Source organism: Ochotona princeps, chromosome 18, assembly GCF_030435755.1.
Source record: "Ochotona princeps isolate mOchPri1 chromosome 18, mOchPri1.hap1, whole genome shotgun sequence".
Taxonomy (NCBI): domain Eukaryota; kingdom Metazoa; phylum Chordata; class Mammalia; order Lagomorpha; family Ochotonidae; genus Ochotona; species Ochotona princeps.
In genome coordinates, this window is record NC_080849.1 from 18,221,677 (window position 1) to 18,293,765 (window position 72,089).

Consider the following 72,089-nt stretch of genomic DNA (forward strand, 5'->3'; position numbering starts at 1 on the left):
GGCCCGGCATGGTGGCCTAGCGGTTAAAGTCTTCACCTTGAACGCCCCGGGATCCGATATGGGCACCAGTTCTGATTCCAGCAGCTCCACTTCCCACCCAGCTCCCTGCTCGTGGCCTGGGAAAGCAGTCGAGGACGGTCCAAAGCCTTGGGACCCTGCACCCAATTGGGAGACCTGGAAGAGGTTCCTGGTTCCCGGCATCGGATCGGCGCAGCATCGGCCCGTTGCGGCTCACTTGGGGAGTGAATCATCGGAAGGAAGATCTTCCTCTCTGTCTCTCCTCCTCTCTGTATATCTGACTTTGTAATGAAATAAATAAATCTTTTTTTAAAAAAAAGATAACAATGTGTTGACGGGGAATTGAGGAGGATCCATATGAGACTTCATTGTTTATGCTATCAAATAATTGAAAATTATTGACATCATCTGCATAATAAAAGAGAAAAACAAATCCTCCAAAGGTAAACCTAGGAGTTTTCCCAAGTCTTTATTCTTCAGCAACTCTAATTGTTTAATCACGGCTGTTAGTTATTTAAGATATGAAAATTGAATATTAGGGATGAGCATTAGGAGAATATTGGCAAAACAAAGGTAGATTGAGTGAGTAGATTCTTGTGTAAAAGCTTGTGAAAGCTTCTTTTTGGAGTAGATCTTAAAATCAAGTGGAGAAATCAGGGGTTTTCTTAAAACATCTCACAGCATTTGAGAAAAACCCTTGAGGATGAGATGACTAAACTTTCCTCCAACTACTTCTCGAAACTTGGAGACCCTCACCTATCAAAAATGTGATGATTTTGATAACAGTAAAAATTGATTAGCCAAAGTAAACTCGGTAACATGGAAATAAACCAATCACCCAGAACAAAGGCATGCTCCTAAATGACTTTGTTTAAAGTCTGAATTAAAAACTATTCAGAAAGCAATGCTACTGCAAATGCATCAAAGAAAACTTAAATGGGAAAAGCTGTATTCAGCCAAAAAAAGTCTCGTTTTAATTTTATAAAAGAAAGAACAAGATGAACTTACATAGGAAAACTGCCCCAAAAATGAAGACAAAAAGAAAACTATGATAAAAGCAAATGGTAGTGCATATAAGAAATATACTTTTTTAAACAAATGAAAGGTCTTAGTTCTTCAGAAAACTAGAAGAAATAAGAAAATGTTTATAAAGAGTTGAGAAAAATGAAAATACAAAAACATAATATAAGGAATGTTGCAAATTCTCAAGGAAAATATAAGCCAGCAAAATTTACTTAATAAGAGGAGAAATTGAATAGCGCAAGAACTGTGCAAGAAATAAATTGTTTCCAATGAATTGTTTCAATAAAGATTAGTCTCAGACAGTTGTCTCGGTAAGTTTGATCATATATTTAAGTGTGAGATGATTTCATTTCAATCGAAATTCTTCCAAATTCATTATGAAAACAAGGCATAACCTTAGCATCAAAATGCTAGAAAGCAAAACAAAATTAAAACCACAGATCAATTTTACTTGAACTCCAAAACCAAAGTCTTGATAGAAACCACTGTATCAGTTCCAAGATTCAATGCACCATAATTTACTCTGCTACGACTTAACAGAGGCTGACAATATCTAGCCCATGATCCATCTTGACTCAACCAATTTCATATTCTGAGAATTGACACTTGCAGAACCCCACTTCCATTTACCATGTGTAAGATTCATTTATTGCAAAGAACTTCCAATCCCTGTAAGCAGAAAATTATTGACTCATATAATGACAAAGTGCATGAATATAGCAGCTACAGGAATAACTAAATCCAGAGAAAGAAGAAAGGGTAACAGATTAAACCACTGCATAGATTTATTCAGTTTGCTCACTGCACATATGCACTCAGTCAACACTGCACATTCAAAATCATGCATTCTGGCAGGAACTTCATCCACCTTAAAGATGTCACTTTTTCTTCACACACAGGTGCTATTTATTTGCCAAACCTAACAGTTATCTAGAGAAGACACCTCTTTCTAATTAGCAAAAATTCCCCTTAGAGGCAGGCAAACACGACATCCAACATGACCCAGCCTATCTCTTCATCTCTCATTCGCTCTGCCTTGTGGGACAGCTTCAGTCACAGACAGGGTGTTCACATAATAGCCAACAAGAGTTGGGACCAACTTTGCTTGATCAAACCCACGATGACCATATGCTTTCCTAATAACTTCATTTAAAAAAAAAAAAAATCCCTTGACAGGGTCCAGCACAGTAGCCTAGTGGCTAAAGTCCTCGCCTTGCACAAGTTTGGATCCCATATGGGTGCCAGTTCATGTCCCAGCAGCCCCGCTTCCCATCTAGCTCCCTGCCTGTGGTCTGGGAAAGCAGTCAAGGACAGCCCAAAGCTTTGGGACCCTGTACCAGTGTGGGAAATCTGGAGAAGCCCCTGGTTCCTGGCTTCAGATCAGTTCAGCTCTGGCCATCATGGCCACTTGGGGACTGAATCAGCGGATGGAAGATCTTCCTCTCTGTCTCTCCTCTTTGCATACCTGCCTTCCCAACAAAAATAAACGAATCTTAAAAAAAATCCCTTGACAGGGTTTCACAGGTTCAATGATTCACTGTACTTGGTTAGCAAGACCCTGTATCACATTGATTCACAGCTAGGGGAAGTAGTATCCACTGAAAACCCAGGAAGCTGTTACAAAAGATATGATTAGGGATAGAAGGCAAATAAACATAACACCCTTCCCTTCTTCATCATGAAAGCAATTGCCACTTAAGTCTACACTGATGAACCACCTTCCTACTGAATTTTTCTCCAAGAGCTAGTAGGAGAATCCAGTAAGATCCTGCAAAACAGAGCTTTGTAGCAGAGTTGTGAACAGATGCAAAGATTTTTGTCAGGGCCAACTTTATACACACACACACACACAAACATGCTCTCTCAGTTGTCACTACTGCCAAGTACAAAAAGATACACTGAGCTTTGGTATTTCCTTTTCTTCTAAGACTTCTTTTTATATGGAGATATAAGTCAGCTAGCTTCTCCCCATGCTGTAGATGGTCAGAATTCTGCAAAGATACCGTAATTTATTAAATTACACTGTATAGTGTTGAGTCAACATTTGTGCAGCAGATAAGATGATATTGGAATCACCTGCATCCCATAGTGGACTCACATAGGGTCAAAAGTCTCAACTGTGCTTTCAACCTACTTTCTTGCCAATTTGTAATCAACAGGCAGGAGGCTCCGTGTGTGTGTGTGTGTGTGTGAGAGAGAGAGAGAGAGAGAGAGAGAGAGAGAGAATTTAATCAAAGAAAATGAATGCTTGCCATTGTCATGTTGCTAAGATGAGTATTTTTCATTTATTTTATCTTTTTATCATGAACTTCATTGAGTAGAAAACTACGGCTATCTAATCAAATCTTCAATTCTGGGAAAAGAAAAATAAAAATCAACCTTATGAGACTTATGTAAAACTGATGCTTTTAATTGACCACGCATGCCCTTCTGAAATATGCTGAGTTTTGTCCAGAATGAAAATGTCCAGAGTGATTCTACGTTCAAACAAGAAAAAACATTGTTGTGGAAATAATGGAAAGTGAAACATCTTTTTTCTGCTATTGCCTCAGTCAGCACTGAACTCATTGGCAAATGCCTCTTTTTTTTTTTTTTTTTTTTTTGGCTAGTGAAAAGGACCAACCATCGTGGAGTCCACTTTCTGTGCCTGAGGCTGTTGTAAAACTATTTTAAGCCATTATATATACAGCACGTTTCAAAGTTTCAGGTGCTAAGAGACAAAGTAGTTTTAATTACACACTTTTCTGCAAATCCACTGATGATACCTCAACAGTGTGGAAGAAAGACTAAAGGGACTCTTTCTAGAAAGTCAAACACCCAAAGTTGAATAATATTGACAACAAATACTTTGCTTAATATTTAACATGTTAGGAAACTACATATTGTTCCAATGACTTTACATCAAAGTCTCCTGCAGGAATGGCAAACTCTGTGTGACATAAGTCAATTATAATTGATCCATGGGAGCAGACTGACTCTCCAACTCAGCTCATTCCTCCAGTGAGTGTCCTCTGCCAGACTCAATTCTATTTTTCCTATTCTTTCTCCCACAGATGGCATTAACACTTTCATTGAGTGTGCTTCCACGGTCAGGCATTTTGCATAATTTTTGCACCATTTGATCCCTGCACCTGCGTTGTAAGTCAGGTAACAGTTACTTAAGAACATCAACAGTCCAGAGTGAGCATTGCAGTGCAGTGAGCTAGGCTATTAATGCAACACTGGTACTCCATATTAGAATATCAGTTTGAGTCATGGCTACACTCCTTCTGATCCAGCTTTCTTGCTAATGCATCCTGGGAGACAGCAGGTATTAGCTCAGTGTTCAGAATGGTACCACCCATGTAGGAAATCCAGATGAAATTCTGGGGTTCCTAATGCAGCCAGACCCAGCCCTGGCTGTTGGCAGCATTTAGGGAGTGAACCAGCAGATAGAATATCTTGGTCTCTCTGTCTCCCTTTTTCCTTCTCCCTCCCTTTATCTCTCCTCCTGCCTTGTTCTTGTAGTAGATAAAAACAAATTTAAAATTAGAATTTAAAAATAAGCAAGAAAAATTCAGCTCAGAGAAAAGAAAAAGGATTTTTTTAAAAATCGTAAAGAAAAAATTCTAGATTATCCAGCTTAAACGTGTCAGAGCCAGAACGGCACCTTGCTTTCCTTTACTCTATAAGGATAAGTCATAGAAGGTCTTGTCTTTCAGCTGAAGGGTTTATTAAAGCTATCTTGTAAGCAGAGTTCTGTGTTAATGCATGAAGCATGTGTCTTTCTGAAACAGAGGGCCTAGGCCTTGTTCACCGTTACAGTCCCTCCTCCAACACTCACAATTGGGGCCTGAGAGACTTCCGGCTTACATTATGTATTCAGTTATTTTAACATTTTAAATGGCAAACTCGGCATTTTGTCAGTGATTTTACCCCTTTATAAAACAAAAAATGAAAAGAGCCTTCGGCATTGTATGGAGTCTTGGTTGAACTGAAACTTTCTAAGACATCTTGAAAACTGGTTTTCTGAGCAGTAAGTTTTCAAGTTTTGCCCCCACTCTCTCCCGTTTCTCGTCCTTCCCCAGCCCTCAGCCCCGTTCCTCTGGCTATATTTCTCAGTCAACAAAATAAAAGGCCATGCAGCAGAACAGTCTGCTGGTATTGAAGAAATGTCTCTGCTTTTAACATCTTGACTTTTGCACAGATTTTCTTGCTCAAAGCTACCTCTTCCCAGTTTTCCTAAGCTATTCTTTGCCTAATTTTCTCATAGTAATTGTCTTGGTAAAAGAGCATGCCCTAGCTCTGTAAATATGGTAGTACTCTATATTTGCTTCTATTTATACAGATCTTTTACATGTGATAGGTGGCAGCATAGTTATTTATGTCTGTCTCCCTTTATATGTATATAGAATGATTTTTTTCCACATCAGTCTCTCTGGCTTTCTGTCTCTTCAATGAAGCTTTAAAACCTGCAGGCCGATTATATCAATGTTTCATCAGACTTCCATTGTCTGGGCAACAGACAATATGCTGAATGGTTCGAAAAGAAAATCACTACCTGCTGATAGGCAGGGTAGATGTCACTTACCAGATGTCTGGCTTTCATTGTTGTGAACTTGTTTAATTTCTGCACCCAGCAATGAAAGTGTTTTGATCCTTCAAAAGCACAATGTGCTCTGTACCAATGGATTCCAAATGGCCTCTCTTTAGATTGAATTTTTATTTTACTTGGTTGAACGATTTTGCTTCATTTAAACCTGTATTTAAGTGGAAAATTCAAATAATGCACTCCAATTTGCATTTCAAAAAAAGAATCTTCGTGTTTATGAAATTACTTTGGAGTCGCAATTACAGTTATTTGTCTCTGCAACACACAACATGTAATTGGGTCAACACTGTTAATGAGGGACTAGTGTTATTGTTAATGAGCTACTAGTGATAGTCGCAATGTTTTATCCCAGCAGGTGGTAAATACAATAAGTTAAGATAGATAATTATGTTAATGTTTCAAATATCCACAGACCAAAGAAGTCATTAAAAACATGCAACTAAGAGGTTAAAAGGGACAAACACATGAAGTGAACTCTATGTTTACCCAAAGGGTGTTACTTTCTCCATTCATAGAAACTTTACTGTGTATCTTAAGTCCATTTTTGTCCATTCATACCCCATCCAAGTAGCAAGAAACGAAGGCTGGTTCATTTCCATTTATTTTGAGACACTGTTAACATGGACAAGTAATAGGCCTTATTATTTTAGGTTTGAAATGGTTAGCTTAATAAACATCATTCAAGCAGTCAACAAGAATTTTATTCTTACATCTTGAGAAAATCAGGGCACTGAACATTTAAGATAATGAATTGAGGATATGTTGCCTGTCTACATGTTTACAGAATCATCAGAGAGGGAATATGCATACACATGAAATACCTGGAAAAATATAGGACTCAAACATGCAGTAAAGATATCAGGGCTCTTGAAAGAAAATGTGCTGGAAAATATTATAAAGAAGAAAGTTTGTATCAATCAGATATGTACTTGCTTGAAATTACACAATGCCTAATTAACAATGGCTTTAGCCATAAAAACATGTAAACCTATCATATAAGAAGAAGCTTAAAATTAGAAAATTCCAGGTTTGAACCAGCAGTTCAATGCTATCATCAAAAACTCACACTGCTTTGTTTCTTCTCAGCTTTCTACAAAATGTCTCCATTATATAATACTTAGTCACTAGATGACTGGTTCATCCCTGCTTCGAGGGCAGAAAAAACAACGAGGTTCTCCTGTTCTTTTTTTGGACAGTTAACAAAATGCAGCCAAAACAAAGCCAGTAAGAGAAGGGACAAGGTCTTGGAATAAGCTGGATGCAGATTTTGACTGAATTTCTCCAGCAAAATTCACATCTTTGCCATATTGAAAGTTGTGTTCCTGTTTCTTCTCCCGCTGGTTAGAAGTCTAATGCTATTTCTTCACTCGATTCCCATATTTCACCACGTTGGCTCGCATTTCTGGGCCCTTGATCGCCTCTTCTCTTAAGTAAATCATACTCATCTTTTCCACCTGCCAAAACTCTGTTCATATGAATTTTAGATCTCTTTTCCCAGGTTACTCCCCTTTAGAAAGCCTTCTCAATGGCAGGCTTTATTTTTTTTTTTTTACTTTACTTATTTATTTATGTATTTATTTATTTATTTATTTATTTTTTACAATCTTGACATAATTAGGGTAAAAAGGTTCAAGCACTACAGGAAGACGGGCAAAACAATTAGCTCCGTATTGTTTCCTTAATATATCTGATGTAAAAGGGGATTTTAAAGGAGAAGCCCCACCCAGTCTCCCACCCACCCCAAGTCCCAGATGTGGGGCATGCTCCAAGGGTCTTGCTCTAGTGGTTTTGATAGTTCAACAGTTCTGAATTGCTGCCACTCTCAACACTCCAAGCACGATGAGGTCGTTAGAGAATCCACTGATTGACACAGTCCATCATAGAATCTCCGTTTGCCCAGTATTTTCTTTACCAATATATAGCTGAGGTGGTTGATTGACTTGTTCTGTCCTCTGTCTTTTGATGGTTAAGGTTCTGAGTCCGGAAGCTCGGTTGGGGGGATCCCCAAAGAAACTTTGTGTGAGGTGTTCCCAGACCAGATTCTTGTATGTACTAGCAAGCACAGGACCCGGCACAGTCCATTGCCCCGATCAGCTGGTGGTTGCAATTGCTGGGTTGGTTCTGTTTCCATCCCTGTCTTCCTCTGGAACCAATGGGTGTTTGCAGTCCAGCCTGGTTCTGCCCAGCACGTACTCGGCCCTCACATAAACCAGTGGGAGCTGCAGCCTAATCGGAATGACCCACAATAACCCCCACCAGGCCCGCCCCCTACCCTGGTTTGCCAGTATGTATGGCAGACTAGTCCGGTCTGTCCCACATCCCCTTCTGCTCTCATACATGTCAATGGGTATTAAAACCTTGTTCCATCTAACCAGCTCAACTATCCAGCCTTCACAGATGTTGTTGGGTGTCTGTCTAGCCACCCCAGCCCCTGTCCTAGTTTTTGTGCCTTCCCGTGGGGGGTGGTAACCCAAGAGGGAGGAGCCCACTATTTCCCTCCCAGGCCACTCCCACTCCCAGATTATGCACTCTCCAGGTGGTTCTGTGGTTTAACTTGACAGAACTAGCTCCCAGTGCCAACTTCTGCCAGCTGATGCTGTGGCTAAGCCCCAACAACCCTCACCCACTCTAATTGTAGACTGCACCAGCAGGAATAATCAGCCCAGCCGGGTTTTTCCCTGATCTGGTCCACATGAGGCACACAGGTGTTGTAGCCCTGCCTAGTCTGGTCTACCCCCATCCCAGCTCACGCTCTCCAGTGGGAGTAGCTGTGCAGCAAGGGAACCACCCCTTATTCCCCTGCCAACTGTGCCCCCTCCCTTCCTGATTCTCATGTGTGCTGGTTGGGTGCTGCGGTCACATCTGGCACAGGCAACCTCGCCTTGGCATTCCGTGTTATGTACTGCTTTTGTCGCGACCAAACCTGGCTCGACCCACACTCTGTTCCGGCGTTCGGATTTGCCAGTGGATGACGTGAACTGATTCAGCCTGGTCTACCCCCAACCCAAGCCAAATGTATGCCAGTGGGATGCTTTCCATGACCTCTTCTGGGCTGTTTCCCTCCACGCTTCTTGCGCTTTCCTGCAGGGTCTGTGTCCTGCCAGAGGAGCTGCCCAGGCTCCTCCATCAGAACCCCTCCCAATGCCAGATTCAGTGGCAGGTTTTAAAGGCCAAATCAAAGTCTCCTCCTGTCTGCTTTATTTGCATATAATTGTGCCTGTAAGTTGGGTTATCAATGTTTGTGCTGATTCTTTGCTTGGACTCTAGAACCCAGTTTGGAAGCTGGCACTTAGTGCTTTAATAACAAATCTCAATTATGAAGGCATATTTGCTTAATTAAGAAGTGCTAAAGATATCTTTCTTCAGACCAGAAAGAAGAGTAGGCAGAGTGGACCAACACTAGTGTACATGGAAACAAAAAGACAACTTTGGCAGGGACAGGGAGCTATGGAGAATCTGAAACATCCAATTCATAAAGGTGAAAACTAAAATTTACTTCAAAGGATCTGCTACAACTGTTAGGAGAGAGGGATGCAGCATCTGCTTGTTCAAAGAAATTCCTCCGTGTTGAAACTATTATGTCCTGGCTTTGGACTTGCCACGTGGCTTCTCCTTTCCTGGAAACATGACACCCTCCTCATTCAGAATTACATTTGAGCATAGAGACAATAATCAACTCTCCTCTCTGTCACATACCTGCTCAGTTTTTTCCTCAATGTCTCACACATCTATTGTGTTCATTGATCAGTTCTGCTTGAGGAACATGCGTCTGTTTCCTCTACTGTTGTCCATCTGAATCCTTTTCATTCATTCATCAATTTCAAGCTTCACTTCTTGGAGGGAGCCCTTTAGACCCCTTCAATTTTCATTCAATTCTGTTGTGTTTTGACATGTTTGTACATACTATGGAAACACATTGTCAGTCCTCTCAACTTGGGTTGTTTTTCACATATGTTAGTTCTATACCTCTAGAATGCAAACTATTTGGGAGTTATCTGAATTCTCTGAATTACCTAATAAATGTTTTGTCTTTTACTTTCTTTTTTTAGGAAGGTAGACAAACAAAAAGAAAAATCCACTCCCCAAATACTTAAAATGTATGAAACCACAGCTAGGACCCAGAAACTCAATCCAGGTTTCCCAAAAGGATTTCAGAAACTCAAGTACTTTAACTCTTATCACTGCTCCCCAAAGTCTGCATTGGCAGATGATGGAGTCAGGAATCAAACCCAGAGATTCCAGGGGGTCTTAATTGCCAGGCTAAGTACTTGTTTTATATGGTAATTAGATGAATTAAAAAATACATATAGGTAAGCTAGTAAACAAAAATATATAGACAAAACATCAAGTCCAGAAGAAGACCAAAAACTTCAATCCTTCTAAGATATGTCCATTAGTTGTTAGAAACACAAAGCCAAGTGTTTACCCAGCGAGAAGCTGGGAATGAACCTGGAGCACCAGGGAGATTCCAACATTCCTTGGAGAGGGTTCATTTATGGAGGAGTGGAACTCCATACTAAAAAACACAAGTGAGTTGACACATCTAGAGGAAAGACACATCCTATTTCTGGCCTAACAACTCACCACATTCACTGCAGTGTTCTTGATCCCATATGCAAAGAAGTTGACCTAGTTCATACATACATTAACATGACTCTTCTATAGGGCAGTTCTACTTCTGTCCAGGTGTGGGTATGTGTGGATCCTTTACTGTGGCTGCTAAAAGTAGCTGACGACAGCTGACCTTCTTCCAACTTGCTGATGATCACCTGCTGATGGATGGACACTGGGGACTCTGTCGACACACCCTCAGCTGTCCTCTCCCAATACTTCCTTATTTGCCCTCCCACTCCCGCCCACAAACACACACAAACAGGTGGCTAAGAACCAGAAGGATAGACAGAAATGCTTGTAGATATGCTTCACAAACAACATCATTCTCAGTGACATTATTTTTAAGCCTTGTCTGGGTTTTCAAGTTGAAATGCAGAAGCTGATAAGGATATTACAAGGTATCCCCAGTGACACCAATGGGGATAAAATTTGAAACCTACCTGGCAAAGCAGAGCTTTTAGAAAATTTTTGGTTGTCTCTGAAAGCCCAGGAGCTCTGGATAATACTAATAACCACTCCCTTTGTCAAAATCGTTCTTGTTAAATATTAGAACATAGAATGCTTCCAGCACTCCCAGGCATGTGTGTGCACATATGTGCATAGAGGGGAGAAAAGTGGCAGTGATATTTTTCATCTTACATTATAAAAACATCACAACATTTTGTTACTTGGAAGAAATCAGGAAAACCCTGCAACAAGCAGAATTTTTTCAGAAGTAAATACTCAAAGAATAAACTCCAAAATTTAAAATGATGAGGCATAATTATGTGTATTTTAGATGTATTATCCCTCTCTGTTTTGATGCTTTTCTGTACTATAAGTATTCATTAATCAGGATGTCATAATTAGAAGACAGAATATGTCTTATCCATTGGCACTCTCTGCCACAGCTGTTTCCAAATCATGACATCTGCTTTCTGATGTTGGGGCACCTGACAAACCTTCTAGAACACACCAGTTTCTCCCAAAATATCATCTGCAGCATTCCTGGGTTACTGAGAAAGACTCAGGCCCTTCTTCTACCCTCCTGAAGTTCTGGTGCCTGTAAAAAGAAACTCAGAATCCACTCTCTAGTTAGTCTCATCTCGGAGTTAAATAGTGGTGGCCTTTTCCATCTGTGCTCTCCAACATACAAGCACCTAGCCAGAATCAGTCACATTACAGCCAACAAAGGAACATTGTTTTTGCAGTTTCTAGTTGTCTAATCCTGGAAGCCAAATTGTGTTTGTTTCTAAAATAAAGGAAAGAGAACCAAAGGTAATAGAGGTGACTGGTTTTCCTGCTCCATGAGAAAGCACGAGGCGACGCTGGTAACATGTGATAGTAAAGCATTAGAAAGGCTGTAAGAGGACCTAATTATAACTGACCTTCAGAACTTCCTTCTCCAGGATGGCAGGAGGGTCAGTATCTTAGCTGGAAGGCAATGTGCATTCAAAGCAGATCCAACTATCAAACCAGGTGTGCTTCAAGATATTAATACTATCCATCTTCTAGACATAGGCAAAGGTATGGTAGCCAGTGTTGAGAAAACACTCTAATACTGATATATGCAACTTGGCTGCAAGTTTATTTATTGGACAAGTAAGGATGTGCTAGGAATCAAAATCACTTGCAGTACTTAGCACTTTCACAATCAGAAATTATTCTCCCTTAGTGATATATATGGTTTCTGCAACATTCTGTGAGGTGGGCTATTATTACTCCCATTGCATAGACATGAAACCTGAGGCTGAGAGACTCTGATTTGCCCAGCCCCACAGAGCTGGCAAATAGTAGATCCCTGTCCCAATCAAATTTTTCGGTCAACAATGTCTGACCTCATCCATCATACTGATTCAGAGGTTTCATGTTGAAATCATTCAAAGAGCTTTTAAAAGTAATAATGATTCCAAGGTCCTCCTCCAAAAGTCAGTCTGGTATCTGGGGCATGAGGGTTGTTCTTCCTAAGAGCTCCTCGGGAAACTCAGCTATTTCTGTGTAACCAGCTCTGAGAATCACTGTGCTATATGACAACCATCATCCACTGTGGTGTGAAATTCACAGAATGTACTCTTCCATGATAGTAGCAAACTTTCCCACCTAGAAGGATAAAGACAGATGCCTCCAGGCTGTTAGCATGTGTCAGCTGAATAGGTGATTGCCTGCATGGTATAATTTGACAACCACTGATGGATAGAAGTGGGCAGAGACACAGAGAAATAGAAGATGAGTCAGAGGTTTCCAAGTTGGGTGCTGGAGTGGCGATGGTGCTAACTGAAATGAGGAAAGCAGTACAAGTAACAAGTGTGCAGAAATATGACACTTTTGCAACCCCTAAATTCTGTGGGAGTAAAGATCTAGATTTTTTTTCTATTCCTAGAAATTGCTTTGAGATCTAGTCATTTCTGTCCTGAAGATCAAAAGTAGCAAATACAATGATGAATATGAAAGTGCCTGAAAGAAAATGCATTTCACCATCAGCAAATAAGAATCCTCTTGATCTCATTCAGGACAAGTCTGTTCTATCATAGTTCTAGGGTTCTCTTGACTTGTGGCAAAGATCCCCTGAGTCTAGGCATCTCTCTTCCAGTCCAGTGTCTGTGAAAGAGGAAACAAAGAAGCAGAATTGCAGGATCATCCTCTTTCCTCTTAATTCAGATAAATAATAATAATAAGTACAGGAGGCAGGGGAGAGAGGTTTTCCCTTTTGTCTATGAATTGCATTGAATTTAACAACTTGTCTCTGGAATGCATGGCTTCTTTAGGTCACTGAAGCAATATGCTGGATTAGGACAGGAGTCCTAGAATTGGAATTTTTTTTATCAAGATCTGATGTCAATCAGGGCAAAGACACCAGGCAGGAGCCAGAGCTGTGGTGGAGTGGGTAAAGCCACTATTGTGACACTAGCATCTCCTAAGGGTTCTGGGTCATGTCCTGGCTGCTCCAGTTTCTATATAGCTCCGTGAAAATGGCCTGGGACAAACAGTAAAAGATGGCCCAGGTGCCTGGATCCAAGTGATCTGTATGAAACTCCTGCCTCTTGGCTTTGCCTGGCTCAGCCGTGGCTGTTGCAGCCACCTGGAAAGTAAACCAGTCACCCCACTTCAGTAGCTATTACTTCCAATTACATAAAAATAAAAGACATCAGGCAGAGGTTGCCACCTAGCAAAACCACAGGGTTGGTAGCTTGAAAAAATACTATATCAAAGATTTTCTCTAATTTCTCAAGATTTGAATAAATATTATTTAAATTATATCCCTGAATCAAATATGCCATATATATATGTATATAAATGTGTATGTATATATATAATCACATTTGAATGATAAAAGGAAATATAATAAATTCAAGTCAATAATCTATCAATTAGGGGTGGGTATTTGGCCTGACTGTTGAGATGCCAGTTGGGATGTCCGCAAAGCATTTCACTTTTCACTCCAGTGAAAAGGGTCTGCTCATGCAATAGGTGATAATTAATGTGGTCGGCTCTGTGACATACATGTGGGAGACCTAGACTGAATTCCTGGGTCCCAGCTTTAGCCCTGGCCCAGTCCCACCCATATGGGCATTTGGGGAGTGAACTAGCAGATGGAAGTGTGTTCTCACTCTCTACTTCTCTCTCCCTTTTTCTTCCTCTCAAATAAATATGATTTGAAAAAAAAAAAGAGTTCATGAACTAAATTCAGGTTTGTAGGGACCAGCTATGCCTCTCTGACCGCTTCCAAAAGCACTCTTTCTCCCTGGGTTTCAGGCACAGGTGTTTGTGAAATGAAAACAAATAAATAAATAAAATAAAAACCACTATCACACCATCCCTAAGACTCCTTCTAGTTTGTTTAAGGAATATAAATAAAGCCAGCAGGATTTAAAATGAAAGCAATTATACTCTGCTCCTTTAATCAACCTGTGTATGCTAAACACATAGCACTGTGCGACAAACGATGTTAAATCTCACAAGAAAATTATAGAGAAAAGAGCTAACATTTCTGAGACAGGGTACAAAATCCTATCTGAAAAGATAAGGCCCCCTCCTCCCACCTCCCAGCGCCAGCCCATCTGTGTTTCCTTGAAAGGCAGTTCTCCCCCACAGACATGGCTGCAACAACAAAGTCCCACACCGGGATGCCCTGGCATGAGTAACAGCAGCTTCTCCGCTCACAACAAAGACAGAGAACACAAAGGAAATGATTTCTAAGGCAGCTGAGATGTGTCTGATCAAACAGCTTTTGATCAGGGTGGGCACCGGCAGGGGCTGAAATGGCAGGCTGGTGCCATCAGATGCCCTGGCCTCCCTTCTGGCACTGTCCTGGAGGATGTGCCATACCTTTCTGGCCTTAACATTTGAAGACAGCAAAAAGTCACTTGAAACAAGCCAAAAAGAAAAAATCCATATTTCAAATATGCACATTTTCTGTGATCTCAGTAAGCAGAATCGCTGGGGGGTGGGGGGAAATGGATTCACTTTCAAGAGAAAGGCATATGTAACTTTCTAAGAACGATAAAAGCATTAAATTCATTTCAAAATACTGTCCAGCAGGTTTGTATATTTAAGCTAATTCTGGTGGGCCTGAGGCAATCCTACATCAGAGTGCCTGGGTTCAAATCTCAGCTTGGCAACCTATCTACATTAGCACTCTATTCCAGCTTTCAGCTAAGGTGCATACCAGGAGGCTCTAGTACTGGACCCCTACGACTCACACAGGAGACCATGTGGCTTCCCGGGCTATTGGCTTTGGTTCAGCCTAATCCCCTTCTGCTCCACACTGTACCTAACAGCCTCCACTATGCTTTGAAGTTACCAAAGTCACAGCGTTAAACCATGGGCGGAGTACTTGCTTATCTGGGGAATGGTTCTGATGCCTCCCTGTTTTTAGGACAACCCACTTCACATCCAAGCCACTCCTCAAGTGGAATCCTCCTTCGATTTCCTTTTGGTGAGCAAATCCCCACTCCCGCTGGCTAATAACCTCCCTCAGCTTTTCCCTGAATGGATGACTCAGCAAAATGACTTTTTAAATGAGCCTTCAAGCAGTACAAGTCAGCCCACATGCAAACTGGGGCTGGGGATGAGCTTTTTGAGTAAACATAGCAAGATCTTAACATCTAAATTAGTGTTTTTATTTGAAATAGTTACCCCAGCAGGTAACATTCTTCTTCTAAATGTAAAACCAAGGCTTAAATCACTACTGTAACATTGCTTAGGGAATTTACTTTAAGGTACACCTACGTTTAAAATGCTGGAACTGTCTTTGAAGAAGGATGGGGATGCTTTCCTACCTTCAGTTCTCTAGAGTGTCTCCTTGCAAGCTAAGAGGCCAATGGGACTTGGATTGTATAAAGCAGGTCACATGCCTTTTCATCCTTGTAAGTGTAAACATGAACCTCCAAAACTAACATAGAAGGCCTGCAAAGGACAAGAGGGACTCATTTATCCCTCATAGGGATGTGATGCTTTCATAGTTCTTTCTTCTTAATCTACAAATGAATACAATTCTGTCCTGAGTCCAGGGACTTCCATATTCCTGTTTGTACATGTGAATACGATCAGTTACCCAACATTCACAAAGGATTTCTTTATCTGCTGCATTATTTCCAAGACATTTTCTGTTGACCAGTCTGTATTATCTCCCTCAAAGCCTGCAACACAAGTTAGCATAGATGTCTGGGAGAGTACTGAGGAATCTCCATATTATCACAACTCAACATTCATCAGGCTGACAAATGTTTCAGAAAAGGCTGTCTCCTTGTTGACCACATTGTCCTCATGGATATGATTACAACCTGCCTGAGTAATCCCCATGACAGATGTGAAAAGATTTTGTTAGGAAAAAAAATAGGTAGCAGTGCTAATCCAAGAAAGCCCCATCTTACTTCCAGAACTCCCTTGGCCTTCTCATGATTACTCTACCAGCTCATCACAGGCTAAACTAAAGATACTCTCCGTGCAGACTGCCCATTCCTTTCTCAAGAATGTGCTTCTGCTCACAATGACCTCTGTTGTTGGCTCAATTCAACCCTGATGTGGCAGCCTTTAGAGCCTGCATGCACTCTGCAGTAATATGCGCATGGAAATATTTTAACTTACATGTTTATAAAGTAAATTTGATTCTTGGAACTCATTCCAAAAGCAACTTTGAATTTGACTAGTAAGAAAGATCATATAAGATTATAGAATCTGGGATCAAAAACTGGGCAAGTTTTTCTTAATATGATTCATAAGTTAATTTCCAAAAGTACCTCCTTGAAAGGAATGGAAAGTTATGTTCATTTATTTAAAAAAAAAGAATGAATGATTTCTTGATACTTACAATATGTATGTAATAAATACTATGCATTCAAAAAACGTAAATGGATTTTCCTCCACAAACCATAAATAACCTTCCCTAGACTTTACACATGTTTCTTAAATTAAATGACTTCTTTGTTAAATATAGCCATTATCCCCATAATAATTCATATGCACAGGAGCTTCTTGTTAAAGAACACATAGGACAAACCATGAAGTCAAAAGAAAAGGCTGATGTTGCATCATTTTCCCCATAATCTGAGGATCTCAGTCATGCTTGGCTGTGTACACAACATAAAGTCAGATACAGCTTGTGCCCAAGAGATTCAGGATCTAAATGTGAGAAATAATCTAATGCAAACATTCAGGGAAAGGAGAGAAACTGAACAAGAACACTGTCTACTTACTGGATGTTGACAGGACCAGCTCTTTCTAGGGTAGGCAAGAAGTGCTGCCACACAGAGCTCTGAGTTCTGGAATCTGGGTTCAATATTGACCTGCACTGCCTGTTGGGTGGCATTGGTAAACTGTTCTCATAGTTGCTGTAGGTTGACACTGATTTGCCATGAGAGTGTCCAGGCAGCAGGCCACCCTGGTCCTCTTCTGCGGATGAGGCAGAAGCAACAGCTCAGACCTCAACAGGAGTTTGGAGACCCAAGTCTTTGAGACAGCTTTTCCACCTATAAACAGAATGACCTGGTCAGGATTTCGTGTTCCTATACCCTGAGTGCTGAAATTAATCAAAGGAAGGAAACAGTGAAAGGATCAGTTGGAACTGATCTTATATGTCAACACTACCCTGACTCCATAGATTTATGCTTGGCTCCTTTAGGAGCATGTTTCCCATGAAAATATGTACATCAGGGTTGGTGTGTGGAGCAACAGAAAAATACACTGGGGGTGCCTGCACCCCATGTTGGAGTGCCAGGGCCCTGTCACAGATATTCCACTTGCTAACCAGCTTTCTACTAATGTGTACTCTTGAAGGCATCAAGTGGTAACTCATGTCCTTGTCACTCATGTGAGAGAATCATACTGTCAGCTCCAGACTGGCCCAGCCCTGGCTACTACACGCATTTGTGGAATGAACCAGTAAATGTCTCTCTCTCTCTTTCAAGAAAATAAAAAATTACATACTAACAATCTTTATCCCAAAATATCTTAGGGGAGAATCTGGTTTTCTTTCCCTGAAGACTCAGGGGACTCTGCTGAAGAGCAAGGATGGCTAACAAGTCACCCTAAGTTCACTGCATCACATTTATATTTAATCCATTTCTGAAAGAAAAGTGGAAACCAATGTCTGTATTTTTATTTCTCAATGTGTCCAGATGTTGTCATTCAGCATCTCAAGATCTGGGACATTTTACTCATTGTTATTCTTCTAGTAGTTTCCTTACTGAATCTCTAATGCTATCTATCCATGGGATTCAATAGATTCACTTTCATTTTAATTAGAAAAAAAAAACCGCAGTCCAGTCTGCAAGCATTTTGACTATGTTGAGCCTTTATGGAAAGAAAAAGCTACTTTTACCCAAACAAAAGAGATGAAGAGGAAATTTTAAAGGGGGAAAGGAACTCAAATCCATATGTTACAATTATTTTTGTTAACAATTATGCCAGGAATATTGCAAAACACAGCCAAATGGATTGTAATCGAGTGAATCCTGTGCTCTTTGATGCAAAGTGATGATCCTATTGATTCTATCTCCAGCTGTGAGTCCTCCTGCTACTTTTAAGACACAGACTTAAGGAAATAAGCGGAGGCAGAGTGAGGCCAGACTGAGACCTCAAACTAGCTCTAGCTTACTGTTGCGAGCATGATCCACTCCATCTTATTCACCAGGCCCTGGCCAGCCTGGCACAAGCTCAGCCACAAACTGTGTCCACAAAGACCTGAAGAGTACAATAGGGTAACTGGATTCCCCAGGTAGTGTCAACAATCAACCTTAAGATAATGAGAGCAGGCATCAAGGGCTCCTTCTAACATATAACACACATGTGTGCAAAAATGTGCACAAATATGTTTTTCTACTATATCATATCGTCTGTCCTATAAGTTTCTAAATAGGTATTGAAAACAGTCAAAAAAAGCTACCGATAAATAACACCCAGTATGCATGACAGCCAGTATGAGTGGCACATATCGGAGTATGTATATATACTGATCTGCACAAGGAAAAGAGAGCTACAGTAGGTCATCCCATCAGAGGAACACACAGTGCTGACATTCGTGATTCCATGCCTGAGGGGTAACCTGGACCCCCAGCTTCTACACAGCAGTGCTAGGGGCAGGGATGTCCAGAGAGGTGCTGGTGGCCAACTCAGCTGCATCTGGGCCAGTACTTTTCCTGATACATGGAGGATTCTCGCAGAAACAGTTTTTTTATTCTTTTGAGTAAGTATAATAAATCTTCTCTTATTTAAATGGTAAGTAGTTTGCTTTTTTGGCAAAGCTTTAAAGGGAGAAATCAACAACATGTTCCTTGGAAAAGGAGGAAATTCATCAAACACTGAGGTCTAGAAATTGTCTTCCAAAAGTGGCAGACTTAAATAGATGGAAGAAGAGAATTTAGAGTGCTCTTCAAGTCCGACAGTGTAGATAGCATGGTGGGAGCATTATTACCTAGCAGGCCCACCTGATTCAGAAAAAAAAGATCCATGGCAGGTAAATAAAGTTTGAGGTACAAGAAACTGTCCTAGGACAGAATCTGCTGGAAGCTAGATACCATCATCACTGCCCACCTACTGACCTGGAGGCCAACTCTAGTCCAAAAAACACAGACATGGAGTCTAGACATATACAGAAACTCTCTAGGACAGAAACAGGGTTAGGCTAAGGACAGACGGGGGTTTTTGGGGGGGCGGTGTGTGCCCACGGAGCACACCTCCACATCTGGCCAACACGACCAGCAGGTGGTGCAATACACACTGTTTTTTTAGGTTTCATTTGCAATGAGAGTTGGTTACTGAAGCTGGTATTGAATGCATTGGCTGAGGAAGAACAAACAGAAGGCCTATCAAGCATTGATGCTTTCAGCTTTTATCAGTCCCTGAGGCACCACATTGCAGCTTTACTGCAGTTACTTCTAAGGCCTGATCTGACTGAAGATCATTCAAGTGAAGATATGGCCAAGGGAGGTAGATATGTATGTTGTCACTTTGTTTTAAATGAAGCATTTTTTTTTCACAAGGAAGCCATTGTTCATTGTTCAATTTTACCAATATCACTATCGGTTTAATTTAAAACTGAGTTAAGATGGTGATAAGACTTAGGACATATGGTCACACACACACACATATATATATGATTGGGGAATATAGAGAGGTGATTAATTCAACAACTTCATTACAAAGGTAGTTGCACAAAAGTCATAGGACTGAATAACATGTATAGCTAATTTCACTATATAAAAATATTCAAAACTTTCATGGAAAATGTATATTATGAACAAGCTATGCATGAAATTCAAAACTCTGCTATTAAACTTATCCTTTAATTCCATTTTCCACAAAATTTTTGAAATCTCATATCTTTAAAAAACAGATACAAAACAAGACATAAAAAGCTATTAAAATGGTTGGGAAAACTGCAAGTGATTGTGCAATTATGAGTTAAAAATACAAAGCCAGCCATAGTGATTCCATAAAGGAAAGGAATTACTTTCTTTTTAAGGCAATTGTTTAAAGCATCTTTGCTTGAGATGATGAAAACCTAGAGCCAGGAAGTTAAATGGGTGCTTGAGATGTCTCAGAGGAGCTTCAGGGTCCCGGAGAAAGTGAGAAGCTGTGGGATGTACTCTTTGCCCAGGAGAGGCAATCTGCTGAAACTGGTCCAGTTTCGTTTGATTCCCACTAACCGAAGGCCAAATACAGGAAACCTGTGCATGCGCGGAAGCTTATCAAGAGCTTCAGAACTTTCGTTAGGAACAACTTACATTTTTTTTTTCTTCCAAGTAAAGCAAGAAATAGCAGCAGTCCTTGGTTTGGGAGAACTATTCCCAAAGTAGCATAACATATTTGCAAAGTGGTAATTATTTGGAGGAAGTAAATTTCAACCCAAATACAATGGAGAAAGTTGCAACATGAGTTTTCAAAAATTCCCTGTTTATGCACGAAGTAAGACAGATGAACAAAGTGCACATCCCAGGACATATTTCATGGGCGGAGTGAGGAACGATCCCTAAAAGTCAGTTACTCCAAACGTATCTTTTAAAATCTCCAAATTTCTATTGAGTTGAAATAAATCCAGTCTTCTCTGTGAAGAAAATCCTACCCACTCTTCATGATGTCGTTCAAACGGAAATTGCACATTGATCCTACAATAACATGCATTTCAAAGTTGGTTTCTTGGTGTAGTCTTAGAAATTTGTCAAGATTCATCTTCAGTATTTCTTAATCTCATACATAACATCAGAATAATCCTGATTATCCTATATCAACACTTCTCAAACCTTAGGAGGCGTCAGAATCAAGAGAAGAACCTGTTAAAATGCAGATTTGTGGTGGTTATCACTGCCAAAGTTACAGCTAAAGTAAATCTGAGGTGGGTCCTTACAATCTGCCTGAGAACCCCCAGGAGATAGTGCTGCTGGCGGTGCAGGGAATATGCTTTGAGAATCCCCAGCCAACATGTTGCAAGTGTCAAATAGGATATTACAGATATAACTGCTCAACAATGCATGATCTGCTAAATTAAGATGAGGGAGTTTTGCTTCCATACTTGTACTGAATCCCATCAGAAGTCTTGTCTATACCACTCCAACTAGATTTTAGCTGAATTTTTTTTGTGTGTAAAACTTTTTGAAACATGCTGCACTTCTGTGCTGAGATTGGAATCATATTTATTCTGTTTTCCTTTTACCAACCAAAGTTTACTCTGAGATCTTTCAACCCCCTACAGTGCACAGCAGCCGATCTAGCATACAATAGACATTCTAGGCAGGAAGTTGTTGAGTTCATTTGCACATCCCTTATCATAAGAATATAGCATTGCAGGTGCTTCTGGATGACTGTAATGGAAATAGAGCAGCCCATAGCACAAAGCATCACATTACACTATTTTCTGAATTGAGCATCTTAGTTCACTTTGAAACTGACACTATATTGATCAAACTGTAAATACCAAATAAACCCCATACTGTATTCACATACATAATAATTGCTTAGCGTTTATAGGTATACATGGTAAAAAGTCATGTACAAATTTCTGGATCAGTAATATAAATCTTCTAAATATTACCCCAATTCCATGAGTAACTCCACTGTCATTTTCACAGCATCTTCCAGGAATGGGCTCTGTTCTAGGTCTGAAAACACTGGCTCCACTTCTATACTAAAATGGGACACCGGGTTCTGATCAGGACCACATCTGCCCACTTTGAAAAAAACTGTACACGGCCCTTCTTAGAGAAGATAAATTAAGTCCTGATACTAAACTATAAATCACACTAGACAGCAAGGTGTTAAGTAATCCTCTGTCCTTTGAATTGCAACAAAAGAGTCTCACCAACAAAAGCAGAAGAATTAAGCTATGGAAACGCAGGCATCTTTAACCAGGAGGTCATATCTTAAGAGCTTTTGAAAGACTTTCTGGATACCTTGAAATGATGTCCTTTTTATGTAATTTGTCTGAAGTATGTAATTTGTCCCACAGAAAGTCAAAATCTTCCTGTAAAGTCTAGAAAATTCAAATTTTGAAACATTTTCCCATTCATGGTTCACATACTGACATTTTTTAAAAACTGATTTTAATAACATATCTTCAAGGAGAAAACCAAAAATGTATGTCTAGCTCATAGCTAAAGACTTGTACCCATATAAATTTATCAACTGCTGTATAATAAGTCATCCCAAAACAGTTTAAAGCAGCAGCTGCTATGTTAACTGTGGTCACAAATTGAGCAGGGCTCTGCTGGGATGGCTTATCTGTTCTCTGTTGTCTGAGTTAAGGCAGCGCAACTTCCAGAATGATTGACTCACATGTCATTCAAGCTGGACCTCACTGCTGCCTGGGATCCCAGCCAAGATTATTTTATCAGTGACCCCAATTTTCTCCATGAGCACCTCCACTGTTTGACAAAAGGGAGGAGGCAGAAGTTGCCAATCCTGCAAAAGTATCACTTCTGTATTGTATCGATTAAGCCATTGAAGAACTAGCCCAGTTTGAAGGGAGGCTGAATTTTGTATTTAGTGGTGGGTCAAGCGTGTGATTATAAAGAACAGTAACAGTGTGCCATTGTAAAAATTAAAGTTAAAATAAGAAAAGAAGGAAGAAGAGTGAGAATGAATGAGGGGGGAAGGGCAGGATGGAAAGCATTACTATAATGTATGTGCATATATATGTATATAACATATATCTATATCTATATCTACATATAAAGTGAAGTTTTCCCTTTGAGAATTTAAAAATGTTTAAAGTAACTCACTTCTCAATGGGTACAGTATGAAGAAGGTATGGTGACTTTTAAACTACTACCTCAGAGTTTGGTTAAGAACAGACATTTAATCAGGGCACAGGAACCCAAAAGCTGCCTCTAATCTTACGCCAAAATTATCCTTTGCATCAGGATTTTTTCAGAGTAGAGTCCCTAGAGCAGCAACAAAACCCAGAAACTTGTCCAAATTGCAGATTCTCAGGTTCCACTGCAGACCATCTGGTTAAGAAAAGCTTACTTCGGATTGAAATGGAGGATATTTCCCCTTTACCCTACATTTTGTTGAGCTAATTGAGAAGATGAAAATGAATTTAGTTGTAGTAAACAGATCTGTTTGTTTAGGAGGAAGAACAACAAATGAAACTCAAGATCTAGATTTGCTTGAAGCAACACATCATATTTACACATGATTTAATGGTTTAAATTATGCATTGAGGGTTCAACATAATAGATTTGTATCTCCATGGTGGTTAATCTTCAGTAAATATGCTTTTAGGATCACATTGTTTTTAGTTAGTATATGCTGTCTTATTAAATTGCAATTAAATCCGTATGTATGAATGTTCATTTAAAGTGCTACTAGAAGGACTCATTACAAAATCAATTATCAACATTAAGCCCTAGTATAATTTGAAGGAAATAGTAACCCCCATTTGCTGGTACCCAAAGAAAAGCAATTAAAAGCTGACACCATCACCAAGCATTGTCTGTAAACAATTTTTTAGTTGGCACCCATGTTGGTAACTACTTACAGAAACATCATGAAATTCATACCAATATTCAGCAAGATAAAATTTTCATAATAATAATAACGTATCAGCAAAACTTGCATCATGCGGTGCCATTGGTTGCTTTAGCTATACACTGTGAAGAACATGCCTAACAAGAAAAACAGAAAAGCTTCAAAACCTTACCTAAAGAGACAAATACTATTTATATTGCAGCTATGAGCCAAGTCAGAGAAGATTCGTGGGTCTTGAAACTTTCCTCTTCCTGAAGCACCTCTCAGGGTCACAGCCCAGTCAATTGGTGGTTACAGGATTTTGATCCCTAGATGGGCCTTAAAAATGCCCATTTATGTTCATTCTTAACAAACAAGCTGTTAATGATCTGCATATACTCCCCCACTGCACATCTGGTGAGCTTGCAATTCTCAGTGCTTTCAAAACTAGCAAACAACCCAACACTTCCCCAAGTCTTTTCCTCATGTTTCCACGAACAAAACTTAATGACCATGTACCCGCAGAGGATGTCACGGGGAAGAAACAGCAGGATTCAGAAAGTTCACTCCAGGGCCTCCCTTCCACCAAGTTTGGTAAGGAGCCACAACACCTGTCTTGTTCAGAACTCAACTGGCACAGCTAACGGCAGATGTTCAAAAGAAATGAGGCCTAAGGAGTGACACCACATGAAATAATGTCTCTAATTACCCAAAGAAGATACGAGTGGCAAAGCATGGCCACCCCAACACCTCCTTTTGTCTTTCCCAGCAAATTTCTCTGTAGTTGTTGCAACCTTTTCCCTATTCCTTTCTCTCAATAAAGGAGTTTCTTGGCCCATAATGACCCCTGGGGTCTCTGTGTCTTTCCCTTGCCTCTCCTCCAAGACCTTCTTCCATAGGTCATTCTTTATGTCCCTAATCATCACCAGGGATGTGAGATACCCTTTAGGAGGCAGCCACGAGCAGTGTGGTTTTTTATTTTATTTTATTTTTTCCATCATAGGTGTAGCACCAAGAAGAGAAAGAGGCAGTGGACAGGAAAGTGGGACTTGGGGAATTCTGAAGGAAAGACAGGACAGCTTAAAGAACTTGGAGATCATTGGGAAAAGGAAGATAGATTGGTGGACAGGTAAGGCAAATGAGCACAGGGCCAGCAGCCCCTAGACCTAGCCACACCCACAAAGCCCACTGCTCTTCAGCGCTTTCCTCTAAGCCTCTGCTTTGTCTGCTTAAGATTGGGGCTAAGGACACTTTCCATACTAATATTGTAAGGCTAGAATAGGATTTACAAGGCCTGTGCCTGGTGGAGAACTGAGCTCATTACATCCATCATTTTATTTCTTGGTATGGAAAACAGGATGAAGGATGCAGCAGAAGCAAACACCTGTACCTACACATGTAGTACTGCACTGAAGAACCTCAGTATCAAAAATCCTAACCATTTGTTCATGGCTCATTGCTACTAAGAAATTGTGTAAGCTTGCAGGTCAAACAGCCTATGTGACCGTTAGCACTGGTGGGTCCCAATTCTTCTGAATCAAGTCCCACCTAAGACTGATTATCTCATAGGTGGTTCCAAGTAATTAAACGGGTGCTTACCTTAGTTGCTGGAGGCATGGGCTGTCCAGCCAAGAGAGGTGGGGAATGTGTGGTATTTCCCCTCACCTTGCAGGCTATTGTGAATTGCCCCTTTTCAAGCTATTGTGGACTGCCCCTATAAAAACCCTACGAATGTTCTGTTCGGGGCCACGCTCCCAGTAACTGGGGGTGTTGGTCCTGGCCAGCCGGCTGGCCGGTGGTCAGTCTGCTGCCTGCTCTCAACCAAGAACCCAGGCTCGGATATGCTGAGATTGAATAAACCATCCTTGTACACTTGGATTGACTTCAGGCTCCTGGTGATCTCTGGAGATCTCAAAGTCCGGGCGCAACAGCACAACACAGGTGTTGGTGCACACAGGTAGGCCAGTCTAGCCTCACCCTCTCTCACACTTCTTATTTCTAAACCTTTGGAGGCGTATGCCACATTGGGACAAGTGCTTAATTCCACACTGGAAAAGGCGGGGGGTATGCCCTCTGTTCTTTCTTTCTTGTGTTAATCACATCTGAAATCCAGAGAATACTAAACAATACGCTACAAATTAGGAATTCCACAATGAGCGAGACTGCAGTTTTGCTATTCTGCCTCTCCCTGCCTGCTTTCAAAACCCCATGGCATATGTTTTTGTGCGTGTGTATGTGCGTGTGTGATACAGTGTAGGGAACAATAATGTAACATGATTCTTAACTAGCAGCTGCGTAAGTAAGCATCATTACAGTCCCCTGGTGCACAAAACCACACAGGTGCTGTTTCCAGGTGGGGAGACTGAGGTAAGAAGGAAACTAGAGAAAGGCAATGCCAAATGAACAAACCCCACTTGAGACTATGCAAGCAGGGGTCATTAGGGTGCCTGGGGACACTTAAGTGTTAAAGGCCCCTCGTTTGCATGATCCTTCTGAATTTAGATGTGGGGAGCTCTTCCTGTGGAAGAAGCTTCAGAGTTTAATCACATTCCCTATGTTCAGGCTAGAATTTCACTAGGAAACAAGTCTGGCTCCTGAACTATAACCCACAGAGAAGACAGTCTGGCAAAGGAATCCTGCTGAGTCAGTGGCTCCAGGGGACAAGCCTTTTGTGTAAGAATGAGGCTGAGTCCTGCTGAAGGCCTTCTTCCCGCATTTTACAGTCAGAAGATTTCAGTTAAAAGAAAATACATTAAACCTCCCAATACACACGATGACTTCGAGATGCCAGGAACATGGCATGCCAAGAGGAGGCATGGCAGCCCTGGGGCGCGAGACCAGATTGGAGTCAGGGAGCCCCCACTCCAGTCAGGATCAAGAGAGCTAGAAGCTGGGCTGGCCAGCAACAGTTCTGTTTGGTTTGATTTGGTTTGGTTTTCCACAGTGTAGCCCTCACCACCCCACAGGGCATCCCCAGCTCAGTGCTCTCAAACTAGCAGTGTGGACATCACCTAGGATACAAAGGAATGTGAAGTCTAGACTCCAACCAAACCTCCTGGCTCTTCATGTGCACCTTGGGAGTGGACATGATGACCATGTGACTGTGTTCTCCCTAGGGGAGCACAGTGAGGCGCATCACCCTGGAAGGCAGGTATCTGCGACGAGCTCCGCCTTACTGCCCAGCAATTGCTCCTTGGAATCCCTCCCTTCCTAATGACTTTGGCTATGGCCTTTCCCCCAACAAACGATAAATTCTACCAGCCCTGCCTATCCCATATCTATTCCAGTGACTACTACTCCTACCTGTCTGCTCCTCCTCCCTCAAGTGTCTACTATTGTTGCTGTTGCTCCTCCCTTAAGGAACTGGCCACTGTTGAAGTGTTCCATAAGTGAGCCCGCTCTAAGTACACACCCTAGTGCATCACTGACGTACAACTCTTCCCCTTCCTCTTTTTCTAATGGGGTCCTCTCTCTTCTTTAGCCCTTACTGATGTGATACCCCACCTACTCTTTTTTTTTTTTTTTTTAAATAAAATCCTCCCAGGATTCCTGGTGTCATTCAAGTGCTTCAGCCTTAGGCATTTGCTGACTATCAGGAGCCTCCCCAGGGTTTCCCAATTGGGTGCAGGGTCCCAAGGCTCCGGGCTGTTCTCGACTGCTTTCCTAGGCCACAAGCAGGGAGCTGGATGGGAAGCGGGGCTGCTGGGATTAGTTTTGGCATACATATGGCATCCAGGCACATGCAAGGTGAGGACTTTAGCTGCTAGGCCACTGCGCTGGGCCCAATTTGGGGACATTTCGAACAGAATAATTACTTTATATTATACTTAGGAACACCCAATTTCTACAATAAGAACCACCCTGTACCCAAATTCCAGTGGCTTATAATAAGCTGCCTGCCCCCCATCGTTTCTCTGTCTGGGATCCCAGCTGAAGGGGCAGCCCTTACTTAGGATATGCCATACCTACAGAAGAGGGGACAGAGCGGGAGAACTGATAGAACCACATACGGCATCTAGTATCCCCCTCATGTGCCATTGGATGAAGCAAATCGTATGGCCAAGGAAGAGGGGACACAAACTGTTCTCACAGGAATACAATTCACACAGCCATTGGTAAGCACCCACATGGGCACTTCAAATAGTTCATGGAAAATGCACATCATCCCTTAGTTCTTTTTTTTTTTTTTTTTTGTATGAACCCTTTGACAAAGAAAGAGAAAATAAACACTTAGGAATAATAACACAATCTACCACAGAGTATACTTTATGCACCCAGGCTCTGTCATAGCTCTAATCTGGTCTTGTCCTTGAAGTGCAAATGTATTGTCCTCACCATGAAGAATCTTCTAGAATCAAAAGGGAGCGGAGAAGGTAGAAATACAAAAAGAAAAGTCAGACAGAGGAGGGCAACCCTATAAAATGTGTTTTGCCTTGGAATCCTCTAAAGAGACCATCCTGACCCCTTCTCCAGGGCTTCGGCTGCCATGTGGGTGACTCCTGTAGGGCAGGGGAACTTGGGGTACCATGGCACAGACCACCCAAAGCAGGATCATCTAAATACCATCCATGTTTGGATTCTTAATGCCGTTTGTGATTTCTGCAGCCAGCACTATTCCCTTCATGATTGCATTTGGCTGAGATCAATAGGAAGATTGATTGTTACTCCTCCCGACACACAGCAGTTGATGGGGACAAGGGAGCGCAAAGGAGTGCCAGGTAAAGCCTGCTGACCAAGGTGAGCTTTGTCCACAATGAGAACCATTCACCTGGGGATCAGCAAGAAACCTCTTACTCCCAGCCAAATTCCAAGCCTAACTCAGGGCCAGCTGCCTTCCTGAAACTGCAGTTATTGATCCTGCAGAGGCTTCACCCATTCTCCTAGGATGCAAACTCAAGATTGGCCACATGAGACCGGATTTCAGGGCACTTATAGCCTTAGGCAGGCTATGGTCCCTGACAACAGCTCATAGCTTCATTTTCTTTATTCCCTCATGTGTTAAGGAGTCATCAAGGATCTAGTAGCTACAAATGTTTAGCCAATACAGTGGGAGTTAAAAGTCACACGGAAATACAGCCTCTGGGTCCCCATCCTACCCCCAATTATTGCTTGTGGTGATAATCTATCATTTTGAGTCACTGTAAATGGTTTAAATCCATAGCTATGGTAGCAAATACCACTGTAGCAAGAACCTAAAGTCCCTCTGGGCTGTGTCTGTCTTGAGTGACACGCTCAGTTGCTTGGACTTGGAAGGTACAGCACCGGCCTGTGTGGCACTGAGCTCGAGATGTGGTGGCATCAGGACTGCAGCCTGGGGAGACCCTATCCAGTGGATGATGCCAAGATACCAGGAATTAATCAGCCAGGGAAAGAAAAAAAACTTAGTCTTCTTCCCAGACACTTTTAATAAAACCATTATTGAAAACAGTGTAGAGTCCTCAGAAAACCAAAAACAGCTCTAGCATAAGACCTAGTTCTCCCACTTCTAGGAATATGCCCAAAGGAAGGGAAGTCAGAATATGGAAAAGATGCCATGTCCATTGTATCCCGAATCACTAAAAAGGAAATATGGAATAAACCTCATGTCCATTGACTGAATAAAGAAAATGTGGTAAATGATGGAACATTACCCAACCACAAAAAATAAAATTCATTTCAAAAAAATGAATGGAATTGAAGTTCATTATGCTAAGTGAAATAAGACAGACATAGAAGACAAATTATACATACTTGCTTTCATAAGTTGAAGTATTTTCATACTTGTTACAAATATTCACATATATGTATGAAATGTTTTATATGTGCAAAAAATATGTGGATGTCATATTATTTGATAAATATTTTTACCTTCTGAACTTGCATATCTTACATAACAATAAATGGTTCTTTCCTCTCTCTATGATTCTTATCATTAAAGTGACATTAAAGTCCCTGTTTTCATGAAAAACAGTGTATATGTACATGAATATAATATACAGTGAATATGGCATATACTAAAACCTTAAAATCTGTGCGTGCCCATTGAACTTTTCTTTCTGCTTTTCTGTAATACTTGAAATGTTTAAAGATAAAAGTTAAGAATATAAAGATACAGATATATACATAGATAAATACATAGTCTAATGATAAACATGATCTAACAACTGAAAATTAATATGGTCAGTCACGGCATTTTAAATTTTGTTTAAAATAACACAGTAAGGGCCTGGCATGGTGGCCTAGCAGCTAAAGTCCTCGCCTTCAACGCCCCGGGATCCCATATGGGCGCCGGTTCTAATCCCAGCAGCTCCACTTCCCATCCAGCTCCCTGCTTGTGGCCTGGGAAAGCAGTCAAGGATGGCCCAAGGCTTTGGGACCCTGCACCCAATTGGGAGACCCGGAGGAAGTTCCTGGTACCCGGCTTCTGATTGGCGCACCGGCCATTGCGGCTCACTTGGGGAATGAATCATCAGACGGAAGATCTTCCTCTCTGTCTCTCCTCCTCTGTGTACATCTGACTTTGTAATAAAAAATAAATAGATATTTAAAAAAATAACAGAGTAAGTCATCTCATTTGATTTTCTGTGTAATTTTGTCAAGCAGTAACATCATTTTAATCCTTATTTTATGAATAAGGGAATAGGCCCAGAGAGGTGAAGTAGCTTGTTGAAGGTCACAGAGTTAGTTAGAAGAGTTTGGAATACTGTTAGACCAGTAAAACACATCCACTTACAACATCCCAGGAATAATGAAAAGTCTGTGCTTCCCTGAATCAGATGCCTAAACTCAGATGTTCTCCTCTAAACTAGAAAGAAATCCATGCAAACAAATTATCCTTGTCTGCCTAAGAATTACAGTTGATCTTCACGGAGGGTAAAAAAACAAACTCGCCTTCTTCGAGCTTGCAGATGAAATAGAAATATTGGTGCAAGACTTTTACAGTTCATTAGCTGTCATACAGAGCAAGGAAGATTTGTGGCTTGCTTAAGGGACCGTTAGGCAGGGGTATGACACTCATGCCAAGAGGGTTAACTCTTTAGCAGCAGGCCAGGTAAACAACCCAGGAGGTCACCAGCACCCTGGCAAGGGCAAGGGGCAGGGCGGCCACACTCTGAGCCAGTTATTTTGAGTCTTCACATAAAAAAAAGAAAGAAGCTATAGAATATCTTGTGTTTAAAATGATTTTTATATTCTTTCTGGAGCTTTCCATTATAAAATCAATTTTTATAAGTCACTTCTGAAAGACCTACACACTTAGGATTCGATACTAAACAACTGAGCACATGTTCCTGGATTTTCAGATTTATGTGCAGCGTGTCCTCTGTGCCAGAGTGGAGAGCCAAAGCGAGGCCAGGAACGACAATTAGCACTTTTTTTTTTCAGCTTCCACAAATGACTTGGTCATGTGCCCATGACACTTTTTTTAATGCATTTTGAGTGAAGTGACTTAGACCAAGTATCAATCAGAAAGGAAACAGGGTTGAAAATGTTTTAAATCAACTCATCTCCTGTGGTTGTCCCAAGAGAAGTTCCAGGTGACAGACCCAGTGGTGTGGGTCATCGTGTGATTTTTACTAAAAATGTTCACTGTTTATTGGGGGAGGGGAGAATGTCCTCTCTGTCCAGACAAGTAATCAGTGCCTTCTGTGATACTGTGTTGGATTAATTTACAAGTAAATCAGGAAATTATGCATCTTACACAAGAGATAGAGAGAGCTAATATTTCCCAACACTGGAAACTGCGACGGAGGCTTATGCTGCTATTTATGCTAACAAACAATTATCCTTCACAATAGAGCTAAAAACAGAAAGCTGATTCGTGAGTGTGCTTTTATTTATTTCTGCCCACTAGGGACATTGTTAGTCTTTGCTAGCCCTGGAATAGGTGACCAAAGAGCCCTACACATGCATGTGGGTATAGGTGCACAAGCATGAGTGGAAACAGCAAAATGGAGACCCACGCATTCTCTCTTATGAATACCTAGGAGCAGGCAGCAAATGTTTTCAAATGAGTAAGGGAAGTGTTCTAAAATTTTTAATCTGAAGCTAAGATTAGTCCTGGTAATATATTAGATGACTAATATATTCATCCTTTCAGTGAGTGACAGACAGACTGGTCCTGCAATCTTCTAAAAGTATAATTATGTTAGAGTATAATTATGTTATCAGTGATTAATTATCAGACATTTCATTTTGGACTCAGATTAGACACAGGTAGTGCTCCACCCTCAGTATTACGAGCACAGAGTTGGTACTCTGTGCCATCAATATTAACATTTGTGTTTCAGAAGTTTTGACATCTCTGATCTTACAATCAATAGCACTGTCAACCAGTTGATGATTGTATCAGCTCTTGTCTACTGATTCATGAACCTGGTCACAAAGTCCTATTATTACAGTTCTACTATTCATAGTTATGATTTGGGGGTTGAATAGCTTCTTTGGGCCTGAAATGAAAGACAGGATACTAGAAGATGAAACATGCTCACAGAACTTTCTAAACTTTAGGATCCAATTCACCAAATCTTTCAATGACTTCATGAATTTTCAATTAACATTGAATATGTCCCCACATTTTATCTTCTATGGTACTATTATTATTTTAAAACCTTTGTCTTTTTTGAGGCTTATTCTACTACTCCACCATTTACTGCACTGTATTAAGGTATCAGTTAACATAGCCTAAATTTGCTCATATTCATTTAAAACTATTTCTGAGGTATCAATTGCTTTCATTTGGTCTATTCATCAATTAATGCCCTTGTATGCTACTCTTTTATTCATTATGACTTGCTAATGATATCTGAATGTATGCCAAAGTCATTGACTTACTTATCTTCATTTTCAGAATTTTCCTGAATATATTTATATTTCAGTTTCCTGTATGATTTTCAACAGCACCTTGTCTCTTTCAAAGTATCACTAGTGATTTGAATTATGTTGAATTGAAATACTAATAAAAGAGAATTTCTGTTTTTATAATGGTGAATTTGGCTCAACAAAGATGGGAATGTGATAAAGGCAGTTACCTGAATCAGAAAACAATTTCGAGACTCCAGCTAAAACGGGATCACTCAACTGCACACACTTGCAGGTATTCGCACACGTGTCCAGGTGGGACCATGTGACTATTTTTTACCAGTAGAAGGTAAGCACAGGTAGTTTATAATTTCTGGGTCAAGGCATTATAGGACAGTGTATTTCCCACCTGTTCTCATAGCTTTAATGTCAGGCACTACACAAAGGATTAATACAATACCACATCACTCTGCATTTGTTCAGTTGTTCATTTGTTTCTCCCAGGACAATTTTAAAGTTTTCTTTTAAATCATACATATTTCTTATCATTTATATTCATAGGCATTTTTTATAGTTGCTCTTGCAAGTTGGATTTTTCTTCCCTTATAATTTTGATTGAAAGCTCTGGGTTTCTGTGTTTTATTTTTTTTTACTCTACTGCCTTGATTTTTCTTATTGCTTGTCACTTACTTCTGTTAATTAGTTTATATCATTCATCATAACACCTTTAAACCTTTCTCATTTTATTTTCCAATACTTCTGGGATAAACTCTATTCATTCACATACATATTAGTCATCTAATATATTACCAGGACTAATCTTAGCTTCAGATTAAAAATTTTAGAACACTTCTCTTACTCATTTGAAAACATTTGCTGCCTGCTCCTAGGTATTCATAAGAGAGAATGCGTGGGTCTCCATTTTGCTGTTTCCACTCATGCTTGTGCACCTATACCCACATGCATGTGTAGGGCTCTTTGGTCACCTGTTCCAGGGCTAGCAAAGACTAACAATGTCCCTAGTGGGCAGAAATAAATAAAAGCACATTCACGAATCAGCTTTCTGTTTTTAGCTCTATTGCCAGCTTCCAAGCTAGCAACTTCTGTGACTTCTCCAAAAATATTGACTAGTACTAGCATGACAGCTACATAGCACTTTCATGTTCAGTTCCTGACTTCTGTGGAAATATCTAAGAGTTTCCCTCGATAAGCTGATTTCAGCCTAAGATACTGAAGACAGAGCCGTAGCGAATGTTACATTTCCATCAATTTTCATACTAGATTATTTTTTGTCTTACTATCAAATTATTTTACTTCCGGGATAAAATCTATTCATTCACATACATAAATCCTTTTTCTTAAAGATTTATTTATTTTTCTTGGAAAGTCAGATACAGAGAGGAGAGACAGAGATAAAGATCCTACGTCCCAAGCCAAAACCAGGAGCCAGGAGCCTCTTTGGGGGCTCCCACACGGGTGCAGGGTCCCAAGGTTTTGAGCCATGCTTGACTGCCCTCCCAGGCCACAAGCAGGGAGCTGGGCGAGAAGCGGGGCTGCCGGGATTAGAACCAGTGCCATATGGGATCCCAGTGCATACAAGGTGAGGATTTTAGCCACTAGGCTACTGTGCTGGGCCCCAAATACATAAATCTTTTCATGTAGTACTGAATCCTGCTTATTAAACATCTAATTGGGATATTTACAAAAATCTTCAAAGGTGGAATTTCTAACTTTCTTTCCTGATACAATCTTTACCAGCTTTTGGTATCAGCAAGGTACTTCACAAAAATGGATTTATTCCTTCTTTGTTCTTGAATCAGTGAAATGGTGTTCCTGACTAGGTTTTGTTTAACAGATTGAATTCTTTCATGTAAACAAACTGGTGAGTTTACTTATTTTTTCTGTTCCATTTCCTTAGAAAACAAGTGAATTACATAAAATTTTTGGAATTTCTTTATACAACAATTGATAAATCATAGCTAGCTATAAAGTTTCCCTGTAATCCTGTAGTAATTTTCCGCTTTCATTTTCCTGTACTAGGTATTCAGGCCACACCTGTCTCTCACTAAATAGAGCTCATTGCTGTTTTTCTCTTTTTATATTACTTTTTACTTTCTATCTTTGTTGTGGTGAAGTACCAGTTTTTGCTCATAGCTTTACTTATCAGTATTGCATTTAATTAGCCAATCATTTTATGTATCATTTCTTCTCTGTGCTTTTCTCCAACTTATGTTATTATAATTTGGCTTGTTGAGTTGGGTATCTAGATTCTTTCACTGTTTAAAACATATCGCAATATTTATAAACGAAGCAAGATTTAGCCTAATGGCTAAGGTGCCGGTGAGGAAGCTGGCATGTCACGTTGAATGGTTCAGGCCCCGGCTCTGCTCCTCATTGCAGCCTCCTGCTGTGAAGACCTGGGGAACAGTGACAGACAGTACCTGCCCCGCCCGGGATTGCTGGGGCTCCTGTCCCCTGCCCAGTCATGGGGCAGCTGCTTGCATTCTGAGTAAATCAGCGCGTAAGAGCTCCCTCTTTCTCTCTCTCTCTCTCACACACTCTGTCTCTTCCATCACTGTTTAAGAGCTTTCTTTCTCTCTCTGTAACTGAAAAAAATAATAATACTAATGATAATAATAACAACTTTTTAAAGTCAGATATTTAAAACTATGCATCTTCCTTTAGTCATTTCTAGCTGTATTTTTTGTGTGTGAAATATGTGAATCTGTGTGTTTTAACTATTATTAAGCAGTTATACAATTTTGATTATACAAGTATGTTATCATTGCCTAAATAGTAGGATAACAGCTTAAAAAGAAACCTCCAAGTTAGGAAGTTTTCATAATCAATTTTTTTTCTTAAATTTTACTCATTGCATTGTGAAAAATACGTGTGTGTATTCCTTACGCTTCCTGGGATGTTTTCAGACTTTCCCCAAGCTACATCACAGGGTCACTTTCTCGGAATATTCTCTAGGCAACATATATTCTCTGTGTTGAGAATCCACAGGTTAAGACGCACCATCTTAGCTACCACAAACCATACTATTTTGCTTATCTCACTGTTTCTCTTGGTCTGTGAAAGCATGAAAGAGGCAAACTAAAGACCTTCCTTATTACACTCCTCTTTTTCTGCTTATCTCTTGCAATTTGTAAAAACTTACAATTGGTAGGACATGTTGCTTAATGTGGAGATAGAATTATTAGAGAATCATGGAATGTGCACTATAGAATAAAACTGCCTTTCTTTATGTAATTCATTAATTTTGCCTACATTCTACCATTTATAATATTATTACTTTTTATTTACCTTTTTGTGGTTTTTGCAACCCTTTATATACTTTTTAAAATTTACATGAAATGAATAGATTTCACATTTTTCACAGTACAAATTTAGAAGCACTGGGGCTCCTTTCCTATCTCCTCCTCTTATTATTTTCCCTAAATTCTTGCAATATTCATTCTCTTCACAGTAGCTAGCCTAACTGATATTTAAAGGTATCATGACAGAGCAAGTAGAGGAAGAAAAATAAAAGCAAAACTACATATAATAAAAGTAAACTAAAATAAAAATGAAAATCCTACTGTTACTTCTGAGCACAGATATTTGCCATATTTAGCAGTGAAATTCCAGTTTACTGTTGCTAGACTCTCATTTTCAGCACTGCAGAACCATTGCATTTGGGTATATTTCAATCCTTTTGACAAGTGTATTAGTTTGCTTAAATTAACATGAACAGTATATTTATATCTATCTTCTTTTACACTACGTTTCCTCCTTTGGTTTTTTACTATGTGATATATTTGCTTTGGTTTTTATATATTTATATATATATTCTGATAAAATTTTTTAACAATTGTTTATAATCCCTTAGTTCTTAGTTTTTTTAGATAGTATGTCAATCTTCTAGACTCATCAGAATAACTGTTCCAATGCTTGCCTTTCAAGCATCCCTGAATTTTTGTTAGCTGTAGCATTCCCACACTGTCGGGACACATGACAGGTATAATTCATTGTTCTAACCTCCAGATTTGTACTAGTACTAATTCCAGAATAAACTTTTTTCAGAATTCTTCTCTGTCTCTTGTTGCGATATCGCAGGAAAGCTTATTCTCTAAAAGTTTCCCCAGAAAGAGCTCCTCACAGACTATTTCATTGGCTTTTGCATATTCAAAACTTTCATACATACCGCTAATGCTTTTTGTTTACACCGTTAATTGTTTGAAGGGGCAGAAGGCGGAGGGAGACGGGAAGAGAGCAATCTTCCATTCTGTGTTTCATTCCCTAAATGCCTGTTGGGGAATACTGTTGGGGCTGGGCCAGGTCAAAGCCAGTTACCCCAATACTCAAACCAGCCCTCCCCAGTGGGTGTCAGGGACTCAGTACTTGAGTCACCACCTGCTGCCTGCCACATGTTCCTTAGTAGGAAGGTTGAATCCGAAATAAAGCTGAGATTCTAATCCAGATTTCCCAAATAGGATGCCATCTGAAGCAATGTCTTAACTGTTTGCATAGAAAATTGACTTAACATTTTCTTTCTCTGAAGTTACTGTTAAGTCTTGCACCATTATACTGTGACAGGGAAATCTGCACTTGAGGAATTAGAGATCTTCCTTATTTAATTCCTTTCTATGTGCCTCTAACCAGTTGTCCTGGCTTCTAAGAATGTTTTAAAATTTGTTTTAAAATTTGTATTTGCTGCCATGGAGCTCAGCAAGTTAAGCTGTTGCCTGTGACACAGGAATCCTATCTTGGAGAACCACCTTGATACTCAGCTGTTCCCCTTAGGACCCAGCTCCCCACAGTGTTCCTGCACAAACAGGCAACCAGAGATGAAACCAGTATTTAGATCTGTCATCCATTTAGGTGTCCTGGTTGGAGTTCCTGGACCCTTGTTCTGGCCTGAGCCAGCCCCAGGAGTGACCATTTGAGGCCGCTTGAGGCCATCTGAGGAGTGAACCAACAGATGGAAGATCTCCGTCTCTTGTCTTTCCCTTTCTGCCACTCTTTCTTTCAAAAAAACCAATTTTTTGGAAAACATTTTACAAATGGATATGGTCAATATTTTCTATTACCTGGTGTGAACGTTTGACCATAGTAGTTAAGTTACTTTTATGGAAACCAGATTTTTATTAAACGGCATGTTTTAAATGTTTTTCTTTTCCATTTTGAAATTTATGCAAATTTTAAATCTCCTTTATTATTATTTTCTAACTGCGATGATCAATTGAAACCTGTGTGTTTTTTGGAAAGTTAAACTCATCTTTGTGACTTCTCTTCTATTTCCTTCTATGTCCTTTGTTATGTTTTCCAAGGAATACTTTCTCCATTGTGATTCTTTGAATTTTATATTCACTTCTTCGATGGCTGTTTTGTTGTCTGCTTCTGAGTTCTGAGCCCTCAGAATCTATCTTTTCGTATTACCTAGATGATTCTTTCCTGAAGCCCTTATATTACTCTTTGAATTCTGTTCTTTGTGGAGATGATGGTACTGTAAACATTTTCCCTCCAATCTGCAATGAAATATTTAGTTGCAATTTTCTTCTGCTTTATGGCAATGTTTTTTCAGTGTTTGTTTTGCATGTGTTGGTAAGTTTGATACTCCTTTGCTTCTAGACCTTAAAGTACCTTGGTATTCACTTAGTGCTTGCTCACCTGTGTTTTTTCAGTGTATTAGTGAGGGCTTGGGCCAGCTCCTCACAAGAAGCCCCTCTGTTGGAAGCAGCAGTGTTTTTCATGGGAAGGAAACAGACTAACAGATGCAAATGGATCTCAAGCAGTCAAGGCAAATGGAATCAAAGATATCTGGGTAGAAAATGAATTTGAGAAGTCCTTGAGTTCTTTTTCCCACAATGAACATGTTCTATGGACTTTTCTTGGAGCCTTCATATTTACAACACAATGTGGGATGCGTTCCAGCAATGAAACTCACTGTGGACTCTTTACAAGCCCCCATGGTCACTCCTGCCAGCCTCTCTGACTAACCCAGTTTCCACATCCATTACGGTAAAGTAAGAATACAAGTCCCTCACCTGCAGCAAATGCTGGTGCTTTCAGAAACAGCTGTCTTCACTCTCCTCCCAGCCTTCTTGTCAGCACTTCCTGCATCAGTTTTTGGCTACTTGGGGTATGCATTTTGAAATAACATTTTTGTAGATCTGCAAAGTAACCATGTCAACACACACACACACACACACACACACACACGAATTTCCAGGGCTTTGATTCTTTGGCTTTTCTTTTGGGGATTTTTGTGATTTCTAGAGTGTAAAGGGCATGTGCTAACATACAAACCCAATTTCACTTTGGAGCCAACAGCATAGCCTTCTAACCAGATCCCTCCATTTTCCTGCACTCTGTCTTCTGTGGATGTTATGTTCTAAACTTCTGAAACAGATCTTCTGAAGATCAACTTAGCCATCTACTTGACAATGAACAACCTTCTGGGGCTGATGTTGCAGCACAGTGGGTTACCCAGCTTGGATCGGAACACCAATTGTAGTTGTGGTGGTTCCATTTCCAATACGGCTCCCTAGTAATGCACCTGGGAAGGTGGCAGGTGCTGACCTAAGCAGTGGGATCCCTGTCAGTATTGGAGAAGCCCCAGCTGCAGCTCCTGGATTCAGCCTGGCACAGATTTGCCTGTTGAAGGCATTTGGGGAGTGAACCCGTCAATGAAAGATGGAGATATTTGTCTGTCTCTCTCCCTCTCACCATTCTGCCTTTTGAATAAGCAATCTATTTCTCTAAGGTACACAGCTCCCTGATGGATCAAGCTCTTTGTCCTGTTGGATTGCCTGCCTCGTCCTTGATCTGAATCTCCGCTTCCTATCTTGTCTAGTCTTGCTCCATGCTGAGTTCTCCTTTCAGTCCTTCCTGTTCTTCTGCCATTTCCTCCCACTCCTGTTATTTTTGCATGATGAACATATTTTGCTATTGAACCCCCAGTTGAAAGTCACTTTTCTCCTGCACTTGATTCCTGTAATGTTTTTTCAATCCTTACCACTGCGCTTTCATCTTTCTCTGATACTGTAGTTATGTTCTTTTCTTATCTTCCCTCTTGGCAAAAACACTCCAGAGAGAACCATTCTGCCTGATATAACTTCATTTCCCATAAAGCATCCAGCACAATGAAAAAATTCAACATAAATGTGTGTTGAATAAATGAGATCACTCTCAGTATCTAATAAGAATGGAAATAAATGCTGATTTAAAGATCAATCATTTTGGGGCCAGCATTGTGGTTTATGAGAGTTAAGTCACCATCTGACTTAACTCATATAGGCAACAGGAGCGTTGTGACATTTCCAATCTAGCTCCCTGCTGATGTGCTTAGGGAAGCAGTGGAAGATGGGCCACATTCATAGGCTCCTTAACACTAGTTGGGGACCCAGATGAAACTCCTGGCTCTTGACTTCTGGTTTCAAACTGGCCCAGACCCAGCCCTGGTAGATATTCGAGAGTGAACCAGCAGATGGAAGATCTCAATCTCATCCTCTTTCTACAACTCTTTCATAAACAAACAAACAAACAAACAAATAAAGCTTTTAAAACTAATTTTCTCTTGGATTTAGGGATATCACCTCATGTTAAGAAAGTGGAATTTTACTGGGATTTGGTCTTTGCTATAAGTAGAATTTTTAATTTGTTCATTTATTGACATAAAAGGAGATTATTTCATGCATTTCAGAAGTACAGTTTTAGAACATATTGCTACTTCTTTCCCTTCTGCCCTCCCTTTTCCTTCCTTTCTTATTTTTAATTTTTACAATTATATACTTTCAATTTATAAGCACAAACCTAATCCTCCAATCAATAAAGACTTCAACAAATAGCAAGAAAAACTCTGTTCCTCAAGAGTATAGACAAGGGTTAAACAATAATTATAAGCAACAATCACATCTCAGGATGTCATTTTTGTTCATATATATGATACTATGTTATTGTATTGTCATTGATGGTGCCAACTGGTTGAGCTCCAGCCTTCCATGTATGCACAGACCTACAACCACACCTTCCACCCGGCTCCTCCAGCTTCCCAGGTGCCTGCTTACCCACCCTTCCTCAGTGCCAAACCCCTAGCAAGCCTTGACCTGAGGCTGTGTCGCTGAGCCTCCCCAAATCTCTTAGCACTCACATACAGGTTTGCTAAGGAACTCTCAAAGCAATGTGTTGTCAGGAATGACCCAGAAGAGATCAACTTGTGTGTTACTGAAGTGACCATCTTTCTTATATTTCCAAGGAGACTGTGAAGATACCTTCTTTTTTAGACTGGATTATGTCCAATCACATCACTGTGAAGTTCCCAAAAGCCTTAGTCAGATCAGCCCTTTAGCCAGCTTCCCAAGAGAGAGCCACCATGTCCAATTCAGTTACAACGTCTCACACACATGCCAGCTCTGATGTTCTTCCCTCGAGTCCACCATCAGCGTTTTTCTCCAGAACTTGATCTACATGCTGGACATAAGGGTGAGCAATTTTGCAGGTACCAACCCAAGCCTCAGCCATGAAGCAATGCACATAAGTACCCAAAAGGGGGTTCTAGGCCAAGTTGCAGTAAACAAAGTGTCAACATCTTGCACTATTCTGACCATAAAAAGGAACAGAGAAGGGGCAAGCAGGTAGGAGATAAATAAAACTGGAAAAGAGGAAAAAAGGCAGAAAGTATCCATAAAATAATAGTGGCATAATGTGTGTATGATGTGGGGGGGTATGTGAAAATGATCCCTCTCAGAAAATAGGATCTGTCCTCTTACAGGGTCCCTTGCCAAGGTGCCAAAGGGAAAGAATAAGTTGCAATTGCACAAAAGAGAATAAAACCCAAAACTTGACTCTACACAAAATCAACATATAAATTGAGAAGTGTAAGTCATGTGTACTCTGGACAAAGGCACCAGAGCAAATTTTTTCCAAGAGGAACAAAGATAAAGGTAAACTATGAGTGCCACCTGGTGGAGAGCTTTGTCACTGCATGCTCCTCCGCTAGCAGGTGGCATGGCCAGGGTAGAGATGTTCCTGTGTAGTCCTCCACCTTAGTCGCATCACAACACTACCTTACCACGTGAGTACTTGAGGCAATAGTTTTCTTAGTCCCTACCCTCTGAGAATTCTTGATGCGCGCCACACTGGATAAAGGGGAACAACACAGGGGCACAGTTGCTGAAAGGGATCAGTTGTTGAAAGGATAATGTCATCACTTGGGTAACAACAAAACCAAAGCAGGCTGTGCACTCAAGTGTGTGTATGTATTCAAAGCCGAGACATGAATCCCTGGGCTTTACCATGCCCTGCCAAGGGGTGGGTTTCACAGTCCCCCTTTTTCTGATTCCATTGCCCTTCAGGATTTCAAACCACACTTGCAGCTGACTTTCACCTATGGAACTTCGGGGTGGAGAAGGGATGTACACCATGTGACAGGGAGGAGCCACCGTGATCCCAGTACTGACAGGTCTCTGAGTTCTCCCTGGAGAAATTTTGTCGTTCGTGTATGTGACCTTCTATTGTGGTCCATAAGTTAGCACTGCAAGAAAGGCTGGAAGTGGACTCCTGGGTTCAGTCTTTAAAGTGTTTCCATCTAGCAGCTGCTGTTTTGACAAGCTCCTCAGTGGGAGAATCAATGAGACAGCATTTATCTTCCTGACAGTTGGCCCTCACTATGCTGCTTGTTTCAATGGAGCCACAGGAGCCAAGCAGGGCAGTCCTTCCATCCTGGCCCCACCTCTGGGACTTTGCCAAAGGACAGGCCTGCCTCACCACGGACACCCAGTTGAGGCCACTAAAGAATCAGGGCACTGAGGGTATAAGTCCCACAGCTGGACAGAAGTTCTCCACAGGGGTCAGACTCGGCAGAGCTGTTCACACCAGAGGCTTCTATCGTGAGCTGAGCTTTTGGCCGCCCTTCAGGTGCACAGCCCAGGGAGTGTGTTCCCATGGTAAGCTCTCACCTGAGCCAGACAGGCACAGACGGGGCCCCTCCCAGTCCCCAACCAGCACAGTGATCCTCAGAGCCCCTAACTCTGGTTCTCACAGTTTTCATCCACAATGCAGCTGATTTTGCTTTGCTTGTGCAATTGTTATAAGAACTAAGAAATGTCAATAGCAGATAGCACAAGTAGAATTTTATTCACTTGTTGGCTCTGAGAAGTTAGAGGATAGCTATTTATGTGTATGTGCGTCTCCAGTTTTAGTCTGTGCACATACACTATAATGAAAGCATGTCACAGTGGACATCCGAGGTTTTTTGTTAAAATGAAATATATTTTCTTTTGGCTTATTTAAAGCAATTGACAGGTGTGTTGTTTTGATAATTTTTCATTTACTGTCTTAAAGAGGCAATGCATAGTCCCAATGAGACAAAAACAACTGCACATTTCACAAACTAGAAAATACTTTTAAAACAAATCCTATACTTTGTTCAGCATATGCTCCATGAGTGAATAAAAATTTGTCATTTGGTGTGTACCGCATTTGTTGCAAAGTAAACTTTTGTCATCTTAGTAACAGAAACACTTATTAAAACCTTTAAATGTGTTAAGCAGCATTGTGGGTTTTTGTACATTTTCTAAATTCATTTTAGAAACAGTAAACTGTGCTACTCCTGGTGGGCGGTCCTAGGACTGTTAACAAACACAAAAAGACACAGCTGATACCAACAACAGATACAGAACAGTACCCAGACTTCTCCGATTCCTTCATGCTGTCCCTCCGGGATCACTACCACCCTCACCCTGAGCCTCTGGCAGCCAGTGGTCTGTTCTCTGTCCCTCCAGTTTTGCCCTTTCTGGAATGCCTCATAACTTGAGTTATACTGTGCATGACCAGAAATATCTAAGAGCCCCAGGCCCCCAGTTCCCCTCTCCCAAGCTTGATACAAATGAATGGAATCCAAAAGAGAATGTTTTACAGGACACCATGTTGAGGGACTTTAGGAAATGGAAATAAACCAGTCCTCAGCCTCAAGGCAGTTATCCACAGGCTGGACTGAACCAAACCAGCTATTCCACTGAAGTAAGAGAAACCAGGTCATGTCCCATGTCTGAAGAGGCAAACAGAGCAGTCAAGACAGCAGCAGTTTTCAGGATGAGGAGGATCATCGCCACATCAGGGAGCGAATGCACAGAGCAGGTGAGTTGGACGTGGGCATCACAGCAAGCGGATGCTCGTGGACAGGTGGTAAGAGCTCATCAGAGACCCCCAAAGGACCAGATCAGGGCAGGGCAGGATATCCCTATCCAACCTGGATGGGATTTGGAGTGAAAGGAAAGTAGGGCAGCCAGCATGGCTAAAGCATAGCGAATGAGGAGAACACTTACAGGAAGTAAAGCTGAGAAAATAGAGATCAGATGAAAGAAGCCCCGCGGCCCCTACAGGACCTGAGCGTAAACTCTAAGGGTGAGGGAGCTGCGGGACCGAGTTTGGGATGGACACCAGCTGAACGATGTGCTAGTGGGACCAATCTGGCAGATGTGCGGTGCTCCTCCTGGGGAGGACAGGCCCAGGTGCAGGGGACCAGGCAGTGGGCTTGTTCTACAACCTAGGTGATAAAGGATAACAGCTGTATCCAGGGGTCAGATAGAAGCGCTGATACTCAGTCAGCATCTGGATGAAGATAAAGCCAATCCTATCTGCCGAAACAGGTAACCAAAAGAACGAAACTGGCATTACCTGGGATGAGAAGATTTCTGCAAGAACAAGCTGGAAGTGGAAAATCAAATCAACGGTTGACTTATAGGTTGGAGATGTCTCCTAGATATCCTCCATGGAGATGCTCGGTAAAACAAAGGAAGAGGTGATGACCAAGCAGAGATGTGCGTGGGTAGGTTAGAGAGGAAAGACACTGAGAGGATGATTCGGACACCGCGGCCCCAGCCCAGGCACAGCCGTAGCTAATCCTACCTTAGAAGATGAGCAAAGGAGATTCTTAAAGACTGCCCAAAGGATGACTCTCTGGCCTTACAAAGAAACGCAACAAAGCCACTGTGTAAACCTCAGATGGCTTCTAGACTGGTGTTACCTTCATGGAAATAATTATTTAGGAATCCTATGAAAATTTTATTGCAGAAATGTTTTTACAATGATGAAAGTACATGCCTTATATTATCAAAAAAGGAATTGATTACATGTCTGTTGGCCTTCGTAGAAAGAACCCAAAACTTTGGCTTTGTGATATTTTTATCATCAAACAACAGTGTGTGTTCAACTCATTTCTGTAAAGCTCCTAACTCCCTTTCTGTCCTCAGAAACATTTATCTTGAACAGGCTAAATCTATAAACTCTCTCAAATTGTTTCCAAAGTGGGCAGCATGCAGAGCTGGAAGTAATTGAAATTCAGATGTGTGCGTTCACTTTCCTGATTTAACGAATATAATTGAATATTTCAGCTTAATCACAATTACTTAAGGTCATCATTCTTAGAGAGATGAATGGGTAAGGAATGCCTCTCCGTTGAGCCCAGAATTTGTACCCACAGCTATGGACTGCTTGGCTTACATTTTTAAGAAGTCCCTTTCCTTACTGCAAACACATTCTGTTTCTTGAATAATTTCTTGAGGTAATACGTATTCTCTCCATCTGGGTCTCTGTTGAGTTCTTGTCTCGAGGGATAGTCTACCATGCAGTCCTTTAGATGGAAGTCTGAGATTCACACTGGCCCCCCAACTCAGCCTCGGTTCTGCCCGTTGCTGCCCATGTCTCTGGTCTCTGCTCTTTCCTCTCTACTTTTGCCACTGTCTCTGTGGAATCCATCCCACCTGAACCACAACACAGCATCTTAATGGCCTTTCGGGGCTCTCATCTCTGGCTCTTCTTGTCTACCCTCCACTCTCTCCAAGGGAGGTCCTTTTTTAATTTTATTTTTTGATTTCATTTTTTGTAATTATTTTATTTTGATAATATTTACATAGTTGATTAGGGCACAAAGGGTCAAGGGCAACAGGAAAGTGGGTAAGGCCATTGTTTCACATTATTATTTTTTTGTGTGTATCTGGGGTGAGGGGGAGATAAAGGGAGAAGCCCCACCTAGCTTCACACCCATCCTAGGTCCCCAGTGTGGGGCATTCTCTGAGGGTCCTGCTCAAGTGGTTTTGATAGTTCAGTAGTTCTGAATTGCTGCCAATTTCGTCATTCCAAGCATGATGAAATTGCTACAGAATCCAATGGTTGACACAGTTCACCTTAGCGTCTCTGTTTGCCTAGTTTTTCACTGCCAACACATGGCTGGGGTAGTTGATTGGTTTGTTCTATCCTCCGTCCTCTGTTGTGGTTCTCTGCAGGTTCTGATGGACTGCCATATCCTCCATGTGCACCTGGATATGCTGTCCACTGCTCCATCTGAGCCTCTGAGGAGGCTCAGCTTTGACACATGCACTCCATGGTCAGGCCATCGAACCTGCACTTCTCTTCATGGTTGGGGTCCTGAGTCCGGCAGTTAGATTGGAGGGATCCCCAAAGAAACTTCGTCTGAAGCAATCCCAGATCTGATTCTTGTGTGTGCATGCCAATACAGGGTCTGGCACAGTCCGTCGCCCATAACAGCTTATGCAGATGCTGGTTGTTGCAACTGCTGGGTCAGTTCTGTTTCCATCCCTGTCTTCCATACGAACCAATGGGTGTTGCAGTCCAGCCTGATTCTGCCCAGCACACACTTGGCCCTCACACAAACCAGTGGGAGCTGCAGCCTAGTTGGAGCGATCTGCAATAACCCCCACCAGGCACACCCCCTGCCCTGGTTCCCGTGCTTGCCAGTATGTGCGGCAGACTTTTCCAGTCTGTCGCACATCCCATTCAGCTCAATGGACGTTGAAGCCTAGTTTAACCCAAGCAGCCCCACTATCCATCCCACACACTTGCTGGCAGGTACCATTATGTCTAGCCACTGCTGCCCCAGTCCTGGTTCTCATGCTCTCCAGTGGGAGTAATAACCCAAGAGGGAGGTGCCCACTATTTCCCTACCTGGCCACTCCCACTCCAAGGGAGGTCTTTCAAACAACCAGTCTTCTTTAAAGTCTGTGGCAATTCCTCATCACTTTGATGATGAAGTCCCAAATCCTTAGCACCTCCTAGTGGGACCTGATTTTATTCTCCAATCCTCATTGCCCTTTATTTCTGCATACATAAGACCTCCCAGCTACAGAACTTCTGGTATTCTCCCTACACACACACATACACACACACACACACACACACACACGCCATACACATGCATACACAAATGTATTTCAAAAAACGTTTAGTAGAAAATGCATACTGCAAAAATGTACATGGCTTTCAAAAAATTTCTGCACCCAAATCAACTTGTGTTTCATTGCATTTTTTTCAGGGGACAGCAGTGTGTCACAGCAGGTCAAGCTACCACTTCGTATCCCATATTGGAATTCCAGTGCAAGACCCTGGCTGTCAGCTGTCTGCTAAGGCACCTGGGAAATCAGCCGGAGACTGGTCTCCTGTCACCCACATGGAAGACCTAGATGGAGTTGTGGGTTCCTGGCTTTGATTTGGCCTTATTCATTTATTTGTGATCACCTGACCAGTAACCAGCAGATAGAAGATTATTTTTCCTTCTGCATCCTTCTGTTTGTCTAATAAAAGTTAACAATCTATAAAATGAAAAAATAATTCGTTTTTTCCATGAACTTTTGAATGCTTTCTCTTTCTCTCCTTCTCCTTCTTTGCCTCTCTCTCCCCTTCTCCATGTCTCTCTCTCTCTCACACACACACACACACACACACACACACACACAATGTAGTTTGTATTTCATCAGTTTATCTTCTGTACCAAGCACAAGCACTGTATTGGTAAAGAATAAACGTTCACAAAGTCTTAATTAACTGAATAAATTACTTAATTAACTTAAATTAATTCCTTAAAAATATTAATAATAAATGTCAAAAGCTTGACATTTATTGGGCTCTGATTATTTAAGATAGTATTATTATGAGCCACATTTGAATCCATTAGAGAGCTATCAGTTTCTTTGCCTCCACAAAGGCCCCTCACTGAAAAGTCTACACAAAGGAATGAATATCGATGGTACAGAGGCAAAAGGCACAGGGGTTTGCACACTACTGATCACCAGCCACTGGCCTAAGTGGCTGCATTTACCCCAATACTTTGGACTCTTGGAATTCACAGTCTTCTCGGGTCCAGCCTGCTCCCAGGCACATCATTTAAGCTAACACATACCTTCACCAAACTCTCAAAGAGTCAGTACCTTCCAAAGCACTAATTTATTACCAGAGTTTGCCGCAGCACAGGAACCACCGGGCAGAGAAGACAGTACCACCAGCACTCAGCATGGACCACTTCGGGGCCAAGAGATAGTTACATATGTATAATATGGTTCACAGGCCATACAAAATCATCAGCTTACAAAGTAGCCTGCTATGTAGATTTACCACATTTTGAGGCCCACCTGTGTTTGCCTTGGCAGGGCTGGGACTGATCTTTCTATGGGTTTTCTTTACCGAGAGGAACTCTGGGAACGCCTTTCTGATCCCAAACATTTCCCCATTCCAGGGCCACAATCCTTGATCTCTTTTAACACGAATATCCCTTTTGGAATTCTGCATGGGCTTTCTGACAGTAAGTATCCCCGGAGGGACTTTATGGAACATAGCAAACACCCATGGGAGGGTCATTTTCTTCAGGACAAGGGGTACCTTGTGAAGCACAAAAAGAATGTAGGACAGAAAGCATTAGAGAAGGAAGCAGGACAAGGAAGTGATACCGACAGGCCTTCCCAGTCATGCCTGCCCAGTTACCCGGCAGATCTGCATTTATCTGTGGTGGGAATCTCTACATTAGGGCCATTTTCTACAACAGCCTCTCATCCCTACCAAGCAAAAGATTGAATTTAATTTTTTTAAAAAATTTTTCATGTCTAATTTCTTTTTAACTGATTCAATATGATTTGCATTGCATTCTAAGAACACAATGATATTCTCTCGTGCCTTCCACAGGGTCTTGGCCACAGTCATGGCGTGAATCACATTTCACAGTCATGTGAATCCAACCTGGATGCGGAGTTCCTTAGCCCTGCTCAAATGCATGCAGTCCATGGCAAATGAAACGGCCTCGTGATCTCTTTCAAAGGCATGATTGTTCTCAGCAGTTCCACGAAGCTGTCATTTTCCCCCAGAAGGAAGAGCAAGCCAGCTTTTCAGGAAATCATAGTATCCAATTTATAAGTGCACGGGACTCTGCTGCAGTCACCTGGGTGCCCAATAAAGCTGATTTGCACACTGATCTCCAATAATGCCCATGAATAATACATGAATAATGCACATTTCAGACATGTCCTGAATAACAGTTTAAATAGAACTAGATGGTGCTATGCCATGTCTTCTCAGGGAAAGGTTTAAGGTGCAAAGCAAACAAATTAAACAGATGAAGAAAGCAGGGAAGGAGGGAACGCTCATTACAAAAATGGGATATTAATGAAGGGACGTGTTCGGCAGGAACAGGCTCCAAGGAGCCGAGGCAAGAGCTTTACAAAACGTTTTTTAAGAGAAATAAGGTATTAATTGCATCATGTGAGGTGTGATAAAACCACAATGGAAGGGCCCAGCATGATAGCCTAGTAGCTAAAGTTCTAGCCTTGATTGTGCTGGGATCCCAGTGGACACTGGTTCATATCCCAGCTGCTCCACTTTTCATCCAGCTCCTGCTTGTGGACTGGGAAAGAAGTCAAGGATGGCCCAAGGCCTTGGGACCCTGCACCCGAGTGGGAGACCCAGAGGAATTTCCTGGCTCCTGGCTTCAGATTGGCTTAGCTCTGGTTGTTGCAGCCACTTAAGGAGTGAACCAGCAGGCAGAAGATCTTTCTCTCTGTATCTCCTTCTCTCTCTGAGGCAGTGAGGAGGCAATGGAGTTGTGACAGTTCCTTGTCACAGTAGAGATCAGCTGAGAAGCTGTTCTGCTCTCCCAGGGATCTGATGCATTTCTGTCACTGGATTTTCAGACCTCACTGGCCTTGTCTCCTTATTGTGTCCTTCATGACTGATGACCTACCTCTCTATTTTATTTGCAAGTCAGAAATGAATAAGAGAAATTTCACATGAGACCAAGGATCTCAACTGAGTGGGAATTGTCAGATACAGCACTAGGCACAGCCATGAGCAAGACAAGCAATCCCTGATCACCAGGAACTACAGTCCAGAGGAAGGACAACTGCAAGTTACCTTGTGGGTCCTAGGGAGGAGAGCAATATAAATGAAATGAGGGGGGAGGGACATGGCTTTCATGGGCAACTGACAAATTTTATTTCCAGGGTTCCAGTTTTTAAACACTTAGCAAAACAATAGCTCAAACACAACACAGACTTAGGTCATGTCTGTAAACAGGGAGTTCCGGGAAGCTAACAAGGCGCCTTGGTCAAAGCACCATTGAAATGGGAAACAGTTAAAGAGTACTGTCTGCCCTTGGTTAGTTGGCTAGACAGAGCACAGATGCTTGCCTTTCATGGAGGAGAGCACTAAAACACTCACAGAACTCAGTGGGGCAGCAGGCACTCTGGGCGAGGGGCCCTTCACCTCCTCTTCCTGGAGCTTCTTCTCAACAGCTTCCCAGCCTTGCCGCTGTCACCTCAGCGTCTCTTTTGGATGCGTTCAGACAGACAACCACGAAATGAACATGCAAGGGAGAAGACCCAAGGTATATGGTGCTATATTTCCATGGATAAATAAGACTCATCTCTGTGTATTGTTTTGCTTTGGCTAAAAGGACAGAAAGCAGAGGGCTAGAAGAGGAAATCAAAAAAGAGAAGGAAAGAGGAGAGGAGAGAGGTGAGTGGAGAGGAAAATGTTAAAGGATCTTTACAGATAAGCGTCCGCTGGCACTGACCTTAGAGACAGAGGCAACAGGGAGCAGTGAGAACTGTAATAAATGCAAAGCTTATCTGAGGTTGAAAGGACACTCCCCCAGCAAGTTACTTCCAAGTACATTTGCAGAACTGCTCTATCCAGATTCTCCACCAAAAAAAAAAAAAAAAAAAAAAAAAAGGAAAACATTCAGATTTGTTTTAGGTGAACTCTCCCGAGTTTTAGATATATTGACTTACATAAAAAATTAATGTATTATATGCGGGTCAAACCAAACCCACAGCAGGTGGGAGCCAATTGTAGTACCCACTTTAACCAGTCTGCTAGAAGGCTACAGGTTTCCAAGTGCACACCAGCCAGGGCCCATTATTTGCGAGCCTGGGCTCCTTCCCAGCATGGCAAAGGCCTCATGCCGATTTCATATGCTTCCTGTGTTGCTGTGGGTGAACAGATTTAGCATTTTAGTTCAGCTTTTGCTGAGCAGAAGAGCTGTCTTTGGCTGAGACGTTGCACTGAGTGACCTCAAAGGTCACCGCTGAATCTAATTGATACCCCACATCCTGAAATTAGGAGAATAATGACAGCATAGCCATGATAAAGCCAATGATGCATTAAGTGGTCATTTGCAGTGAGTTCATTTGTGTTATTTGGTTTAAATGAGTCACAGTACTCACTCATTTCATTTATGCGGAGAAAGCGCTCACTGAAGTAGATACTACGGATAAAATACAAACAGCATTTTCTTATCTTCACATCCATGTGTTTGGTGCTGGTCGCAGACATGACAGACATGCTCTGGAACCCAGGGCATGCACTGGCCGCCCATGCCGGCACTCCTACAGTAGGCTCTTTCAAAACACAGCAGGCCATGTGAGAAGGACCCCCTGCCTACTATGTGGCAGAGAGGTTCTGAAACAGGCATACTTCGTTCAGAAATTTACAACCAGAGAAACAAGGGAGCTTCCTATAAAAGCAGTAGCAGAAAAGCAGATGCCAGCTTTGAAATAAACTCAGCAGGAAAAGAGATGGGGGTCTCGCCAGGAGAAATCAGAGCATTTTCAGTGACAAAGATGGAGTGGCTGGGCCCCTGGGGAGGGCAGCAAGACTTGGAAATGCTGGGGAGAAGAAGAGAAGGGGAAAGTGAAGTCATTGGCCCCCTTTGGATGTGGTAGTGTCACCTTTGGCAGCTGGAAGAATGCAGGAAGGAAGGGTTTGGGGAAGAGCAATGATGCATGGGGCAACCAGTCATCTTTGGCAGCAGGTTCCAAATACTATACAGCCAGGGTATAAACCACATACCACGTTGGGAGGCCTGTGTTGGTGGAAGGCAGGCAGATAAAGTTCCCTGTTCTATGTGGCTCCCCCACCTGATTTGTAGTCCCTGCTGGCTGGACCCTGTTGACTGGACTTGGCTCCTTGCTACGGGGAGGCCTTGGGACAGAGGAGGGACTGGATGGCAGAAGAGGCCTGAAGTGCCCCCTCATTCCACTTGCCTGAAGGTCTGGAGGGCACTTCTCTGCACCTGCGCAAGACAATGAGAACTCTCTGCAGGCAGAGGAAGCACTGTGGGGCGCGTGGAGGGCACAAAGGGGGAGATGCTGAGTGAGGGAGGAAGGGTGAGAAGGCAGGAGGGAGATCCCATTTGGAAATAAGGAAAAGCCTTTGAACTTGCCGGTCGGTCTCTCCAACTGAGGCAAACCTGCTCTAAAGCAGCCCCAGCTGGGTGCCACAAGAGCCTGTGAATCAATCTGACAGGGAGGAGGAGACGACAGCTTCCCACTCTTAATGTATTCACCCCAAGGTGCTGCTGGGCATCTGTTCTGTAATTAGCCAGGCTCTCCCCTCCACCCCTTTTTTCTTCCCCCTCACTCCCCCCTGTGGCTGCTGAAACATTTGCCATAATTATTTCTATGGAGACCTCTGGAAGACTGCACTGTACAGCTTTTTTTCTCTTCCTCCTCTGGGCAGGGGCAGAACAATCCCTGGCTAGTAAGGTTCAGAAGCATCCCATGTCCCAAGGACCACGCAGCATCCTGCCCTCCATGCAGCATTCAATTCCAGTCCATGAGCACAACATCCGGTCTGTTGGCACAAACCCAGAGGGCGGGAGGAAAAAGGGGGAGAGCAGGACATCCAAGGAGGCCCTCATGCATTCGCCTGGGACCTTCCCTCTCCCCTCCCCTTGGGTTGAAAATCACTGCACTAATAAACACTGAGGGGACTGTGTGAAAACGCTTGCAACTTCTTTCCGATCACACTAGCACTAATAGTGGAGGTAGGTGTTTGGCAAAGTGCAGAGGGTGCCGCATGGGACACCTGCCTCCCAATTCAGGGTGTCTTGTTCCAGTCTCAATCCTGCCCTCAATTTCAACTTCCTGCTATTGGACACTGTGACAGGCAGCAGACGAAGGCACAGTGATTTGGTCGCTGCCACCCAAGTGCAAGTCTCTGAAATAGTTCCTGGTACCAAAATTATACTGGCCAAGTCCTTGGTTTTATATGCATTTAGGGAGTGAATTAGCAGATAGAGAAACCCTGTCTCTGTTTGTTCTTTCAAATAGAAAACCTTACAAAAATGTTAACAATAATATTGTTAATGATTATTATTAAATACTTCAGATAAAAGAGCAAGTACATATGGGTTATTTATTTCCATCACTTTTCACCACGTGTTGCTCATACTGGACATTCAAATCATATTTTGTTGAAGAGATGGATCACTGCTTTGTCACATATTTCACCAACTTGTCTTTAAACACGCAGTAGAATCTCCACTTTAAGGTCAAGAAAATTGCCACAGAAAGACATTGACCAACTACCCAAGGGCCATACAGGTAGTAAGAAATAAATTCCAGATTTGGGCACAGTTCTAGGGTGCCATGTTATGCCATGCTACTGGATGAGGTGCCTATAAAACACTGTAATAGGTCATTACTTCCTCAGTTTGCTATTTGCTCTAACAATAGGCTCTTGCTTTCTAGACTCCCGCTCGTTGTTAGGCCCACAACCTCCATTAATATACCACATTGACAAACAGAAAATACATTTCATTTACTCAGAATTACTACTACATATCACAAACACTTATTGCATGGTGGGTACTCAATAAAGGTTGGATTTCTGTTTTACAGATAACAGACATGAAGTTGAGACAGTCATCTATCCCAGACTATCTAGCTGGCATGTTTGAGAACCACAATTGAACGAGATTTTGACTGCATGAGCAGAAGCCCCTCTAAAATTATATCTACCACAGAGCTGCATGGGACATAATTCCACATTATGTAACAAATGAGGTTCTGTAATTGTGGTTATTTCCATTTTTCTGACAGCTTCTTAATATATACAATCAAGCTAATAATCATAAACTTGAGTTATTTCAGGTTTTATTATAATGGAAGTAATACAGGCTTATTTCAGATTATTAAAAAGGAATAAAGAGAAAAGAAATTGATAATCCCAAAACATATAAAGTTAATGTATTCTTAGGGTTTGTTTATGCTTTTCTACATAATTGAAACCATAGTCTTTATGGAATTCTATTGTTTAAATATTAGATTGGGATTGTATTTTTTAAATATTAAAACATAAACATTCTCCAATTCATTGTAATCTTTTCCCCATTTACCATTTAATTGACTGGAAGTCACATTTTATATGCGTGATCATCATTTCAATCACTAAAACTCCTTTGTGTGGACTATCAAGCATTTCCTGCTGCTGGACAGCATTTCACTTGTACGAGTGATAGTGCAGAAAATAATTTGTTGTACTTACTGAATTCTGGAACATTTTTTAGCAGAATAGTCTTCTAGGAGAGACATGACTCAGTCAATGGGCATGGACATCTCCAGGGCTCTTGACACAGATTGCCAAATTGCTTTCCAAATGAGTTGTGCTAATTTTTGTTCCTGCTAACAGTGATTAGGATATTCCCATCATTTTAAAGCTGATAATTTCTTTAAAACATACACACATAATCACAATGTTTTGAATTGCAATATGCAAGGCATTTTAGAGATTATCTGGTTGGCTTCCCCTCTTCCCTTTTTTATATCTTAGGAAGCCAATGTTCTGCCAATTCAGTTCCTGCCCAAGGTCACAGGAATTTGACCATGTGAGCCAGGCTATAGGAGAGTACTGAAGCCCCTCCCCAGTTCTCAGCACCCTCCCCCAAGGATCTGAAGCTAACGTTACTATCTATGTGTTCATCAAGAGTATTACAGAGTAGACATCAGTTGACATCTTAATTTTGATCATACTTTCAAGGGAAACAACTTTGGAAATACCTGTGCCAGACAAGTAACAAATGCCCATCAATGGTGAGAAAAGGATATTTCCTGATAACACTCTTCCATCTGCCAGGTTTCTGCAGGGAACTTAGTATCTGCTTATCACTTCTTCCTCCTGGCTCAGGCCCCTGGAGCTCCGTTAGTCCCGCTTCCTACACACCATGGCAGTATTCACTGCAGCCTTCCTGGGGCTTACTCTTTTTCCATCCCTGCTCAGCAGGATAGCAACCTACCTCATCTGCAACCTCAGGCCAAGCAGAAGTGTTGCTCCTGCCCATCTGCCATGTTGGCCACATTTCCCTGATTGCTACGTAATTACAGGCTCCTCCCGGGAGGGTTGAGTGAGCCATTCCTTCTAGACCCTGCCTTGCTCCCTCAGTCATCAGCAGAGCTGGGGAAGGGGATGCAGTTACATGTCCTCCACCAGGTGCAAAATGACTCATGGCTGAAGTGAACACTCACCCAAAGTGTGGACTGCGATGTGCTGTCAGAGGTGGAAAGTGCAACACCAGCATGGTCCCCTAGGTGACAAGCCTACACCAGCCTCTTCTATACCATTCGACTTGTAGCCTACCATCATGGACACTGATCGACACCATTGCTTATGCTGACTTCTCTACTTGGAAATTTCTATTACCGGAAGCTGGAAATGGTTAGCTTTGTTTTCAAAGCCCCTTCCTGTACAGAATATCTGTCTTCCTATGGTCAGCCTTGTGTGCTGGCCTCACCAGGAAAGGCATACAAAGGAAGGGAAAAGTGAGGAAGTGAGGAAACTTGGCTGGAGGATAGCCAGGGGCTTGTGCTGGTTACTGTGTATGTTTGGGTTGTCCCTCTCTATCTTCCCTGATGGAGCCCTCACCCTTCTTAGCCCAGTTCCTACATCGGTGAGGCCATCATAACTGGCCTTGCCTTCCTAACAGAGTAACTTTCCTCATTAGACTGAAGGCCTCTGGTTCAGAACCCTGTGATGCCATTTTTCACACTGTAATGAAATGTTCCAATATTCCTGGATGCCTCACAACTAACTCCATAGGCCACATTTGAAAGATTGGCCTTTGTATACTTACCTTTCCCACATTCTTATATTTGCTACATGATCAAAATGTTTGTTCAAAGCATTAAAATTATATGTAAGCCATATTTAATGCTAGGTGGAATGAGTGAATGATGGAGGTAACTATTGGAAAAGAAGTTGTTTGAGAAATTCTTCAAGTGTCTTTTTCTCAGCTACCTGGGATAGTCACACATACACACCCCCCTGTAACACAAATCGGCACTTAAAATCAGGATGCATAGTTGTCACATCTGATGTGATAAGTTTTTTGTACTTGGTCTTAACCAAAAGGCGAAGAAACATGATGATAGGTAGTTTTGAAGGAAATTAAACATGAGCAAATACCGATTGACAAATAAACTTAATTCTTCTCAGCTTAGTTGTAACAACTAAAATGGCAATGCCTGAACATACACCAGAATATTCCCTCTGTAGTTGGTCAGCAGAAGCAACTGTCTACTTTTTTCCATGTCATAGCACACACCAGAAGTCATGAGTGTCACTTGTACACATCTGTGATGTCCCCACCCCACTAGTCTCGATCTATTAAAGAGAGGAACGCCCTAGAGCACGGCCTACAGCAGGATAAAATTCAGAGCTTCTGCCTCCTCGTCTCACGATCTGCTCACAAAATGACTTGCCAGCACTGAACCAGCAGGAAGATGTCTGGCCAGGCATTTGAAGACAACTTCACATATTCCCATTCTGAGGATCTTTGGGGAGAAAAATGTGACATTGTCATTTATCACATCTTTAATCAGGATGAAGTCAAGTGGCCCCAGAGCTGCTGGTGGGGTGTCAGTCTCTTGTTGCCCTTCTCTTCCACATGCATGTCTGGGCTTCGTAATTGAATCTAAATAGAGCACTGGGGCACATTTCAAATCTAGCGATGGGAAACGCTTACTGGAAGAGGCTGGTGTACAGGTTGGGGTCTTGGCAATGGCGGCAGCTAGGGGACTCAGAGAATGTGGCAGGATTAAGGCCAGCCAGAAGCAGAGGCAGTGTGGCAAAGGCGAGGTTTGGCTTAAGAGACTCAGCGTTAGCTACTATCACCTGCCAAATGGAGAAGCAACTTTTTTTCACAGCCAACAGTAAAATGAAACTTATGGAAACAATGAGTGAATGTTCTGAGTAGCCAGTCAGTGAGATTAGAGAAGAGTAGCTTTTGCCAACTAACCCTGAAAAGCACTGTTAGTTTGGTGAGCTAAAGATAGCCAGGAAGTGAACAACATTCCAGGTCCTGAGTTAATGATACGCATCAGAGATAGACAAACTATGACACTCGTGCCAAATCTAACCCAGTGCCTAATGTTGTGGGCTCACCAGAATAACAATGAGGTTTTTTTTTACTGGTTAGAAAAAAATCTTAAAGAAAAATACTATTTTGTGAAATCACTTGAAATTGGAATTTCTGTATGACAAAGGGAACTTTACTGGAGCCCAGCCATGTTTATTTGCTTACATGGCACTGAAGGTTGCTCTCATGCTTTGAAGGCAAAATGAGACTTCAACAATTGCAGAGCTTAAGGCATTTATTTACTATCTGGCCTTTTCCAGAAGTTTGCTGCCCTCTAATATCCACTGTCGGAGAAGATTAACTCCAGGCTCATTGCCAATGACGTAAAGGTAACATGTGACAGGACAAAGAATAAAGTTTGACATTAGAAGAGGATTTGGAAGAGCCCTGGCCTAGCTCCCATTTCACAGACTGTCTGGAAGGGACCAGTCAAGAACTGGGAGTAACAATGCTGGGCAGCTCAACGTGTTCTCCAGCACCTAGAGTCTATCTACGGGAGGAAATATTTCCGGTATTGAACTAAACCAGTTTTTATCAGCACGCTAGTAGAATCTGTCTTACCCACACAGATTTTACACATGGAGAGGGCATTGATCAGAATTCTCCTTGGTCAACAAGTGGACCAAAGCAGGCTAGCACTGTCTGTCTCCGAGGGTTTCACATATGCTGTCTCATTCTGCCCCTTAACACATTTCTAGGAATGTGACCTGCATCGTTATCTCCACGACAAGTAAGGAATCTGGGGGTGGATGTCATAGACTGCATGGTGGTTTTCCCCAAATCCACGTGCTGAGGCCTTAACTCCCAAAGTGTTGAGATAGAAGACCTTGGGGGAGATCAGTTTCTAAAAGAAGAGGAGACCCTGCGGTTCCCTCTCTCTTGCACCCTTCCACAGTCACTGAGGGAAGACTATGTGAGGAGGCAGGGAGAGGGCACGATCTACATGCCAAGAATAACATCCCTGATGATACCTTGATCTGGGACTTCTGGATTCCAAACTGTGAGAAAACACACTTCTGTCGCTTGAATCACTACAGGGATGCTATCTTGCTACTGTGTGACTTAGCCCACTAGTACAGTTGAGAAGATTAAAAACATGTTCAACATAAGGCAGTTTCCAGCAACAGGGTAGTCACTAGTTCTATGAATGGGCACTAAATGTCTATTTCAAAGATTTCAAAGAATCATGCCTACCAGTACCAATTTTTAAGAGTACAACCACAAGAGATGTATGTTGCTCTGACACATATATATAAAATGAACTGATTTGCTCCATCTAGTCAAATGAGGCTCCCCCAAGACACAAAAGACTAGAAAGGTAAAGACAAGGTTGTTAAGTGAAGAAGTGTAGGGATAGCATGTGCAAAGACCCTGTGGTAGCATGAAGAATGTTGTGCCCAAGGAAATGAAAAAATCAATATGGCGGAAAGAGGTGGAAAGTCACATGAAACAAAGCTGGAGAGTTAAGAAATGATTAGACTCCCTTTGTTTATTTAAATGTGTCTTTGGGATACAACACACAAATCAAGAAATGAACATACATTTACAGATAAAAGAGCTTTTGGTCATCTAAGCACATTCATAAACAATACATTAAGAATAGAATATGGCTAGTACCCACAAGAATCCTCTCTAATACCCCTGAGACCACACAAGCCCACTGAAATCTTGGGCATACAATCCAGTAGGTTGCACAATAATTGTCCAGCCATTTCCTAACTGCTTGAGAGACCACCAATGGGGAATCTTCTCCCTGCAGGCTCCTGCCCAGACAAGGAAGGGTCAGGGAATGCTTAAAACCCCAGGACCCTTCTGAAAACCGTTGGTGTTTCTCCATCTCTCCTTTCAAGAGGTACCTCCCGCCTCCCTCCTGGGGTGCTTTCCTCTTCTCTCTTCTTTCCACATTTACTTCACAAATAAAAATTCTTGGTCTGCACCTGATTCCCAGATATTTATTTCTATACTAAGCTGAGGAAAGAACCCACTGAGCTTTTCTGGTAACATTCTCCAATGCAACCTACCCCTCTATTTCTTTTTTTAATAGCTCCCCAGAAGGATACAGGGGCCCAAGGATCTGGACCAGCCTTAGCTGCCTTCCTAGGCCATAAACAGAAGCTAAAATGAAAGTAGCACAGCCAAGTTCCAAACTGGCTCCCACACGGGATGGCAGCACTGCAGGTGGAAGGTTAGTTCGCTGAGCCACTGCATCAGCCTCATTTCTTCTTTTTTGGTTATCATGGGGAAAGAATATTTTGTCACTCACATGGTGCGATTCAATGTAGCAGTTTTGGTAACTAAATATCAAATGATCTGACATCTACACAATTTTTATGCTGTCTCTCTATATTAACTACACACACACACACAAAAGTGCCTTTCTAGGTCTGGCTTATTTCATTTAGCATAATGATACTAGACTTCCTACAACCTTGTCAGTGCTGCCAAATAATTGTATTTTTATGTTAAGAACCTTACAAAGCAGTCAAGTGCTTTCAACATGGAAATGACTTTAAAAATTTTTCATATGAGGAAGGAATAGTGTGGTTGCAGTGTGGGAGTCAGGTTAAAGAAAAGCAAGAAAACCAGCTAACAGACTATCGTAGTAGACAATTTGATACACTGTCTAGCTTGGACTAGTGAAGGAAATAGTTATGAGAGCTCTTTAATACCAGAAAATCACCGGGACTTAGGGTTGACGGTGTGTGAGGTTGAGAGCAAGATGTCAAGTATAACTTCTTGATCTCTGTACATTTAATAGGATGGATGAGATGATGGTAACATTTTCCAAGATGCAGCACTATACCATAGGCTAACAGTGCCACTCAAAGACCAGCAGAAACATGGCCGCAGATGATCCAAAGTAGGTATGCTGGGATGGACATTTGACATATTATTTAAAACATTACTTGGAAGGCCCACATCCCATTTCAGAATGCTTTGTTTCAGTCCTGATTCCACTTTGAATCCAATTTCCTGCTGATGAGTATCTTAGGAAAGCAGTAGATGAAAACTCAATTCCTTGGACCCCAACTACCCACATGGGAGTCTTGAGCTGATTACCTACTTTCTGGCTTAGTGCAGCCAAATCCCTGATGTTACAAGCATTTGGGAGCAAATCAACAGATGGAAGATATTTCTCTCCCTCCCACAATCCCTCCATCCCCTTTCAGATAAAATGAATACAGATTTTTGAAACTTTTTAAAAAGATTTATTTATTTTTATTGAAAAGTCAGATGTACAAAGAGGAGAAGAAGCAGAGAGGAGGAAACACAGAGTAAGATCCTCCATCCGCTGATTCACTCTCCAAGTGGATACAATAGCCAGAGCTGTGCTGATCCGAAGCCAGGAGCCTGGAGCCTTTTCTGGGTCTCCCCCACGAGTACAGGGTCCCAAGGCTTTGGGCCATCCTTGACTGCTTTCCCAGGACACAAGCAGGGAGCTGGATGGAAAGTGGGGCTGCCATGAACTGGCACTGATTATGGGATCTCAACGTGTGCAAGGTGAGGACTTTAACCGCTAGGCTACCACAGTGGGCTTTATATTTTGAAACGAATGCCTCACATGTAGACAGCCTGTTATATCAGGGAGAATGCACACCTTCATAAAGAAGCAAGCCTGAGAGTGTGACAAAATCCATTCTATAAAACAGGTGTGGGAAGCATTCAACCCAAGGACTTATCATTTGGCCTGGCCCCTCCACAGAAGAGACTGGAAATCCAATATATCTATAAGGGACTAACTTTTAAGTTGATCATTTTTAAAGGCCTGTGAATGGTTTTAAAAATATCCAAATGACCCATGGCAAAAAAAAAAAAAAAAAATTCCCCACTATGCTATAGAATGTGAGCATCTGTAAGGGGAGTTTGGGAAGATACAAGGAAATGAGTTTGCTGTGTTTTTGATGCTGATAGCAGGCAGGAGTAATTCTGTGATCAAATATCATCATATCATCATGTTTCTTATCCAAAAGTTTGCAAGGACTGATGAAAGCTAAAGCTATGATTGGTAAAGACAAAACAGGTCTACAGTATCCTGGATGGGGGTGATGTTTACTCATTTTTTGTGTTGGTTGACAGTATTTGAATTTTTGTCTAAATTCCCACCTGATTATGGGGTAGCTTTTGCTTTCATCTTATCTGAGTGATCTTGGCTGATGTTGGTATTCTTTGAAATTGTTTACGTTCAACTGAACACTATCACCCCCTTGCCATAGATGATGGGAAGTGACTCATAAATACCACAGACTGGGGCAAGACAAGTTCTGGTTAATTGGGGAAGGTTTTCTCTTTCTCAGATCCTCTTTTCAGTCAACCTGAAGGACTTGTATCTAAAATAATCACCTTTCACCACTGCTGAGCTCATTAGGCACAATAGAGAGATTATGTACTCTGTAGTGATGCTGGGATTTACAACCTTTGCTCTCTTTGAGCGACAAGGGGCTTGTCATCTGAAGAGACAATGGCTACACAGTAGCCTTCATGATTCTGCACCACCCCAGCCAGTTGTAACACAGACCATTAGAAGAAACAGAAACAAAAATGTTTATTTGTTCTCAATAGACCCAGAAGACAGGGACCAGATTACCAATACCAGGCAATGAAAATATTTCCCAAATTCCAAATGACCTCTTCCAGAGATTAAAGTGGTTTTTTTAAAGCCTAATTACAACTTAAGCCTAAGTACAACTTAAAAGTTTGCTGTACATAAATTTCCCCTTGGCTAAGAAGAAATTAAGGACTATGTGATTACCCGTGACAGTATTAGCCACTGAATTTAAATTTAAACTGTTTCATTGGCCTTCCACAGCAGAAGCTGTGTCATTTATGATATCTGATAGAATCAGAAATAATTTACAGACCAATGTTGTCAACTTACATGATCCTTACTGTGGGGATTTAGCATGATGGGAATATGTCTTTTTTCCTCTCTGCAGGTGGGAAGCTTCCTGGGATGGAGGTAAGCATCTCCTGAAAAGCAGGCTGCTGTATCTCTGAACAGAATAAATCCACCATCACAGCAAGGAGAACTCCGTACTCTTTCCATTACCAAAGGGTGGCTTTTGGCAGTGCAGTTGTTGACATCAGCAGCAACTCAGTACTTGATTGGGTGAGGAGGTCTAAGTTAAAATTTTATAAGACTTAAGTTTGAAGTTATGCGACAGAAAAGTAAGTACCAGAATGAAGCTACAGAAGCAAATCTACCTTGCTAAGCTTTTTAAGGGAAAGGTGATTAAAATGTTGGCAGTAATCAGTTACATTCAGAACAATAACTCTGGTCTGAGAAAAACATACCCAGAACAGTGTGACTTTTTTCAAATGGTGGAAGACAATAGGGAATCAAAAGGAACAAGTTAAAAATAAGGAAGATTGTATCAAAACCTGTTTGTCAATTAATGAAGGTTGTCAGTTTATAATAACAGGCAATACTAGTGACCAAGAAAAGAAGGAAAGGGGTACTAAAGAAGAAAACCATCATTCTCAGTGTTACGGCTTCTGTAACTACCACTGTGCATCAATCCACATGCTCTACAGAGGGTGGGATGGAAAGAGCTTTTTTTTCTGATAAGGTTCATTTGCATATTATGTTACCAACTTAAAATCGTCCAGGTTGGGATGGGCATGGTAGCTCAACTGGTTAATCCTCCACCTGCAAGCACCGGCACCCCCATACGACCACCGGTTTAAGTCCCAGCTGCTCCATGATCCACCAAGTCCCTCTTCATAACATGAGAAATCAATGGATGATTCCTACTGATCTTTAGCCTAACTCAGGTCTCTTCACAAAGAGTGGACTTCCCATCCAAAATTAGTTTCTCCAACTCAATCTCCTCATGTACCCTGGTTATCAAGAGCATACAAAACAACTTGACCAACGTCTGTCTTGTCCCCCCTAAGGGTCAGCAGATCTTTTCTGTAATGGATCAGTTTTTTATATTTTAGGTTTTGTGAGCCATACCTTCCCTGTGGCAACTACTCTACTCAACATTATAGTGCAAATGCAGCTACAGACAATACATTTTTCTTTTTTAAGATTTATCTATTTTTTATTGCAAAGTCAGATATACGGAGAGGAGGAGAGATAGAGAGGAAGATCTTCCATCCGATGATTCACTCCCCAAGCGGCCGCAACGGCTGCAGCTGAGCCAATCCGAAGTCAGGAGCCAGGAGTCACTTCAAGGTCTCCCATGTGGGTGCAGGGTCCCAAGGTTTTGCGCCATCCTCGACTGCTTTCCTAGGCCATAGGCTCGCTGGATGGGAAGCAGGGCCTCTGGGATTAGAACCAGTGCCCATATGGAATCCCAGTGCATTCAAGGCGAGGGCTTTAACCGCTAGGCTATCATGCTGAGCCCAACAATACATTTTAAAATGAGCATAGTTATAAATAAATCTTTATTTACAGGAATAAGATTTGGCTCATAAGTCATAGTTTACCAGTCATTACTCTGTACTCACTATAGAATCACTAAAAACAACTTTGTTGTGTTATGATATATTCTTAATATCCAGCACAAGCAGTTGCTCAAACATATTTCTTGTTAAAGACATGCCCAAAGTGGTTGTACCAAATTCTCAGAACAATGATTACTCTAAGACAATTCCCTACCATCCTGCTTGTCCTCCATGATTAACCCTGAACACTAAAATCAAGGCCATCTGTCTCAACCATTGTTTTAATCAGGTTAGTTCCCTGCTGAGGATCTGAAGGTAATTTTCTCTTGCATAGAAGAGCATTTACTGTCACAGAAATGGATTAGATATTGAAGCCAAAGGCATGGATTTGAATCTCAGTTTTTATCACTTAGATGTTTATGACCTTTAAGTTAAACAGCAGATATTTGATTCATGTAATGAAAACACAGTAGCTTTTAGAGTTTCCAATCAAGAGACTAAATGGCATCACTCAGGACTCTCTGTCTTTGGGTCTCTTTTCTCTGCCTTCAATGCCAGGTTCATTTATTTCATGCAAGCCAATGACTGCATCGGTTCCAGGCTTTACATGAGCCTACTACATGATCAAGAACACTGCAGAAAAACAAAGATATTTCTGAGAATCCCCAAACAGACATCATTTTGTGTCATTCTGTTTAAATAGGTCATTTGCTGATTTTTTTTTTTTTTTTTTTTTTTTGTTTTTAATTTTATTTTAAATTCATTAATTACATTGTATTATGTGACACAGTTTCATAGGTACTGGGATTCTCCCCACGCCTCCCCAAACCCTCCCCCCATGGTGGATTCCTCCACCTTGTTGCATAACCACAGTTCAAGTTCAGTTGAGATTCCCCCATTGCAAGCATATACCAAACATAGAGTCCAGCATCTTATTGTCCAGTCAAGTTCAACGGCTTCTTAGGTATACGCTCTCTGGTCTGAAGACAGAGCCAGCAGAGTATCATCCCGATCAATTAAAAGCTCCAACATACCATCAGCAAAAATTTACATCATTATGGAATTAATTGACATAGTAATGAGTAACCAATATGGTAAAAGTAAATGCGATTTCTTATCCACCTTCTGTGACCACCTCATTGACATTTCAATTTTAGTTTATACACAACATATAACATTCATAACATAACTTGTTATACATAACATCATATCAAATTAAGGCAAACATGTGGTATTTAACCTTTTGGGATTGGCTCATTTCCCTTAGCATTATGGTTTCCAGTTTGGCCCATTTGGCCACAAAGAACTGCATTTTGTTTTTTTTAATAGCTGAGTAGTATTCCATGGAGTAGATGAACCATAGCTTTCTTATCCAATCCTCTGTTGATGGGCATTTTGGCTGCTTCCATGTTTTTGCAATTACTGATTGTGCTGCTATGAACATAGGAGTGCATGTTGGTTTCTCATAAAACAGTTGTTCTGGATATATTCCTAGGAGTGCTATTGCTGGGTCATACGGTATGTTGTATTTGAGTTGTTTGAATGTTCTCCATACTGATTTCCATAGAGGCTGTACCAGCCTGCAGCCCCACCAGCAGTGGAGTAGGGTTCCCTTTTCCCCGCAACCTCGCCAACAAGTGTTGTTGGTGCTTTTATTCATGTGGGCCAGTCTTACTGGCGTTAGGTGGTACCTCATTGATGTTTTAATTTGGATTTCCCTTATTGCCAGGGAACTTGAGCATTTTTTCATATGTTTATTTGCCATTTGGGTTTGTTCCTTTGTGAAGTGTTTGCCCATTTCCCGTGCCCATTTCTTGAGTGGCTTGTTTGTTTTGACATTTTGGTTGTTTTGTAGCTCTTTGTATATTCTGGAGATCAGCCCTCTATCACCTAAGTCGTGTGCGAAGATCTTCTCCCATTCTGTGGGTTGCCTTTTTACTTTGTTGATTGTTTCTCTAGCTGTACAGAAGCTTCTTAGTTTGATGAGGTCCACTTGTTTATTTTGGTCTTGATTTCTACTGCATTTGGAGTCTTTTTTAGGAAGTGAGGGCCTACCCCTAAGTGTTCCAGTGTGTTTCCAACATTTTCTTCCAAAAGTTTGAAGGTTTCTGGATGTAGGTTTAAATCTTTTATCCATTTGGATTTGATCTTAGTATATGGTGAGAGATGTGGGTCTATCTTTTTGTTTCTGCAGGCTATCAACCAGTTGTCCCAACAGCATTTATTGAACAGACCTTCCCATTTGCCTGGGTTGTCGTTTGTCTTTTTGTCAAAGATTATTTGGCTGTATTTGTGTGGGTTCCCATCTGGTGTTTCTATTCTGCTCCATTGATCTTCTTCTCTATTTTTTTGCCAGTACCAGGCTGTTTTGATAACCACTGCCCTATAGTATGTCCAGAGGTCTGGGACTGTGATTCCCCCTGCTAACTTCCTGTTCTTGAGAATGGTTCTAGCTATTCGTGGTTTTTTGTGTTTCCAGATGAACCTTTGAATCATTGTTTCCAGATCTGTGAAGAATGTTTTGGGCAATTTGATTGGGATTGCGTTGAATGTATATATTGCCTTTGGCAGTATAGACATTTTAATGATATTGATTTTACCTATCCAGGAGCATGGGATGTTACTCCATCTTTCTAGATCTTGTTCAATTTCTTTTTTAAGTAGTTTGTAGTTTTCCTCAAATAGGTCTCCAACATTTTTGGTTAGGTTAATTCCCAGATACTTCATGCTTTCCTTTGTTACTTTGAATGGTATCTTGCTGGTTAGATCTTTTTCCAACTTGGGGCTGTTAGCATACACTATGGCTGTTGATTTTTGTTCATTAATTTTGTACCCTGCCACTCTACCGAACTCTCGTATAAGTTCTAGTAGTCTCTGTGTAGAGCCTTTTGGCTCTTCCATATAAAGAATCATGTCATCTGCATATAGTGAAAGCTTGACTTCTTCATTTCCCATTTGGATTCCTTTGATTTCTTTTTCTTGTCTTATGGCCTCAGCGAGTACCTCTAGAACTATGTTGAATAGCAGCGGAGAAAGCGGACATCCCTGTCTTGTTCCAGATCTCAGTGGGAAGGGTTCCAGTTTTTCTCCATTCAGTATGATGCTGGCATTGGGTTTTGCATATATTGCTTTGATTATGTTGTGGATTTTTCCATCTATGCCTACCTTGGTTAGGGTCTTTAGCAGGAAGTTGTGCTGGATTTTGTCGAAAGCTTTTTCTGCATCTATTGATACTATCATGTGATTCTTGTTTTTCAGTTTTTGGATGTGGTGTATCACATTTATGGATTTCCGAATGTTGAACCATCCCTGCATTCCAGGGATGAATCCTACTTGATCTGGATGAATGATCTGTCTGATGTGTTTTTGAATTCTGTTGGCTAGGATTTTGTTGAGAATCTTAGCATCAATGTTCATCAAAGAGATAGGTCTGTAGTTTTCCTTCTCTGTAGGATCTCTGCCCGGTTTTGGGATTAAGGTAATGTTGGCTTCATAGAATGAGTTTGGAAGGGTTGCTTCCTTTTCTATAGTTTTGAAGAGTTTGTAGAGGATTGGGGTTAGTTCTGTTCGGAATGTTTTGTAGAATTCTGGAGTGAAGCCGTCTGGGCCTGGGCTTTTCTTTGTTGGGAGGTCTTTAATCACTGATTCAATCTCTGCTTCAGTTATGGGTTTGTTCAGGTTGATTGTTGCCTCTGGGCTAAGTTTTGGCAGGTTGTGTGAGTCTAAGAACTTTTCCATTTCTTGGTGGTCTTCTGATTTGTTGGAGTACAGTGCTTTGTAGTAATTTCTGATTATGTTCTTAATGGTTGTAATGTCTGTTGTTATGTTGCCTTTTTCATCTTTGATGCTGTTAATTCTTGCTTTCTCTTGTTTTTTCTTTGTCAGTCGGGCCAGCGGGGTGTCTATTTTGTTTATCTTTTCAAAAAACCAGCTTTTTGATTTGTTGATTTTGTGTATGGTTTTTTTTTATTTCTATCTGGTTGATTTCCTCCCTTGTTTTGATGATTTCTTGTTTCCTGTTGTGTGTGGGGCTCATCTGCTGCTGCTTTTCCAATTCCTGGAGGTGTGTGGTTAGTTCCTGTATTTGGCGCCTCTCTTGGGCCTTGACATGAGCTCCAATTGCGATGAGTTTACCCCGTAGCACTGCTTTGGCAGTGTCCCACAAGTTTTGGAATGTTGTATCAGAGTTTTCATTGGTTTCCATAAATTTTTTGATCTCATCTTTAATTTCTTCCCTGACCCATTGTTCGTTCAATAGCATATTGTTCAACCTCCAAGAGTTTCTATATTTCCTTGGGCATTTTGAATTGCTGATTTCCAGTTTCATTCCGTGGTGGTCTGAGAGGGTACATGGTATGATTTCTATCTTTTTGAAGTTATTTAGATTTGCTTTGTGTCCTATCATGTGGTCGATCCTGGAGAAGGTGCCATGTACTGCTGAAAAAAATGTATAATCTGTGGTCTTAGGATAAAAAATTCTATAAATGTCTACCAAGTCCAGTTGTTCTAATGTTTGTACGAGCTCTGTTGTTTCTTTGTTGAGTTTTTGTTTTGTTGATCTGTCTATAGTTGTTAGCGGGGTGTTAAGATCGCCCACTATTATTGTGTGTGTATCTATGTCTCCCCTTAAGTCTGTAAGTAGTTGCTTCACGAAGCTAGGCGCATTGGAATTAGGTGCATATATGTTCACGATTGTAATTACTTCTTGATGGATCAGTCCCTTCACCAATATATAATGTCCTTCTCTGTCCTTTTTGATGTCTGTCAGCTTGAAGTCTAGGTCATCTGAGATTAGAACAGCTACACCAGCCTTTTTTTCTCGTCCATTGGCATGAAATGTCTTTTTCCATCCTTTCACTTTAAATTTCTTACAGGATTTTCTGGTTAGATGTGTCTCTTGTAGGCAACATATAGTTGGGTGCTGTTTGATGATCCATTCCGTTAATCTATGCCTTTTGATTGGTGAGTTTAAGCCATTTGTGTTTAGAGATAATATTGAGAGGAATTGGTTTTGGGCTGCCATGAGTGTAAGTGTGCAAGTGTGTATTTGCGACTATTAGAGTTTTTGATTGGTTGACTTTTCTTGTATGGATTTTAGTGGGGAGGTCTTCCCATTTGCCATCTTTGATTTTGGTTTGTATTTTTTCTTTCTGGGTTTAGCACCTTCCTGAGGAGATTTTCCAGAGCTGGTTTCGTGTTGATGTATTCTTCGAGTTTCTCTTTACTGTTGAAGTATTTGATTTCATTCTCAAATATAAATGAGAGCTTTGCTGGGTACATTATTCTTGGTTGGCAGTTGTTTTGTTTCAGGATTTGATAGGTTTTACCCCATTCTCTCCTTGCTTGGAGCGTTTCTTCTGATAGGTCGGCTGTGATCCTGATTTCCCTTCCCCTGAAAGTAATCTTATCCTTTTTTCTTACTTGTCTTAGAATGGTTTCCTTGTATTCACTTGAAGGTAGCTTGAGGACCACATGTCTGGGAGACGATTTGTTTGGGTCGTATCTACTGGGGGTTCTTTGTCCTTCCTGGATTTGTGCTAGATTTATATTTCCAGTATTCTGGAAGTTCTCCTGTATTATCTCATTGAGCACTCGTTGCAAGCCTGTCTCCTTTTCCACTCCTTCGGGAAGGCCTATTATTCTAATATTTGATTTTTTGAGGTTGTCTTTCATTTCCTGTATGGACCTATTGGCTTTCTCTAGATTTGTCTCCAACTGTTTGATGAGCTGCTGCCTTTCATTCTGATTGTCTTCCAATTCTGATATTCTGTCTTCTGCTGTGTTCATTCTGTTGGTTAGGCTTTCAATTTTGTTCTCTATATCAAGGATTCCCTTTTTGACTTGATTTATTTCTGCAGTGATATGGTTTTCGAATGCCTTAGACTCTTCCCAGCGCTTTTCACTCTCTCTGACGAATTTCATCATTAGCTTCTTAAAGTCCTTATCTGATAGTTCCTCTATGTCTTCATCTTGCATCTCAGATATTGGGATTAGTTTTTGGTTGTATTGGGAGGGAGTGCTTGATCTTTCCTCTGGGTCATTGCTTTTTCTGATACTTCTCCTCATTGTGTTTTTACTTCTTGTTGTTTTGAGATTTTAGCGGTGATTCAGCTGAGCCGGCTCTGGTTTGGGGTCTCCGGCTGAGCCTAGCAGGGCTTACTGCCTGACTCACCAGCTGCTTTCAGGGTCTGTAGATCACAGCCCCGAGTTGGGTCAGGAGGCTTTGTGGGCCAGCCCTAGTGCCAGGCCCTTTCCCCTGTGGCTCCCTCTCAAAGGCGGTGCCCTACAGATTCACTCTGCCGAGCCGCGCCTGGGCTTTGGGTCACAAGGCTAATACAGCGGGGGTCTCTGCCTCAGTGCTGAGCCGAGACTCTCCTTCAGGGCTTGAGGTTAGCACAGCAAGGGCTCCTGCTGCTCGGAGCCTAAAATCCCCAACCCCGGCCTGTGCTGGGCTGGAGATCTCCGCGGCCCCAGTGCCAAACTCGGAAGCGCTGCTCCGCCGAGGGCTGCAACACCACAGGCAGGTCTTTCCGAGCGGGCTCCTGCTGGGAAAACCTGTCCGGCCAGTTCAGCTGAGCCGGTCTGGCCTCTCTAGCTGAGCCCAGCTGGGGACTCCGCCCTGAAGAAGCCACTTCCTCAGCTGCACTCTCTCAAGGATGGAAGCGGATCTCTGAGAGGCACAGAGCCCTTTAGGTGAGACGTGCCCCCAGCAGTCTGCTCCTCTGCCCAGGACGTGAGGCCCTGTCGAGCGTTGCCCAGCCTCTGGGGCTCAGGGCGAGTCCAGCAACAGGATCCACTGACTCTCCCGCAGCCAGTCCACAGCTCGGAGCCGATATGGGGATCTCTGAGCCCCAGTCCCACAGTGCTGCTCCTGTTCCCTCTGCACTCTCCCAGAGCCGCTGAGCAGCGGGTAGGCAAGCCTCTGGGAAATCTCCCCAGCTTTTCCTCCACTTCTGCAGGGATAATGCACCCAATGATCAGTCCAGTAGCCTCCTCTGGGGGCTCCTGCCTTCCAGGGGACTGGTGCCCCTGTCGGTGTGGGCGCCTATCCTTCCAGCCACCTCTGTTTTCCCTGGGGCGGTTGAGCCTCTGCCGCCTTCCCCCTGCCTGGGATCGTGACTCACCAGGTTTCTCGCGGCGTGCTGTATTTTCTTTCCTACTTTTTGCGGCTGTTCCTTCACGCTGTGTAGATCTTCTTGCTTTAGTGAACTCCAGTGACCTTCTCGCTCTTCTCCCTACAGTTTCGCGCCTCCTGGCCTGTTTCTCTGCTGGATCGGCTCCCCTCCTTCCCTACTCCACCCTACACCAGCTCTCTGCAGTCGGCCATCTTTTTCAGTCTCCCATTTGCTGATTTTTAAACAACTCTCTGGGGCCTTAAGGAAGGACATAAATAGCTTAGATTTTTGTCACTCAAATCAATCACTAAGGGAAAACAAAAAGAATTGCCCTGATTACGAAGAATGGTTTTGGATCCAACCCTGAGCAGGAGGTTCAGTTGGTCTTCTCCCAAACACATGGTCTGGCAACAAAGAGCTCGTTCAAAGTACTTAACCATGTTTGTCCACATTTTCTATATGAAAAACGGGAATGACATCAATTGCTGACTTGTTACGATGATTAAATGGACCGAGGAAGAGAAAGGTTGAGGGAGAGAGAGAGGTGGGGGATAGAGAACACAAATTCGGCAAGTAAATGCTAGATATTACATACACTTGTTTTCCCTCACCCTTCCTTTCTCTTTAACATGCTTCGAATAATTGCCAGCCCTTTAGTTGTTACTATTACCCAACAAGCCTAAGGATTTTTTTTAGAGTAGATCCTGATTCACAGTCTAGATATTAGACCCAAAATCATAATGAAGGCATGGAAGCTGTAAAAGGAGCTAGTCTTCGTGAGCTAAAAAACATCAACTTTTCCTTCAAACTCATGACCTTTATCATTTAACACTAGTATCATTCTCACCAATATCTTCAGCAGCAGCAGCAACAGAAGAAGAAATCACTAAGTAGGCAGTTTATTCTGTTAAGAGTCTTAACACAATTCCTTGTTCAACTCGGCAGTATAGGAGAGTTGAAAGTAATTGGACAACCTCCTTTGTAGCACCCTTCCAAGAAAAAACAAAAAGAATGGAAAGGGAAAGAAACAGTACATCAAGAAGTGTTTACATGTTTGCTTCCCACGATAGAACTTGAATATTTACCAGTGAGCAGGGGTGTGGGAAGACACACTGCACATCTGTGGCCATTACATTATCATTTGGAGCTTTCCTGTGCACACCACCCTTAGCACTGACTCACCTTCCAGTGAAGCAATCAGACCCAGACTCTCCAAATCAAAAATCTCATTCCTCTGGTGAAAGGCTGGGGTGAGAGGGGAGCTGTGAGACCCAGAGGAGCAGGCAGTGGCCCCTTGGTTGGGCAAGGGCTGACTGAAGCTGTTTCAGTTCAGGTTCCTTTTTCTAAAATGATCCCGTTTGAAATTATATATTCCAGCTTAATGTTTGAAGCCCCTGATGGATTGCTCAAGTTAGAGCTAACAGTGCTTCGTGCTCTTCAAGAGACTGAAAATGCCAGCTCTTGGGAAAATGACAGTTCTTTGAGAAACAATCAGGTCCACTGCACATCTCTCTACAATAGGAAAATTATCACTGGTTCATGGAATTACCTATGATAGCCTTCTCCCCAGCACTGACAGTCCCTTCCTACTAACCAGAGCCCTGTGAAAAGACAGGAGGCATTTTATTTTAACTTCCTGTTATGTCCATTATCCTTTCACTATCTGCTTCATCACAAA